We start from the raw sequence: 70157 nt of genomic DNA, 5'->3' as shown, positions 1-70157 counted from the left end.
GTTTTAAAGTTAAAAAAAAAAAAAAAGAAATTATGCATTGATTCTTGAGTGAATGAATTTCGACGAATATATTATTTTACATTATTTGTTCTAACAATTTTAATTTGATTTTATAGGAGTGAGATGATGATATTAATGTTTGCTATTTAATAAGTGCATGATGTGTATCATTTGCTACATTTTTTTTCTTTATTTTCCATTGTAGACTATATTGTATTATTCTAATTGTATTTTATGTTTGGATAATTATAATTTATTATTTATATTTTATATTTGAAAATTTTTTTATTTGTATTATATATTTATAAATTAGTAAGTTTCAAACCGATCAACCAATCCAAACCAAACCGATCATAAATGGTTTGGTTTGGTTTGGATTTAATACTTCAATGGTTTGGTTTGGATTGTAAATTAGAAAAACCGATATGTATGGATTGGGTTGTATTTCGATCCAAAACCGAACCAACCCAATCTGTGCCCACCCCTATGCATGAGTCAAAGCTCAACTTTGCATGAATAAAAAGTCAACTCCGGCACCCCTTGGACAGTTTGGACCTCAACTTGTTTTGCTCATAACTTTCAAACCGTAACTCCATTTTCAACGTGCTACTAGTCTACGAACTCGTGCCAACGTGTACTTCGTAATGGTACCTCAGTCAACCTAGAATTCCAATCAGGTCAAAAAGTCAACTTTTGACCCCTTGGTCAACGATCAACAGTCAACCTCGGTCAACGTGCAAAAATTCCGACATGGTTCGGGATGGGGTGTTACAGCCGATGGCTGATATTTTTGGGGGTTTTGTAGATCAAGGGGAGAGGGTTCCAACGGGACCGACGGTTAGGCAAACGGAGGCCGGACGGCGAAGAGATCTGGGTTTGAAGATTTTCGGTCCCTCGCCGGAAAATACTCCGATCCCGGTGTGTCGGAGGTCCGATGGCCATGAAATTTGGTGGGCTGGCCGAAAATGAGGAGGTGGTGACGGGTGGCTGGCGCGTGTGGCCTGAAAATGGCCGAAAATGGGTCAAACGACGGTGGCCGGTGGTGGAGGGGAAAAATCACCGTCACCGGAAAACGCTTCGATCCGGGCGCGTTACCGGTCGGTTGGTCGTGAGATTTGAGTGGTCGGTCGGAAATGGAGAGGTGCTCCTGCCTGGCCAATGCGTGTGGCCCTCTGGTGGCCGGACGGTGGCCAACCGGTGGTGGCCGGTCGTTTCTCTCTCTAGCTCTCTCTCTCCTCTCTCTCCTTCCCCCCGTTTTGCCAAAATAAAAGCCACTGTGGGTGACACTGTTCACCCACGTGGACCAATCAGGTGTCGACACGTGGCGTCACTGTGCAGTTAAGCTAGATATAATAAAATATTACGGTATCCGGCAAACTTCACACGTCCATAACGTTTTAACCAGATGTCCAATTTAAGCGTGCCGCTAGTCTATGAACTCGTATCGGCGAGCACTTTACAACCATACAAAAGTTAAAGCAAAATTCTATAACCATAAAAAGTCAACTCCCAACACCTTTTGGACAGTTTGAATCTCGACTTGTTTTGCCCATAACTTTCAAACCGTAGCTCCGTTTTCGACGTGCTACTAGTCTACGAACTCGTGCCAACGTGTACTTCGTAACGGTACCTCAGTCAATCTAGAATTCCATCCAAGTCAAAAAGGCAACTTTTGACCCCTTCGGTCAACGGTCAACGATCAACGGACAACCTCGGTCAAAGTTGAAAATTTTCCATTGTACTTTGGGACGTGGTGTTACACCATCTATAAGCTAATGGAAATGGTCCGTCATTGATCCCTTTTATTATAAAAATAAAATATTATAAATGAATTAAAAACTTAAAAATACTTGAATGAATTTTTTATAGTTATTTCAACAAGAAAAAGAGACAAAATTAATTTTGTTTATTATTCACCATCTCTTTAAAGAATTACGTTATTCATGATATATTAAATTGAATTATTACTATTTTTCACAAACAATAACAATATTAGTTAAAAACTGTATAATAATTTGTTTACAAAAATTAACCATGAGAAATTAAAAACTTAATAATTTTTGAATTTTTTTTTTTTTTTTTTTTTGTCATTTGCAAAGCCATCATACATAGAACAGTTGCCATATTGGCTCAAAAAAAAAAGTTACCACATAAAAAAAAAATTACATATATATATATATATATTATTATATAAAGAAAAAGAAAAAGAGCAAGAACAAGGCTAAAAAAAATTTGGAGAGAGGGCCAAAAAAAAAAAAAAAAGAGAGAGAGAACAAGCCGTTGTAGGCCTTAAACCCTCCCTTAAAAGACAAAATATATATTTTAAAAATAAAAATAAATAAAATAAAACCAAAATGAAAAATGAAAAGGAAACAAAATAAATAAATAAAAGAGCAAAGCTATAGTGCAACTTAAACATACCTCAGCATTATTTTTATGGCATTTCCTGCACGATAAGACGCCTTCAAAAATGTGTAGATTATCAGTGCTCTATGGTTTACGTGCCATATATGGAATGTGCGAATTTAATATTATGCAATTTCCTATTACCTGTGCCAAACAAACCCTATATATATATATATATATATATGGATTCGTTGCATTATTAATACCCTGGAGAAGTTGCAATATATATATATATATATATATATTTGGGTTCATTGCATTATTAATATTCTGGAGATGTTGCAACTTTCTCCTTTAATTTTAGAATGTTGTAATTTAGATTTTCAATTTTTAATTTATCACACTTCTAGTTAGCAACAGAAAATGATTGAAATATACTGTAGTATTGGAATGCAAATTTTAAAAATGAATAACCTAAATTACAATAAATTAAAATTAAAAACTCTAAATTGTAACAAAATGAATAAACTGTATTTTAATATTGGTCATATAAGAGAGACATGTAATAGAGCTTTTATTTACTGTTAACCAAAAACTTTAATTATCCTAAAATGTAACAACTTGAAAATCAAAGCCATGAATTATAACATTTTAAGCTTCAAAGCTAATATATATATATATATATATAAACTTTCACATTTACTCGATTGGAACGTTAGGTACATTACACATTACGTGTTATATGTTCTAGTGTTTTTCAAAAGGAAAATTCTTATTTAGCAAAAAATTGGTTATAGAGTTTAGCAACTGGATATGGTGCTAAATTATGTTCAACGTCGAAAATTGAATCAAAACTTTTATTTATTTATTTATGTATTATTATTATATAGTGGTTTTAATTAATCAATCAAATTCTTGGATTTCCAAGTGAAGGAGCATTTGTGGCTCAACTTTTTTTTTTTTTAAATGCAAAAAAATTAGTACACATTTTTCGTGGGTGTTTTTTTCTTTCAATAAATGCTAAAATATTAAAGTTACTTGATAAATAATGTACTAATATTTAATTAAATGGCATTGAGTTATATTATGTATGCATGTATAGTGTCTGTAACACTAAAATGTTTTCTTCCTGAGCCTTATCACGGGAATTTTAACATAGATTCGAACCGGTAAGGAAGTAGGATGGGCTAGTTCAAAAGGTTTATGGGCTTGGGCCTACCGCCCCCAAATATTGAGGGAAGTTCTATTTGCGAACCAGTTTGTACTGTGTACTTTTTCTGGCCGTACAAGAATTTGCCACGCCATCATATGAGGTATGTATAGAACCTCATCCAATTTTTTTTTTTTTTTTAATCGACGTACAATTTTTTTTTAATTAACTTTAGAAAGCCAAAAAGAATTTAAATGAAAAAAAGAAAAAGTTATTAAATAATATCATGTTTTTGTGACTGAATTGGATATGGTGTGTCAAATAACATGTTGTTGTACAATACCTATATAATGCAAGTAATGTTAGAATTTATAAATATTCTTAGCTTCCAAATTCATGGGCTACCCTTGCAAAGCTTTTGTAGCATAGATGTAATTCTTTAACCATTGAGCCTTAGGCAACTAAAGGGGCAATTTGGTTTGGTCTATAAAATGGATACATGGATGGGAATATTGTTTCCGACTCTCAAGTTGCGGTTAGTTAATAAAAGATGCTACATCTTCTTTGCATGCTGATTGTTTTTTGGTGAAGGTGATTAAAGCCTTATTGTCTATTAATTCTAAGTTTATTTCTTCATATTCTAGTAGAGATGTAGATAGAGTTGCTCATAGGGTAGCTCAACATGCTGTTAGTTTGAACTCTTGTAAAAATTGGATGGGAAAGGGACCTTCTTAGCTCCTCCAATCTACCCAAAATGATGTTTCTAGCTTCTTTGAGTTTTTAGTAATAAAAGATTTCTTCTTTCAAAAAATAAAATAAAATACAATACCTCTATAAGGATAGCTTGAATTTTATAAATTATATTGATTCAGTAGAAATTAACTTATAGAGAGGAAGAATCTTATCAATGGTTTTAACTTTAAAAGATAATAGAAGTTTCATTACATCTTAACTACATCTAGATGTGGACAAAATCCAATCCAATCCATTTTTAACGGTTTGGATTGGATTTTTACATTAATTAGATTGGATTGGGTTCAAAATATTATAAATTGTTTGGATTGGATTGGTTATAGATTGAAAATATAAATCCAATCCAACCAAAATCATATATTATATAATTAAAAAATTATATATATATTTTTTTCATTTTTATATATTAATTTTTAATTTTTTTTATTTTTATATATTAATTTTTATTTTTTTTCATTTTTATATATTAATTTTTAATATATATATATTTTTTTTTCATTTTTATATATTAATTTTTAATATATATATATATATATTTTTTTTTTCATTTTTATATATTAATTTTTAATATATATATATATATATATTTATATATATATATATATTAAAAATTAATATATAAATATTTTATATATATATTAATTTTTAATAATTTTTATTTTTAACCCATCATACCCATCTCCAATTCTCAAATTGAATTAGAACCTTAAACATTTATTTGCCTTGCCGCGCACCACCACCATAACCCTAAACATTTACCTACCTTGCTATCTTTTTTTTTTTTATTTTCCATTGTAGGAGTGAGATGTTGACTATATTGGATTATGCTAATTGTATTTTATATTTGGATGACTATAATTTATTATTTATATTTTATATTTGAAATACTTTTTATTTATATCATATATTTATAAACTAGTAAGTTTCAAACCGATTAACCAATCCAAATCAAATCAATCATAAATTGTTTGGTTTAGTTTAGATTTAACATTTCAATAGTTTGGAATGAATTCTATATTAAATAATCCAAAAAATATGGATTGGATTGTATTTTGATCTAAAACCGAACCAATCTAATCAATGTCCACCCCTACCTACATCATCAGAAATTGCCAATATCTTTTCTTTTCCTCTTTTTTTTTTTTTTTTTTTTTTTTGGGTGATAGGAGCAATTTTGAATATTAAAAAAACAAACCTGACTCCAAACCAATTTCTTATTGAAAAGATTATTAACTAGTAATTAGATCTCATTGTCCCAAATCTCCATGGTGGACTTGTAAGGACCATTTTCTGAGACGTATTGCTCAGCCAAAAGACCTCTCTTCTGTCGAATCTGACTTATCTTCCTCAACTCCTCTGCAGTAAGCTTCCAATCTAATATGTCAAGGTTTTCTGCAATCCTTTCCTCTTTGAAACTTTTCACCACGAGACTTACTCCTTGCTCATAAACCCATCTTAAACAAACCTTTTTAATACACAATATATAAAATATTAAAAAGCCACCTCGATCTTGTCCAATACATTAAATATGTATTTAGTCAACCAGCAATATTCTAAAATAATCCAAAAAATTAGAACACTAAAGTATAAAGATAATCCAAAATTTTTCCACTTCTGTTACTCTTGACAGTATTTTATTTGGAAACGCTATTTTATTTTATTTTTTGGTAAATGAAAATGCAACTTTTTGGTGATCCGTTTGTATATTTTGCAATTATTTATAAGTTGAATAGAATTGAACCAATTTGGTTTTCATGGTCGTCAATGCTTCGTAGTGCAGCCAAAGTTCACACATAAAAATTAGCAGCAACCAAAAGTTTGTCGTTTCTAATTCACTAGTAGGATTACTTGCATTAAGATAACATAATATTAACCTAGTTTATTTTTAGTAGGTAAGCACAATAAGTTTTTCTATATATATATATATATATATAATCAATCATACAATCGAACAAGCAAATATACTTATAACATAGTGATATGGTAAATCATATAAGTAAAATTTTATTTAATGATTTAAAATTAAAAATATATAATAATTCGTAATATTTATTATGTTATTATGCATTTAAGTATAAATTAGGAAATGACATCCAAAAGATCAAATTTGTATATATATATATATATACACACAAATATATACATGCATGTAAAGTTTTGAAATTACCTGAGCAACTGTCTTTCCCTTGGTTTCAGCAATCTCATTCAAAATTTGACATTGCATAACGCGATTACTTCCCCAAGGAGTTCCTCTAGCCCCCAAAGGTGAGAAAGCTGTAACATGTATCCCCTTTTCTGTACAGTACTCCCTTAGCTTTTTTTGTTGCCAATGTGGGTTGATTTCCACCTAACAACAAGTGTAAGGTAAATTAAAAATAAATAAAAAAGTTGACTTAAATGCAATTTGTTAACGTGGTTAGATTTTAGTTTTAGTTTTTTTTTTTTTGAATTTTTTAAATCTAATTATGTGATTTGCTTCATTTAAACTATTAATGAGTTATAATTAGAGTTTGTTAGATATATAAATTAACTATAAAATTAAAAAAAAATTAGAAAACAAAAATTGAACATAATTTCAAATTGTGCTGGCTTTTTATTATTTTTTTTTTAAAATTTTAAAATTTATAGTTATTTAAAATGTTTTAAAAATCATAACTACTATTAAATAACATTTGCAATAAGCAAATTACAAATAATTCTATGACAATGATGATGATGATAATAATAATAAACAAAAAACTAACCACTAACAACACCTTAATTATCTTCTATATCAAACTACTACAAGACAAAGCTTTGTTAAATTTGACTGTATATAAATTTCCACAACACGTATTAGATAGTACAAGTGACCCACTTATCTATATCATTCATTTCTTCTCAATTTTTTTGAGAAATTAATAAAGTAATGAAATAATACTCACTTGATTAACAGCAGGAGGGATCGAGGCAATGGCAAGCAATTCCTCTAGCCTCTTACATGTGAAATTACTTACTCCTATAGACTTTGTAAGGCCAAGATTCTGACACTCTTCCATGGCTTTCCAAACAGGAACCATGTCCATGGCCATAATATCTTCTTTGTCAAAAGGTACCTCATCAACACCCGGGTTTAAACTTGCTGGAAAATGGATTAGATACAGATCAAGATACTCCAATCCCAGATTCCTGTACACAAATCCCAAGCAAAGAAATTAGTACATATTATTAATCTTGTTAATCAACTAGCTAATCACTAATATTTTTGAATTATAATTTAATTAATTACATGAGAGTTTTACGCATAGCAGGAAGAACAAGGTCATGGTGTGTATCACTGGACCAAAGCTTTGAAGTGATAAACAATTCTCGGCGCGATTTGATCAATCCAAGCCTCAAAGCTTCCGAGATTGCTTCGCCAAGAGGCTTCTCAGATTGGTAAATGGCTGCAGTATCGAAGTGACGATGACCGAGTTTGATTGCATAAAGGACAGATTGTTTCACAGCTTCAAAGTTTCCAAAAGGGTATTCAGCTGTTCCAAACCCTAAAATAGGAATGGTTTTTCCTGATGAACCTAATGGTGCCACTGGCATTTTCAACTGAAATTCATTTGGAGTAAGCATTTTTTTTTTTTCTTCGGTGCGTATAGAGAAAAGAAATTGAAGGAAGGACTACTTGGGTGGAGGAAGATTATATAGCAAATTAATTAGCATAATTTTTGTTTTCTCTTTTGACTGATAATTTGGCAAATTAATTAGCATAGTTTTTGTTTTCTTTTGACTGATAATTTGGGAATCATTTTTTTTGGCTGAAATCCAATCGTATTCTCCCAATTGCAGTCAAGGTTGAAATTAAATTTAATATAATATTATCGATCACATTTAGGAACAGTAAATTCAATTAATATAAGAGTTAGTTTGTCCTCAACGGACTGGCAAGATGATGTTGCTGTTAAATACGAGGTCTAAAGTGTTATTTTCTTCTACCTATTATTCATGGGAAATAACGTTTAAAAAAAAAAAAACATTATAGGGATATTAAAAAGAAGATAATATTTTGTACTTGATTTGATTTTTCGAACATTTTCATTTGTAGAAGTTTCTGTCCAATACTAATAGTTGCTAATTTTTTCTATTTTATTTTTTGTTTTCATTACATTTCTTTTTCTTTATTTGCAGTTGACTGAGAAAATAAAAAAATAAAAAAATAAAAAAAACGGATAAATCCAAATACAAGTTTGCTTTAACAAAAATCTGAATTCGACTTATCTTCTGTACTCTTCTGCACTACACCTCGAAATTCAAACCAACTTTAATTAATATCCTTTGAAATTTTCCACAAGGGGTTCTGTATCGATCTTATACACAACAAAACTAGCCAGCCAGCTGTTATAAACTATAGAATAGTAAAATAGAATAAAATAAAATAAAATCCTTAAATTCGTAATTTTTTAGCGTTCTGTCATAAATTCAATCCGTGAAGATCACAGCTATCAAGTGCGTCACATCTTAATTATTTGGGTTTTGCCATTTCCAATACCGCATGTGATGATGAGCGGAACCCATTGGTAACATGGTAATAATTAAGTAGCTAAATTTTTTTATTATTATTATTATTATTTTGGGCGATAATTAGAATTTAGACACAACTAGACTTTAAGATATGCATCTCACGTGGCATAGAACTCTATTTAACTGATGGTCATCACACCAAAAATCTATTTTCATGTCAATATATATATATATATATATATTTTTTTTATTGTCAAATTTATGACTTTATAGATATGAATATAAAAGATATATCTAACTTAGTTAATTTCATTTAATTTTTACAATTGTATGAATTGAACTTTTCAAGGTGTTTTTCTAATTTTTTTTAAAAAATATTTGTTATCACTAATTATTTATTGCCAATCTTATATATTAAGAGTGCAATTTAATAAAATACCATTCCGGATTTAATTTTTAATATTAAATTTTTAGTTTTAAAAATTTAAAAATATATTTTAAATATAATCAATTATTATTTATCTAAGCATGGATAATAATAATAATGGTTCTTTCTTGACATCATTACCTAGGGGATCTCTTTGAAAAACAAAAGATAAAGGAAATGAAAGTACCTCATTCTCATTTTATTATTATTATTATTTTGAAATCTCTATCAGCTGAAAGACGTCACTTGAATGGGGGAAATTATTTTATAAATATATATATATTTAAAAAAGTAGCAAATTACCGGTGGACTAATGTTGAAAATCCCACACCCTATTGAAGTTAAATTATATTTTTAAAAAAGCTTCTTTTTTTTTTAACATTTTGGGGAAGGCGGCCAAAAGTCAGCCAGACAAAAGCTTAGGGATCCCCATCGTACGCTTATATATATACATATATATATATACACATTAAATGTCTCCACATGTTGCATCTATATATAATTTGCCTTTATAATATACATCAAAGAATTACGACTTTCTTCATCAATCTACTTTCACTCATCTTTATTTATTGGTTATTTTTTATATATTATTGAGAGGAGATTATTATGTATTTGAGGCATACATTTGAAAGGGGTAAAAATGTAATCATAGATGTAGGACATATCAAACCGTTTTCTCCTTGTGAGAGTTTTCGAACCGAAGGTTAGAGGTTTAACCGGCAATGCCTTACATGTAGAAAGCATTGAGCAGAGGTTAAAGGAAAGGTAGTACTTCCTGAGTTTTGTTCAAAATTCAGTGAAGTTCATTTTCTAACGAGGAAGACATGGAAGCAGGGGAGACTTCAGATGAAGTCCACAGGGAAATACCACAATTGGAACTCACGGCAAGCATCTCAAAAGCAACAAAGAAGTTTAGCCTCACACTTGTTGGTAAAATCATCACGGAGAAAGTGACAAGACAATTCATAGTTCAATTGATCGTAAGAAGAATCTGGTTTACTCAAGAGCCGATCAAGGTCGAACAGATTTATCAAAATACATTTCTATTCTCTTTCAAAAAGGAAGCGGATCGTGACAGAGTACGGCACAGGTGTCCCTAGACCATCAGTGGAGCTAATCTAGCTCTAAAGGAATGGAATCCTCACATGTCTTTGAGGGACTTCAATTTCTCACATATTACCTTCTGGGCTCAAATACATGGCCTATCACTCCAGTTCATGAACAGGGAAAATGCTTTTAAGATAGGAGGGCTATTTGAAAAAGTTGTAAAGTGATACGAACCTAGAGCGACCTCCTCTTAAACCCGTATTATATTAGGCCGGATCTTTAATTAAGTTCAAGTTCTAATGAAATGGACCTCAACCTCTAACCAACCTGTGGTTAGAAACCTTGGTATAATGTAGACGCCACAATAGGGGATGGAAAACCTATTGATAAGTCAAGCTAAAACAACCAATTCTCTAATGGTGTTTTAGGTATTCTCAAAGAACAAAAAGATAATTAATCTCACAAGTATTTTCTTAATCAAATCAAAGTTGTATTCTTATTGAAAAATAAGTCTTTAAATAGGCTTTGAAAGAAACAAAATAAACCCTAAAAACCCTAGGAAAAACCGGCCACACACATAAAGAAACCTAGTTGGCCGCAACTATACTTCCTTTCCTAATCTAAGTTTGATTAATTAATTCCTTTATGTTAAATTAGGAATTAATTAATTTACAATAAAATAAAAACCTTCCTAAAGTTATTTGTCCAGAAAATAATTAAATAAAAACCCAAAAAGAAATAAAGTCAATCGCAAATTAGATAACGAGTTGACTTTGACATATAGGCTGAATTATGTCTTCAACCGAGCTAACTTATGTCTGCCTGATGTCCGAGCTAACTTATGGCCTATCCGAGCTAACTGATGTCTGTCCGAGCTAACTTGTGTCTAGCCGAGCTAACTAATGTCTATCCGAGCTAAGTTGTGTCTGGCCGAGCTAAGTTACATCCGATATCCGAAGTCCGAGATCAAATGTCCGATATAGTTGATAGCCGAGGTGGAATGTTGTCCGAGGTATAAATGTGCTGTTGATGTCCAAAGGAACTGGTGTTGTCCGAGACATGGATGACACCAGTGTTGTCCGAGACATGGATGGACTGATGTTGTTCGAGGTAAAAATGCTCCCCGAGGTGTGGATGTGCTCCGACGTATGGATGCCCTCCGAGGTATCCGAGGTAAGGTTGCCCTCCGAGGTATGGATATCCTCCGAGACATGGATGGATGTGTGGGCACGGGCAGAATCACATCATAAAGTGTGAAGACACCTCGAGGAAGAGCCTAAAGGGTCTGAGCTTCTTGAGGATCCAAGTGGAAGTCAATATTCTGAAACCATTACCAACGGGTTTCTTCCAAAAATTGGAAAAAGGCAAAGTCTGGATTAAGTTCCACTACGAACAACTAGGGGACTTTTATTACACTTGTGGAATTTTAGGCCACTTAAAGAACTCCTGTAAGAAAATAGGAAATACCTTATCAAATGTGGATGGCAAGGAATACGGAGTCTGGCTAAGAGCTGAGGATAGGGCTTTCTTAGTGTTCAAGGAAGGAAACCACCTGCGAAAAATTGAAAATCCGCATAAGGATTATTTTGATATTACTCAAGTGAGGAACTAGGTATTGTTGAGAAAGAACTCACCTCTGAACATGCTAGAAACCCCAAGGAGTATAGATCAGATCCTCCAAGTCAAGATTCAGAGAAGGAGCATATTCTCGGAATCGCCACTGGAGACCAACAGGAAGATTCGAGCATGCCTTAAGATGGGACCCACAGCATAGGACAGAGAGAGGACTCTGACACAAACCCTAGATCTAGGGAAACGTTGGAAAAGCTCACAGATAGGCCTGACAAGAGGGACGCGTCTAGACCAGACACAGACTTGGCAAATTCAAATTTGAAATTTCCTCTTGATGACCGCACAATAGATGAAGATAGAAAAGCTGACAGAGTTGCCCTAAAGGAATATCCTAACCATCAGAGGAAAGATTTGTTGCAGAAAGTTGAAAAAGGCTTATCACTTGAGGTATTGGGATTGAACATGGGGACAAAACTCTCTAAGGGAAGTTATGCGGGCCTTAATAGAATATCCTTGGCTACTAGGCCTAATCAAAGCGTACTGGGCCAATTCGTGACCCAAATAAAGCATCAGTAGAACAGACCCAAATTGCTAATTCGGTAAGAAATTCCTTCTTTACCTAAGAAGTGGGGTTAACTGGACCTACAATTCTGGAAGTAGCTGAGGCCCAAGATCCATCTGCAAATGAACCCGCTTTGAGCTTGGAACATCTGAATAAGGAGAATTATCTGAAGACTAGGAAATTTGACAGTATGGAAGCAACTTAGAAAATATTTCTAATTCAAAAGCCTTAGCTCATGCCATTCTGGATGAGAGAAGCGGGTCAGACCAGAAGGATGATGAGTCGGCCCAGAAGCATGGGGGACTAGGGCGTAGCTCTAATAGGCCTGAACTTCAGTCCAGGGAACTAAAGAAGAAGGCTTCAGTGGAGCTAGACCAGTTTGAACAGAAACGTATTAATCATGGCCAAGATATTTCAATAAGAGACCCGAGGCCAATAACAACAAGCAGTCAAAGTTTCTCCCATAGGACCACAGAAACTCATTCAAGCTTAACCTCTAATAGTCGTGCTCATCCTAGGTCCTTGATCAACTCAAGTAAATAAGCAGAAGGATCTTTGAGATGCAGACTCAAGGACAAAGCTAGAAGGAGCTGGGTCGAAGCGTATAATTCCAAGTAGGGGAGCTTTACAACCACTGAAAATACAATGGCTGAGGAGGTCGGCCTTACCATGCCCCACCTCAACCATGAAAATCCTAGCCTGGAACTGTAGAGGGCTGGGAAGACCCTCTGTAGTGAGGGGCCTATGCGGGCTATTAAGGAGATCTTCCCCCTTGGATCTTTTCCTATCAAAAACTAAGGTTAGTTTCTCAAGTATGGAAAAAATAGCTAGAATGCTCCAATTTGAGAGTAGTCACATAGTGGAAGCAAGGAATGGAGTTGAAGGGATGGCCATTTTTTCGAAAGACGAATGCAGTTTGGACATTATTTTTAGGTCAAATTGGATTATTGGAGTTAAGGTTACTTCACAATAGGGATGCTGGATGCTTTGATGCTATTATTGTCCAGGCACCCAGGCTTTGAGAAGGGATTCTTGGAGAATCTTAATGAGGTGTGTTACAGCAGGGTTAAATAAGTGGGTGTGCAGTGAAGATTTCAACGACATTCTGAAGCAAAGTGAGAAAAGAGGCAGTAGAAGTGTATCTGCCAAATCCAACTACTTTTTGCATTCATTTCTTTCAGATGTAGGAAGGCTTGACCTAGGACTCTTTGGGAATCCCTTTAACTGGTGCAATAGAAAAGGGGGCAGAACTAATATCCATGAAAGATTAGACAGAGCAGTGGCAAGTCCTGAATGACAAATAATGTTTGAGAAAGCTTGTGTTTTACACCTTACTGCCACTATATTAGACCACTCTCCTATAATGCTATGCCAAAGTATGGACTCAGCAAGAACCACAAAACCGTTTAGATTTTTTGAAGCATGGACTAGGGACTCAACTTGTGAATTGGTAATTAATAACGCTTGGGAAGAGGCTTCGAATAGGCAGGGAACGACATTATTGACTGCAAAACTTCATTACACCACAAAAGCTATAAAGACCTGGAATAGAGAAAATTTTGGCTATTGTCAGACCAAAATCGAAGAAATTGAAGACGAGATAGCTAATGTTTAGAGCCTACGCCGTTCGGAAAGAAGCACTGCCTTTGAAAATGAATTGTACAGAGAGCTTCTGGAGTGGCAGTACAGGTGCGAGCTCATGTGGAGACAAACATCCAGGGAGTTATGGTTGAAGGCTGAGGATAGAAATTTCAAGTTTTTTCATGCCTCCACAATAGCTAGCCGAAGAGGAATTCAATTGTGTTGCTTAAAGACGACTTGGGGAACTAGCTGACCTGTAGAGAAACAATAGGAAAACACTTGATCGAGAAATTTTCAGAGCTCTTTAGGGAGAAAGAGGTGACTTATTGCTCGTCACTGTCTGATTTTATTCGACTGATGGTAACCACAGGGGAAAATAACACCATTGAAGCCTTACCTTCCGAATGCGAAATTTTCGAGACCATCAGGAGTATGAACCCTACTAAGGCACCAGGTCCGGATGAGATGCCAGCGTTGTTATATCCAAGATATTGAAAAATAGTAGGACATGATGTCGTGAGAACGGTGCAGAATGTGTTTTTATCAGGAGTCATTCCACCAGCTCTTAATAGAACGCTATTAGTGCTAATCCCTAAGACCAAGTCAGTTTCACACTTCAACCATATCCGCCTAATTAGTCTCTGTAACACAGTCTACAAAGTCATCTCCAAGATTCTTGCTAACCGAATTAGACCGCTGCTATCGAAACTGATCTTTCCTAACCAATCTGCATTCACTCCAAGAAGATGGATTGGTGAGAACTCGATTTTAGTTAATGAAATAGTCCACACCATAAGGAGGAAAACATGATCTAACGGACTTCTAGGAATCAAGATCGATATGTGCAAGGCCTATGATAGAGTCAATTGGGTCTTTCTTAATGAGATGCTCATTAGTTACAGTTTTTCAGCGAGAGTAGTCGGTCTCTTGGGACAATGTTATACAACTGTATAGGCTTCAGTTTTACTTAATGGCAGCATATATGGTAATGTTAAAATGGAAAGAGGAATTCGCCAGGGGGATCCTATCTTTCCATACTTATTCATTCTCTTTGCTGAACTCCTTTCAAAGATGCTCAATAAACTGAAAATAGAAAGAACAATTCATGGTATCAAGATTGGTAAGACAGGGCCCTCAATTTCCCACCTCTTCTTTGCCGATGACATTTTGATATTCTGCAGAGCTAGTAAGGAGGAAGCAGCAGCAGTTCTTAAATACCATAATCAATATTGCAGATGGATAGGTCAAGAAGTCAACTTCCAAAAATCAGGTTGCTTCTTTTCGAAGAATGTTGGATCTAGATCAAAAGCAATTATCAAAAGTGTCCTAAACATGAAGGAACTCCCACAAGATGCTAAATATTTAGGAAATTCCTTGTTCTTAGGGAGAAATAAATCAAAGACTTATGAGAAGGTCAAGAATGCAAAATTGGAAAGCCAACTTACTCTCTCAAGTAAGGAGGCAAATTCTTATAAAATCGATGATCACTTCCACCCTAGTCTATGCTTTATCCACTTGCAAATTACCACAGACTTGGTGTAGGCAGATTGATAATATGGCAGGCAAGTTCCTTTGGAGAGGTTCAGGTCAAAAGAGGTCCAACTTCATTCCAATCTCTTGGAATAGAATTTGCAAGCCGAAAAACCAAGGGGGTTTAGGAATCCATAGGCGAGAAAACATCAACCAAGCTTTGCTTTGTAAATTGGGATGGAACTTAGTAAGAAATGAAGACCAGCTGTGGGTGAAAGCCTTGAAAGCAAAATATTTCCCCCACTCCTCCTTCATGCGATGCACCAAGAAAAAGTCTGACCCCACTCCTCCTTCATGCGATGCACCAAGAAAAAGTCTGACTCTTGGCACTGGATTGGTATTCTGAGCACTAGAGAGTTACTTGCAAAAGGTTTATGCTTTAAGGTAGGAAAAGGTTATAACATCGACTACTAGGAGGACCCTTGGATCCCCAATAATCCAAGTTTAGGCCGCTACCGAACCCAAACTCAAAACGAATGCCGGATGGGATGGTGAATTTACTCCCTCTTCCTAATGGAAAATGGGACATACAAAAACTGAAGCACCTCTTCGATGAGAACAGTGTCAAGAACATTTCCAATATGTTCTGGGTCAATACTAACTTGGAAGACAAACTTATTTGGTTGGGAAGTTCATCGGGTGAATTCACTGTCAAATTAGTTTATAAATTCTTATGCATAGAAATGACTGAAAGGAAAAATTGGTGGAACTTCCTATGGAAATGCAGCTTGCATGAGAGATTGAAATTCTTTTTGTGGAAAATTTCAGCTCAATGCCTTCCGGTAAGAGCAACTATTCTTAAGCGGAAGTGGAAAATTGATTCCTATAGGTGTCCACATGGATGTGAGAGCATAGAGGATGAAGTGCACATCTTTTTCAAATGCCCCATTGCAAAAGCCCTTTGGTTGGCATCCCCTTGGTCTGTTAGGTGGGAGAGCAACACCCCTCCAAACCTAGACACCAACGACGATTGGCTAGCTGATCTTATGGGAAAGCTACCTGTTCACCAAGATGATGGCAAGGAATTCTTTCTTTTTGCAGCTCTGATCATGGAAACCACTTGGAAGATATGAAACAATCTGGTTTTTGAAGGAAGGAGATGCTCGCTGGAAGAGGAAGCAGGGAAGCTTTTCCTTTGATTCATTTTTTGCTACCACACCCAACAATTGGACCCCTCATGTGCATACCAACACTTCTTATGCAGTCCGGACCACCCACCCAAACGCTTAGGTCCCTCCACTGACTCGAATCATTAAAGTTAATTCGGACGCAGCTGTAAGAAAATGATACGCTAGTCTTGGGGTGGTGGCTAGAAACCAAAATGGCGAAGTATTAAAGGTCCAAGTTGGCAAAGAGTTGATCCAAAGCGCTGAAGCAGCAGCGATCCTTAAAGCTATTAGAATGGCTCTAGCAGAAGTTTTCGAGGAGTTTTGCTATGAGAGTGATGCTAAAGCAGTGATCCAAAACATCATAAATCCGAACGAAAGATCTACTCATTAGTCCATTGGTGGTTTCATCTCGGAAATTTTGTCTCTGTGTGCCCTATTTAAATCCATTTCCTTTTCGTGGACTCCAAGAAACTCCAACCAGGTAGCTCATATAGCTGTTAAGTGGGGTTTGAATAATGTAAACTTAGACTATGTTGAACCTCTGAAGATGTCTACTGGTTTTGTTAGAACTTTGAATCAGGATCGTGGATTCCATCCACTCATTGATTCTCAGGCAACATAAAGTTTGTCGTGTATTGTTGCCTGGTTCTTTTTGGTTAATATAACTCCTCCTTTCATCAAAAAAGATGAAGGACATATCAGAGCGATACTATTATGAACTCACCCTCAGATGGCAGACTGTGTCCCATTCACCCAACCTTTTTCTCCCACAGTTCTGAAGCTCTCATGTAACTTACTCGCATCTGTGATTCTCCTTTTATTATTATTATTATTATTATATATGTTTGTAAGTGAACTGGTTGGTTCCTTAGAAAGTGCAGGAGAAAATAGGAATATATTTACCTTTTATCTCCATTTGCTTAATTTACTCCTACCAAGCATAAATCAGAAGATTTAGTTATTTGGATATTAATGTTGGAAAATGAAATTTGTCTAGATGTTTCTTGGCATAAAAAAATTCAATTAGTTTTTAATTGCAAACAAGTAGGCCACTACTTAACGCCGTTAAACAATGAAGAGCATGTGAGAGCTGACAGAAAGTTAATTTTTTGTTAACTGTTAGGTCCAATTGGATCAAATTGGGAAAACTAAGAAAATTAAAAGGTCAATAAAAAAAATTAAAAGCTCTATATAGTGAGTTTTAAAATTGACAGTTTAAATTACACAACTTGAAATTAGAGGGTAGTAATTAATGTGTAATAAATTTTAATTTAACCATTAATAAATGAATTTTTAATTAAAATAAGTAAATAAAAATATAAATTAATTAAATGTCATTTTTTGTTTGGAAATAAATATTGTTATATTATTTACCATATTATTTAATAGATAAAATTAGTGGTTATTTCAGTAATTCTAACATTGTTGTTATTACAATTTTTATATTGTAAGATGCCATAAGAATCTTATAATAAAGACATTCTATATGATAAACCATATCACTTATGTTGGCAGTCATATATAAAAAATAAATCATCAATGAAATTTAAAAAATTTAATTAAACTTTTGTAACAGTTTTTAATAGTCCCACGTAAATAGAAGGAGGTTGTTAATTTCATTTTTAAGTTTTATTTTATTTTATTTAAAAAAAAAAACATATTAGAGTGATTAGGTGATTTGTCTTACAATATAGGCTGTCTCTACTATAAAATCTTTATTGTGTCCTTATCATATTAGAACTTTTGTTATTCAAACCTATAAATTTCATAATTTCAATTTGCTGCATCCTTACTATATTAGAATTGTTATTATTCAAACCTATAAATTTTATAATTTCATGTTTTTTTTTTTTTGGGTGAATTAATTCAATTTGCTTGGTACACGGTAAGGATGGAAATTCTATAGTCTGAAATTCAGTTAGTATATTAGAACTGTTATTATTCAAACCTATAAATTTCATAATTTCAATTATTATTATTATTATTATTATTATTATTATATATATATATATATATTTTTTTTTTTTTTGCGGTGAATTAATTCAATTTGCTTGGTACACCGTAAGGATGGAAATTCTATAGTCTGAAATTCAGTTAGTATATTAGAACTGTTATTATTCAAACCTATAAATTTCATAATTTCAATTTTTATTATTATTAATTTTTTTTTTATTTTTTTTTTTGGTGGTGAATTAATTCAATTTGCTTGGTACACCATAAGGATGGAAATTCTATTGTCTGAAATTCAGGAATGCTACACTTTCTTATCTATATAGTTTGAATATCTTTCAAAGTATGTTTTGTAATCTTTAATTTACATATTAATGGAGGGAAAATCTTTTTTTCAAGAGAAAAATTAAGGAAAAATCTTAGATAGAAAAGGTTATTACAGTAAGAATAAATAATGCTATTAGTTTCAAATTTCAATATTTAGATTGACGATCTCAATGTGTAAAAAAATTAGAAGTAACAACTAAGATAACTATAATATTGGTCTAAGTAGTCTCATAACAAGGGAGAAAAACTTGCATATTGCATAGAACAGCGGCACTATTTCATCCCTAAATTCCATACCATTTCCAATTATCAAGTGCAATTTTATACTATAATAAATTAAATTATGTGGCTCTTATAAAACATTTATTGAATGTCTGATAAATTTTTTTCTTTAATTATCTATTTACATCTCAAAAAAAAATGTTAACATATTATATACTTAGGACTGTTACGAAGCATTGGATTTAATATATTCAACATCAATGAGCAAGTAAGGACCCGATTACTACACCAGCACTCAATTCTTTCATTACTCGTTCTTTTAATAAGAGATTGAAAGTTTACGTACATTAAAATATACTGTACTCAAACATAAATTTGACCTTAAGAAATAATTTTCTTCCGCCTAACCACCTCTTTACAAATCATTTTTTTTTTTTTTTTTGATCTGTTGAATCATTCAAAGACATTTTTAAAAGTAAATTTCTCTGATATTGAATCTTTTACGTCCACAAGTGTTGAAAGGAACGGACAACCGGCCCTTGTTATTTGTGACTTTGGTCCACCATTATTATAAACTGCACTTATGTGATACTACTTGTCGTTTCTCTCTTTAGTCCTACCAGCGTTAGAATTTTATTTTATTTTATTTTTTAAATAATAATAAAATAAAAACTGTCTCTCTTGCCAACTTTCTAACCAACTCTCAACGGCTCTCCGTTTTTGAATCAATTACTCTCAACGACCCTGAGTATTATTGAAAGCCTGCTTCCAATTGATAATATTTTATTCACAGAGAGAAAAGAATCGATTCTCCTTTTCTTTCTTTTATTTCTTTATTTACTAGCAAGTTCAATAAATAAAGCACTAGAAATGGCTGTGATCGGATTTTCTTGGATTAGTGTGTAGGTTCTACTAAGTGATACTTTTTAATAACAACATTTATTATTTTTTTAAAATGATAATAATAATAATAATAATAATAATAATAATAATATAATTATTTTAATTACATTTTATGGGATCAAAATATAACAATATGCAGACAAACAAAAAAAAAAAGAAAAATTGTAATCGTCTGTTTTATGTGATGAGAGTTAAAAATAATGATCCATTCCCATATATCCATATAAAAAAAGAATCCAAAAAAATCAAAATTTAAAACTGTTGGTTTTTTAGTCATTTACAATAACACCCCTGAGATTTACAATAATTTTCCCTTTTTACCCTGATATCTCCAATCTATTATCCCTTAAAATGTATGTATGAATAACTTACCAACTGAATCCAATTCATCAATTAAATTCAACTCACTTTACTAAAAACTTTGATTGTTATGAGGCCATTATCATCATCCCGGTCAAATTTAAGTTGACATCAATTGCTAATTATATCTTGAGGTTCTGAATGGCAACAAAGGCATGTGGTCTAAGTGATGGGTAATGTATAGGACTTTTACATTTGGGCACAAAAGGAATCAGACAAACTCCTCCATATAACATTCTATCTTTGGGTAGGCTAAATTATTATTATTGCTTTTAAATTCTCAAATATAGGGATTGAAATTTGAAATCATTATCTAAGAAAAAAAAATAATAAAAAACAAACACAAGAAAACTAGGCTGAATTTGAAAGGCTTTCGTCACCTTACATGTTTTAGACCGTATAATGATAGCATGAAAAAAATTAGGAATATGGACATCAGGCTGAGAATGTGAGGAAACAGATGATGAGGTGGAATAAAGCAGGAGGGATGACAAGTGAAAAGGAAAGAAAGATGAGATGTTTCTTTTAATTATTTGTTTGGTATAGGGTAAAAAAGGGAAATGAAAAATAAAATTTAATTAAAGTGCTAAATGCTATTTTACCAATTGTAGTGGTTAGGTTACTAACATTTAATTTACTTATAATTTTGAAGTTTTCTATAGTAATAATTAACCTTCCCTCTCTCCAATTTCTGTAAATTAAAAAGCAATGTTCTAAAAGGTGAGGAAAAACTATGCTTAGGTGCATTTAGGCATGAGGTATCCAAAAGGTGAGGAAAAACTATGCTTAGGTGCATCTATGCATGTGGCATGGGGAAAAAAATCTCGCATATAGGTATGCATGAAAAATGGCAGCAAACTCTAACTGTTTAAAGCGTGAAAAAGTAGAGCCTAGGCACCATAAACGTGCCTTTTAATTTATTTTGAAATTTTGAAAAAAAAAATTATTTTTTTAAGATTAAATAAACCAATGAAGTTGAAGTAAAAAATTATTATTTTTTAAAATTAAATATTCCCATATATGTAGTCGTAGTAGTTTATAATTTTGAGATTTATTTTTTGTTATAAATTTGGAAAGAATAAAATTTATATAAATTATAATTAATTGTTATTGTATTTATAAGTTTGGTGTAGTAATAATATCATTGACAATGCACTTCTTGGGACGACCCCCTTTTGGCTTCATCAAAATAAACTGCGATGCTTCTGTCAAGGATGATACTGCGGGTATAGGTGTGGTGACACGAAATGTCAAGGATGATACTGCGTGTACACGTGTGGTGATGCGAAATCACGAGGGTGAAGTTTAAATGCTCAGATCGTTCAAGCTCAATATTGGCTTTCCGGAAGCAGCTGAAGCCGCTGGTCTGTTAATAGCAGTTCAATTGGCCATTGAACATGGCCATTGTAGCATTTGCTGAGAAAGTGATGCTAAAACACTCATTCAAAGCCTCAACAACCCTTCCAGCGCTTCATGCCATTGGTCTACTCTCAAATATATTAAAAAAATCTTAGCTTTACGCCCTGTTTTTCTTGCTATTTCGTTTGCTTGGGTTCCAAGGAATGTTAATAGGCTAGCTCATTTAGTTTCCAGGTGGGGTCTGATGAACAACCACTAGGGGTTCATCCTCTTTTGACTCATTTTGATCAGTTTGAGGAGGCAGTGAATCAGGAAAGAGGCTAGAAGGCTTCTTCCTGATGTGTTTTTTTTTTTTTTTTTTTTTATATGTATATTGCCTTTTTTGGTTAATATAACACTCCCTTTGAGCGACAATACAATTCTTGGGTGAAATTCCTCATTTCCTAGGTTGTAATGAATTTAATGTTGATTAAAAAAATTGTAATTTATTTTAATTGTATCCAACTTAAGTTATGTTAATTTTCTTAGAATAATTGAGATGATAATAAAGATATGGAAACACCTTCGCCTACGCGCACAAGCTTTGACCTTGCAGGTCTGGCAAGCCTTGGTTTTCGGGGATTAGGAGATAGAGTGGATGCAACTCAATTTTCCTTTCTCTTATCCACTTCCAGCTCCTACAAAATAAGAGATGGAATTTTCATCCTTTTCCTCCCACTTTTCCTTTCTACCAAACAAAGTGATCCAGCCCAGTGGGAAGATTCTTGTGGTTGTCACATTGCTTCCTTACATGATAAAGGTCTTTAATTTTTGATTCACTATCAGAATATTAGTGGTTAAAAGGTCTCATATGGCACCATAGACCATTCATATTATCATTCAAGTCTCTATTCCTATTTCTTCACCCAAAAAAGAGTCACCATTCCTATTTGCTAAGCGTTAGTACGTATTTAAACTGATATTTTTTAGATAATTAGATTAACAGATAAAATAGTTTTGGTTAATTGGATAAGGTAGGACACACGGTTACTGAATTTAATTAGAAGGAGACTTGGTGGGAGACAATTGGTACTGGATAGTGGGTAAGATAGAATTTAGAAAAGAACATGTGAAATAGGAGATGGGTAAACGGGTTTGTAAAAGGAACAGATAAAAGAATTTAGTAAAAGTAGCCGATAAATAGTTGATTGGTTTTTTGATAAATAGTTGATTCGTTAGTTACTTCAATATGAAGGTGATACACATAAACATGTAGCTTGCTAAAGTCAGTTTGGACAAAATATCAATTGTTACCGACTTTAACGTGTAGTTAGTTTTCCGTAGTCTAGAAACTTCTTTACCTAGTTTAATTATAGCCACATCTTTCACTTTTATCGAAGTAATTTTAGATTTTCTTTCATTAGTTCCAATTAATGCATACTTGAAGCTAGTTAATTTTAGAATTTAATTATTTAATTGTTTCTATAACTATCTTGAATATTCTAGAAAAGTAAATGTACAGCATTTACTTTATCACTCTTGATGCACATATTTCTATTACTTCGATCTCGTTTTGTACTAACTTGTTTTGTTTTGTAGTAGTGCCTTGGTGCTCCATACTTCATATATTGTAAAGCACCTTTTAATATTCAGGCTTTATGAGTACCCTGTTGCTCAATTCATAGATCTCTGTTACTAGTTAAGTTTTCCTTAGTTTGCGAGTTGGAGATCTTTAATTTTGATGTGGAAGTCCTTCAATTTGATCTGTTTTCTTCTCTCTTTATTGTTGTATTGCTAACATATTAATTGTCTTTCTTTTTACTTCTTCTGCTTTCCAATTGTATGAAGCAACTCCATGTCGAATTCTATATCTCAACTAATTATAATCTTCTTTATATTTAAGCTACAAAAAATACTTACATCTTCCATCATATGGTTACTGCAACCATTGTCTAAGTACCACATATCTTTTTTTATCTTCTCCTTGTGAGACATAGAAAAGATGATTTTCTATATTTTTATTTTCAATGAAGTTTGCTTGATGAATCTTCGTTGAGTTACAGCCTTTTTCTATGTTTCCTTATTTACCACAGACTTTACTGTAATTTTCCTTTAGACTAACATTTTTTTTCTGGATGAAATTTTCTTCTTAAAATACCGTAGGGAGAATATTTGCTCTTTTTATATTAATTTATTGTCCTTCTTTCTAGAATTTTTTTTAAAATTTCTTAAATTATCTTTAAATTTTTGTGACCTCATGTTTATTTTAGACTAAAAGATGCAAATTATTTTTAGTTCACCTACTCAATTTGTTTTCATATGTTCTAGGGAGCACATTAATTTTGTTGCTGTTAATTTTTTTAAATCTTTAAACTCTTCTTCAATAACGGTAATAATTGCATCATATTATCCTATGCAACTTATCAATATTTTTTCCACTACCTGTTTCTCATAGATATATCTCGATAGGCTACTATTTGATTAACTATTTCTTTTATTCTTATATAGTAATCTTTAGCAATCCCATTATTTTACATTTTTAGATTTTACAAAATTTTCCCTTAAAATCTGTAATTTTATAGCACGTACCTTGTCATGCCTTTGATATCCTCTTACAACTTATCCCATGCCTCCTTGGCAGGTGTTGCTCCCACTATTCTGGAAAAAAATTCATCTGCCATGTCTTATTGCAGAGCAAATAATGCTTGAGAATCTTTTTGTATTCTCTTCAAGCTTATTTATTTAAGCAGTATTTAATGAGGTAATGTTAATAAGAATAGTGTATTCTGTACTGACAATATGCCACGATTTTTGAAATTTGATATAAATAGTCATTTTAATTGATCAAAAATCGTAGTTTTCTCAATGGAAAATTGGAATATAAATAGTTGAGCAAAAGGTGTCAACCATGATGTATAGAAATACCTATGCCCAATTAATGGTGTATAGATACTGTGTAAACCGACTTTAACAAGCTATAAATATATGTGTGTCGCCTTCATATAGTATTGCTAAACCAATCAACTATCTACCAGCTACTTCTATCGAATTACAGGTTTGTTCACTGTCAAATCGGTTTATAGTCTTGAAGAAGGAACCGTGGAAAATGAAGATGGGTGGTGGAAGTTTGTTTGGCATAATCAGTTTCATGAAAGGTCAAAATTCTTCCTCTGGAAACTATATCACGGTGGTCTTCCGGTTATGGCCAATCTAGCTTCCAGAGGAGTCATCGTGGAAAGCCAATCATGTGTTCATGGCTGTGAGAGTAGCAAAGATGAAGTGCATATTTTCTTTCTTTTCGAGGTGGCGAAAAGAGTGAGGTTTGCAAGCCCATGGAGCATTAGATGGAAGCACACGAACATTAGTACTCTTCCTCAATTTCTAAATTGCTTAATGAATCCTGATGGAGTGCTGCAGGTGCACACAGAAGATAAAGAGAACTTCTCTTTGTTCAGTATCATAATCTTACAACCCTGTGGTGGTTAAGTAATAGAGTGGTGCACAGGAAGGAACCTAGAAGCGTGAATCTTTCCATGCAATCGGTCTGGAGCCGGTTCCAGGAATTCAAGCACTCAAGCTTGCATGACTCTATAAGCAGATCCTCGGGAGCCATCAGAGAACACAGACAAGTGTGGAGCAATCCGCCCCCAGGAGTTACTAAAATCAATACTGACGCAGCGGTAAGCAATAATGGAAGTAGCTTAGCTATGGTTCCACGGAATGACAAAAAGGAAGTTATCCTCGTACAAACTTTCAAGTCAGAGATAACCATTCCTGAGGTGGCGGAACTAGAAGCTATCTTCAAAGCCCTTCAGGTGGCATCAAGCTATGAATGGAATAATGTTCACATTAAATTAGATGCCCTCATTGTGATCGAGAGTTTAGCTTCCAGAGATACAAAGCACCTTTATTGGAAAGCTGAATACATTGTTAACCCTGTTTTTCTTTCGATTCCTTTGTTTGTTAATGTCTCTTTTGTTTGGACCGATAGAGCAGCAAATAGAGCTGCTCACCTAATAGGACAATGGGCTAAACATCATAGGTTTTATGGGGAGGTTAACATCAACTCCCTGCCCTCTTATCTTGTTTTGGTTTTGATTCAGGATAGTGATGTTAATGTAACTACCTGAATCGGGGCTTGGTTTTATTTTTTTCCTGCCCTTCCCTTTTGGGTTCTAATAGAATCTCTGTCTTCCACCAAATCTCCTTCCAATTAAATCCATTACACCCACGTGTATCCTACCTTGTCCAATTAACCAAAACAATTTTATCCATTTATCTAATTATCATCTCCTCTTGCACATATACTTTTCTAAATTCTATGCTATTCATCATCTTGTAGCAATTGTCTCCCACCAAATCTCCTTCCAATTTATTTATCAAAAAAAAAAAAATCTCCTTCCAATTAAATCCGCTAACATCCACGTGTATCATACCTTGTCCAATTGACCAAGACTATTTTATCCATTCTTATTCATTATCTTGTACCAATTGTCTCCCACCAAATCTTCTTCCAATTAAATCCACTAACACTCATGTGTATCCTATCTTGTCCAATTAACCAAAACTATTTTATCCATTAATCTAATTATTTAAAAATTATCAGTGGTATCAGAGCTACACTTGTTTAGTAAATGGGCATAGTTACTTCTATTACACTATCATTGGCACCTTCCACTCAACTATTTCTATTCCAATCTTTCATCACTACAAGAAAATGATCTTTTATCGATGAAATTTTTACCGACCAAAACAATATTTTCGCGAAAGAGCACATTTACAGGCAAAAAAAATATTTCTCGGTAAATTAAACTTTTGGCAACCAAAAATAAAAGTCGCCGGCAAATGTTATATTTTTAATGACGAAAACATAATTTTGCCGCTATTGGATTAACTTTTACTGATGACCTCTTAATACTGCCGGCAAAAAAATTTCTATTTACCAACGAAATGAAAATTCGTCAGCAAAAGTTAGAAATTTTACCGACAACTTTAAATATTGTTGGTAAAAAGATAATATTTACCGACCAAATTGAAATTAGTTAGCAAAAGTAATAGCTTTTAGCGACGATTTGAAATATTTTTGGCAAAAAGTTAACATTTATCTGCAAATCTAATCTTAGTTGGGAAAAGTTACACCTTTTACCGACAAACACCACAATATTGTTGGTAAAAGTTAAAATCCCAAAATGTATATTTTTGAATTATTATTATTATTATTATTATTTAGTGAACCTATATGTTTTATTTGTTTGTAATTAATATATACTATGTTTTTAAATTTTGGTTTTATTTGTTTGTAATTAATATATACTATGTTTTTAAATTTTGGTAAGGAGGTAGTAAACAAAATAAACAATTTGTCGATAAAATTTTATATGTCTACGGCATGGCTTTGTTTTGGATTTTTGTATCATGTATATGTAAATTTTTTATATTAAAAAAAAAATAGATGCATTGCTTATCAGAATTATGTGTTATTATGTATATATACACACATATATAGCATTATTATTAGCAGTAATATTATTCTAGAATTTATAAGATATAAAATAAATTAAACGACCACACATATAAATTACTTTCTATCCTAACATACATTTAATTTGTTATCTTCTATGTATCTTTTTTTGTGATGGAATAAACTTTTACTGGAAAATTTAAAAAATTTCCTTAGCAAATGTGACTTTTGACACTGAAATTTTACAATTTTATCGTCAAAGTTGTGGATTTTTTATTTGAAAAAGTATTTTTTGGAAAAAAAAAAATCTCATATATTTAATTTTTCAATCTTCAACATAGGGTTTTTGTGACATATATGTGTAAATTTTTTATGTTAAAAACAAATTAAATGCAATGCTTATTAGTTGGTATTATAATTATATGTAATGTAACTACACATACACACACAAGCACATACTATTAGTAGTAGTAGCATTTCAGAATTTGTAAGATATAAATTAAATTGAAGAATATAACTATAAGTTAGTTTATATCTTAACTTACAAATGATTTGTTACATTTTAAATTCTTTTTTTTTATTTGTAATGGAATAAACATTTGGGAAAAACATATTGAGAAGTGCTAGACTGTAACATCCAGATCTGAGCAAATGTTTCAAGTTGAATTTTTGATTAGGTTTGATCAAAATTGATTTTTAACTATAAGAAGAGAATTTTGTATTGATCGAAATATCATGACAAAGTACTTATTAATATGAATTTATAAATTAATAATATATCAAAATCGGAACTGATATTTGAAAATTACTACCAAAATAGTTTCAAGAGTATTTTGGTCATTTAACAATCGGATCAACCTATCAAAGCGTTGTACCATTTTGTTACTAAAATATAATTCTTTTGGGTTAATTAAAACCCATAAGCCCCTTACCATAAACCCATTAACCATTATATATATATATATATATATATAAAATATCAATTTATCTAAATTATTAATATTTTATTATTTTTAATTTTTAATTTCTTTTATTTGAGATATTTTTCACTTTCCGCTCAGTTCTGTTCATCCTCCATCCCCGATCACTCAAAAAGAGATAGAGAAACCAGCAACCCCACTTTCACGGCAGCCACTTCCATCAATAATTTGTTTCCAATTTTGGACACCCACCAAGAAATACTTATACCAAATTGATACCCACATTCCCAGGAATCCATAGCCAACATTACCCCGCCATAAAATGACCTAGGTTCGTTGGAAAGCCATGAAAACCGATGGGAGCTATATTTTCCGATCGCCGTTTTCCGGTGAGTAACAGGTCTAATGGGTGGTCCTTTCCCAAAAATTCGGGCCCCCTAAGTCGTTTCCAAGCTCGGATTGGCTCAAATCTCACTCATTCGTGAGATATGGCAAAGCCCATTTCAGCAGCAACTTCCCAGCGGGATTTCGGCCACCTCCGGCGTCGGTTGGACCAATTGAAGGTATATTCTTGATGCCCTCATCAGAAGCTTCAATTTGGTACCTAGGATGTGAGTTATATTTGAGTATTTGAGAAGTTGCCATTGATGGAGCTAGGATTTGTGTTTATGTTGAAATTGATTAGAAATTACACAAGTCCTTGGCCAATTATCTTTACAATTAAGTTCCTAATGATCGTTAGGAGTTAAAAGGATGATTAATTTAAATTAATTGTCAAGATGCTGAAAAAACTCAAATTTTGAGTTAAGACCAATCGGGTTCACTTTGTATATCAAATTTGGGTGGACAACATTGGTAATTCTTAAGTCCTGGATGGGTCCTGACATAGTCGCACTGCAGAAAAAAACTTTGAGGATTTCTTATCCTCCCCTTTACCTTTTGTATTGATTTTTAATATGAATTGCTTTGTCTTCATACAAGACAAACTATGAATGGTCAGTTATTTATTTTCACTTGAGATATCGCTTGATATATATATATATATATATAGTTGGACTAACTTTCTAACAGTTGAAGCTTTTGGAATTTATGGTAACTTAATGTGGAATTGAAGCTTTATTCTCTATTTGGTCTTGTTTTTGAATTTTGCTTGCTCCTGTTTCTATAGTTTACAGTGCCTGACCTGTAAGGCCCCAGTTGTATCCATTATTTTAGAGACCTAGCTTAAATATTGAGGCAAGGTTTTAGAAGCCTTAAGGTGTACAGTTTACTAAATCGAGGTGACGTATAAGCCTGAAGGCGGAAGGAGGCTTAAGCTTCAAATCAAACAAAAAGAAAGTTATCAAAAAGTAAAAAAAAAAAATAGCCTTCCATATTTTTCCAACCAAATTGTCAAAAGCAAAACCATTACTGCATTGTGCATAATCCAAAAGGATATCCCATCTCTTATTTCCTTCAAAGCCATTAAAATTACAAATCATAAGTAGTGAGTGGGATGGGTGTCTAAGTTTGGCCAATTGGTTTTGGTACTAATAGTTTGGCCGAGGTGATGCTGAAGTCTGCTGTTTTCTCTATATTGTGGGTAACTTGGATTGAAAGGAACAATAAAATTTTCGAAGACCAAAAGATGAGCAGTGAAGATCTCTTTGAGAAAGCTAAATATTTAGCATCTTTGTAGGTCTCTGCAGATAAAGCTTTCAGAGATTTGCCATTTTCTTTGATTGTTCTAAATTGGAAAGATGTCATGGATAGCTAATATGTCCTTAATTTTTATTATTGTCTTAATGTGCTGTTTTTGTCTTTGTCCGTATTCATATTTTTCATGATTTTCCATCCTCCTTTTTATCCATGGAAAAAGGATGGGTGTCTAACAAATGTGTGGATTATAATGCACCTATAAGGCACTTTGTGTCTGAGTTTGTATAATGTCTTACTGATTTCTATGTATATGCAGCTGTGTGGCATTTCCAAGTGAAGACTGGGAGATAGCAGACTCAACTTTACAATTTTGGTACTTTTGTACATTTGTGTCTTTGTACAAAAGTATCATAGTTTTGGTAATTCCTCTTAATGATGTCTTAATTTTTGAGTTTTGCTTTTAATGTAATCTATTGTGGATTTGCTTTTAGTGTTGCTGCTTATACAGATATGAAGTATACTGAATTTTATTGTTGTTTCTTTGTAGATCTACAGGTTCTCCATTCTAGCTTGTAAGTAGATTTGTTGATCACCCAGAAATTGGGACATTGCATGATAACTTGTGGTGAGGATTTTTTTTTCTCTTCATTGAATTAATATCCGGTTTATGTATTGAAGTTTGTTCTTGACTGAACTACATAGTATAAATTTCTAGCATTACTTAATAGATGCAGCTATATTTGCTTGAATGTTTGAAATTTAATTAGTTTAGCATATGGAATACAGTCTTGTTTCTTGGTTAAAATCGAGAAGTTTAATATATGGGTTCAAAACTCATGAAAGAACTATTGTCATATGGTTGACTGCTCCATATATTTGCTTGATAATTTTTAGTTTTCATACGGCCCGTTTGTTACTTTGTCATGCATGCCTTTAATCCCTTTAAAATTACAGGGAAATAAAATTAAAATAAAATTTACAAAAATAAATTATTTGCAATATTTTTAAATAAATTAAAAAAAAAATTGGAATGACCTTTGCTGACAAAAGGAAGTTTTTATCGGCAGAGATTCCTTAAAGTATTCCAAGTCGTCTAGGTTCTCATCAAGACTTGAAGTGGTCCACCAGACATGGCGGATCAAGAAGACAATTTCTTTCCAGCTATGCATATTATTCACCTTTCCTTCGCCCCTAAGAAGCTAGGCTATGTCTATTATATCCACAATGAGCCTATGGGATCAATCAATAGCGTAGAAATACGGCTATTGATGACATTGCAGGTAATGATGACATTGCATTACCTGCATTAGCACAACTTCTAGACGCAGCTAGTCTATCAGGACAACTCCGAAAGATGGAGGCACGATTGCAGAAGCTAGAAGATTCTCAGAAAGAAATTCTGGCAGAACTGAAAGAGATTTCCAACTTCTTTGAAGTCAAAAGACAGATGTCTCTCCCTACATCTAAGCCTAGCGGAGTCAAATCCCATCACAAAATGAGCAAGTGGGAAGATTTCAACTATGAAGAACACTTGACCATGCCAGATCAAGTTAACAACATTGCCCATAACTTAGTTAAGGTCAACCACAATCAAGACTTTCTTCGGAAAATGATAGAAACAGGAGCTTATCAAACAGTCCGAAAACCTGAATGGAAGCCATCCACTTCAACAACAACATCTGTAGGGAAGATGCCACTCATCCCTTCGATGACAACCTTTCCACCATCATCACCACCTAAAGGACGAGGATTCAGTCCATGGCCGAGAGCTCATGCATGTGAGGCAGAAAGACTAGGGCAGAGGACAACAAAATTCGATGAGTCCAGGTGCAAATGTTGGAACTGTGGAGATATTGGACACTTCAAGAACAAATGTCCAGATAAAACTGCAGGAAAAATATATTTCCAACGACCAGAAATTGAGCAGGAGCTACAATTGATAGAACCAGTGCTCAATGATCGAGATTTCAGTGAAGAAGATGAAATCGATGAATTTGAAGTCTACTCTTTGGAAGAAGATGATGACAGCAAAAGCTATTTCGAGGAAGAATATTCAGAAGAAGGAGATGGATTCAACTTCCACGAGCAATGAATCATCTCTAACCAGACTCTTCCATAATCGGGAGGAAGATGACGTAATAGGGTACAATGCACAGATTGCCCTAACCCCAGAAGAATCCAAAAGGATTAGCAAGGCTAAACTCAATGTAAAAGACGGAGAAGGCCTAGACATTCATTGGTCAGAACAAGTTCTCAGAAATCTACCAATGAGAAAATCTAAAGTTCTTTATGGAGCTTACACGGAAGAAAAGGAGTATGATCTTGAATCAATCAAGATGAATCTTCCAATTGAAATTGTGAAGCCTAAAGTCATACAAGAAGCTATGAGAAAGGCACCAGCAGACAAAAGGAAAAGTCTGAAGTTTATCTTTATTGGAGCAATAAAGGTACAAGTCCGAGCCATCTTCCAGGAGAAGATGCACTCTCCGATTGCGATAGCATGCCTCGACAACAGAATGTCAACTCTTGAAGATGCTCTCATGGGAACAGTTTTGGGAAACCTTTATCACAGGCAAGTGCAGTTTGTGATTCACCCAAAATTCCCAATGTCACTTAAAGACGTCGGTCTGTCTTGGATCAATCTACACATCCAGTTTCAGAACCAAGATATCTTCTGGCACAGAAGAAACATACCATATGCAGTAACATATGCATTTTCCTATCTATTGGGAAATTCAGCCAATAGCGACATCTTCCTCGACAAACCTACAATCGAGTTGGATAAGCTATTCGAGCCAGTCACAAAGGTGATTCTACCACAACAAGAATTACCAGCAAGTGGAATGCCATTTACAATGGATTTCGGCAATAGGTATCTGGGAGCAGATGAAGAAGAATCTCAAAAGCAGATCCAGATACATGGCGATACCATACAAATCCACGGAGGATGATAGCTTCAAAGACTACCATCTAGAAGCATTCAAAGGACATCTTCTATTGGTACATCATCCTTTAGGAGTCAGAATTGGAATTAAAACCCCAGAGAAGAAATTCCAATTCGGGAAGTCCACCAAGACGGCAACTACAAGATCAGAATCTTCTACTCTTCAGGAGAAACCACTCATGAAGGATACAAGTGGTATGAAGAAGAAACATTGATCGACATTGGAGCCGAATACAATCATATTCATAATGAAATAATAATAGCAGACAGGCCCAGCATCAAGCTTGCAGAACCATATGTTTATGGAGATTACAATGGAATCAAGCACATGGAGACTGAAGAAGTTATGGTCCCGCTTAAAATAGGGAATATACAGACAGAAATTCCCACAATATAACTCTGAGGCGTCTGTGAAAACGGCCAAATCGTCTTCATCAGAAGGTAACCTAAGTTTAGGAAGGTTTTTGCGTTCTCATTTGATCTTCCTAACTGCGGCTGTAGGTTTAGGTGTCCAGCACGCATGCAGTTAAGCTGTTGAGTGCCATAAATATTGTGATCACCTTGAAGGCTTAAAGGTGTTAATTGTACCCAAGTGAAACCAGGGTATTGATCGACATTGGTTGCATCATCTGGGATGCTTCCTTTGGAAATACTATAGGTTCCTAAACCTATGGAAGGTAGGTAGACTATCTGGAATGATAAGGGCTCTTGGATAGATAACGCCCTGGTGTCTCCAGTAAATTGGATCTGTGTTTCTTATAAGTGTATGTTCTATTGAGCCAATAGGCCTGTTTGGAGATTGGTAAATGATCTGCACAGAACTTGATGAAGATGAATCCTCATCGATGATGTTAATAAAACTTTTATAGTGATTAACCGGTAAATAACATTACCGTCAAAACATCTCATCGCTAAAAGAAAAACATTTACTATGAAAATATTTACTTAGTGGTAGAAAACTATGGCAAAAGTTAAATATTTTCTGTCTGGCCTTTTATTTGCTGGAAAAATTACTATTGCCGGCCCAACTCATTTAGTGGTAGAAAACTATGGCAAACCTTTGATTTGCTGGAAAAAGCCCAACTCATTTGGCCACTGAAAGACGAACCTTTGCCGTCATTTTAACTTTTGACAGCAAATTATTTACTGCCGACAAAATATTTCCATCGCTAATTAAATTTTCATCAATATTAAAAATGTATTTTCTGATGCTTTATTATGTTGCCAAAATCTTTTACGGATAATTTTATACTTGATAGAAATAAATTTTAATGAACGAATTATATTTTTATCAACAAAAATATTTGTCGGGAAAAATTAAAAATTTGAAAAGTTTACCAACGATTTTAATTTCAGCAATAAATCATTTATCAATGAATTTTATATTTTTATCGATAATATGAATTTGTTAATAAAAAAATATATTTTTTGTAATGCATGCCAAAAAACTATAACTTTTCATCAATTAGAATGATCATTTATTTCAAATCTTAAAAATTATGGTATACTATCAATGCTGGATATGTTATTTCTACTGACATTATTATATTAAATGCTACTCAAATAATGAAACTCAAAGAAAATCAACAACAAAATTTCTCAAGCATAATCTACCATGGCTTCTACTATTTCTGTTGACATTACCATATTAAATACTACTCACAAATAAAATTCAACGATAATCAACAACAAAATTTCTCAAGCATTATCTACCATGGCTTGTTGCAGAGTGAACAATACTTGAGAAAAGATTCTCTTCAAAACTACAACTTTTAAGACTTGAAGTAAATGGTCACTTTAGCCGATCAAAATTATAATTTTCCCTTTGAAAGATTGGAACATAGTTGAGGAAAGGTATAACATATAATATATAAAAATAACTATGCTCTAATTAATAAACGAAAGTGAACAATACTTGAGAAAAGATTCTCTTCAAAGCTACAACTTTTAAGACTTGAAGTAAATGGTCACTTTAGCCGATCAAAATTATAATTTTCCCTTTGAAAGATTGGAACATAGTTGAGGAAAGGTATAATATATAATATATAAAAATAACTATGCTCTAATTAATAAACGAATATAACTCTTAATACCATCGATAGCCTTTAAATAATTCAATTAATAGTTTTGCTTAATTCGACAACATAGGATATATGTACGTGTCAGTGGATCCAATTGGAAGGAAACTTAGTGGGAAACAATTGGTATTGAATATTAGGTAAGATAGAATTTAGAATAAGCATATATATGTGCATGAGGAGATGGGTAAACAGGCTTCTAAAAGGAATAGCTTAAGGAGCTCACTATAAGCAGCTGCAGAATAAGCATATCTACGTGCATGAGAAAATGGGTAAACAAGCTTGTAAAAGGAAGAGCTTAAAGAGCTCACCATAAGTAGCCGGTGAATAGTTGATTGGTTTGGTACTTCAATATCATATCTAGGATATACACAGTATATATCGCTTGGTAAAGTCGGTTTACACAAAATATCAATTGGCATCGACTTTAGCATGTGGTTAGTTTTCCATGCTCTAGAAACTTCCTTACTTAGTTTAATCACAGCCACATGTTTAAATTAATAAAAGTGATTCTAGATTTTTCTTTTATTAGTTCCAAGGCATACTTGCTTCTAGTTAATTTTAAAATTTAATTATTAACTATCTTGAATATTTTAGAAATGTACAGCACTTATTTTATCATAAACAGCTGTAAGTTCCTCGTTCCTGAAGCCAAATCCGCATGTTGTTTGGTTTATTGTGACAACTTTCTTTGCTAGTCCAAAACAGTCTTCATTGACTCTTACCAAAACCCAAATACTTCATACAAAATCTCTCTACATATCTAGTCCTTTTGAGGAGCTTTATGACAGACATTGCGTAGTTTGGGAAATCCTATAGTCACTGATTTTATGAACATTTCATATTTTGATGCTTTTAGCTGCTAGCGCATTTAATTTGATTTCAACATAATACCACAAGCCTTAAAAGATTGTCCCGATTTCGTGTCTCTGTCTTGCTCACCGACTTCACTTGAAAAGCCAGGTTTAGAAAACTTTGTAAATGTTCCTAGGATAACCACACAATTTGTAGGGACAAAAGAAAACATCTTAGAAGAGAGATTTCTATCCCACTTCTATTTAAATTAAATCATAAAGTCACATAATGTCACAGTTCTACAATTTCTTACTTTTATAGCCACTAATACAACTTTAACAGCATTGAAACTCATGGCTTTATCAAATTTTGGAATAAGGAAAGGGTACTTCTCGTATATCCTCGTAAAAGAACTTCATGAATGAATCCATATGTGCTGCTTTCAAGCAAAACGGTATGCTGATAGATCCATCACCATCACTGCTCGACATGATGAAAGCCTTACCTTCAAAATTTATGGAACCTGGACCCATATATGTAGGCTTTCCCCACCCAAAATCAGTATCATGAATTGGCATATTCATCCAACTAACAATATTAAGGTTAGGATTCCCTAAATCATCAGATCCTTCAACTGACACTGGTTTTAGGTAGGATGTTCTTAGCACATCCATATTTGTGTTACTTGCTATGAAACCAAGAGCTGACCTTATGTACTCATCTGTCATCTTGTTAACGGCTTCCCTTATTTTCCAAGCAGCATAACACAATGGCTTGGATATGAGATCATCAAAGACGTATGGTGGTGTCACTGTAGGCAATCTTGCATTTCCAAGGTACCCTGCTGGTAAAGGTGGATTCATCCTTTTACGGCAGTCAACGATGATGCATACTCTTGTTGGTTGGTGATTGTCTCCATTGTAGCGAGCCTTGCAAGCACACCTCCAAATATGGGCAGACAAGACCTCAAATCTACTAAAGGGTCTCTGCTTCACCATGTTTTGATCATGATATATCTCATTTGCCATCTTCTTTAGTTTATTTATCTGCTCTTTTGTGACTTTCAGCATGACAGCAATGCTTTCATTGTGATGCTCTGCTTTGGATTTAAAGAAACCTGTAGAAATTGGCAATTTCTTGAACTCATCGTGATCGAAGCGTGGTGTTGTAGGCTTTTCACTAGATTTCAACACAAATCTGTCAAGGAATGGCAATACATCTAATTTCTCTCCTCGAGCCAACTTGGCCCATGATTTCATGAAACCAAATGTAGCTGTTCCATCAAGAATAGCACGGCATATAGCTACTCCAACACAGAGACCTCCACACCTGAAACTTGTTAGTTGTACTAGCAGCAAAGGCATTTCCTCAATAGAACCGTAATCAACCAAAGGGGTAAGCTCCTTAAGAGCTTGAGTTGGAGCAAAATCAGCAAGGTCCTCCAATGTTGCTTCAGTATCTGCTTCCAGAAGTAGCACTCCCTTGGCTTTGCAATGAAGCTCTAGTCGAACCCCTTCACTCCAATGTAGTCTGCCAGCTAAAGGATAATAAGGAACCAAAGCTTGGCTCAGAGAATTTCTCATCATCTCAATTACAGATACTACTCTACAGCCCCTACTGTTGCTGTTTTGGGGCTTGTAGAAATATAAGAGTGATACATGATTCCAGAGCCTAATTTGATCAAAGTCAGACAACAAGTATTTTTCATTCGGGGTAGGCTCACTTGGAATAACTGTATTAGAGGACTTAACGTGCACCATTTCAAGCAAGTTAGATATTTCTATACTTCAATTTCTGCAGTTCATGACCTCCTCGCAAATAGGAAGAACAGAATCAGTAAAAAAGTTGCTCTTCTATCTGTTGAAAACAATGATATAATATATTAGTTCTTTTTTTTTTTTTTTTTAACAAATTAAAAATCACCCCTCTTTATTAATTGCGCCATCGAAGTGCAAAACTGGCCAAAACATAGCATAGTGGAAAATCTTTTGGCCGACCAAAGCATCATAGAACATCTGGCCTGGTTTTACAAACTAAAAAGTACTAAACGAAGAAGAGAGTAAGGATGTCTCTATTCTCCGAATAGAATTTTATACTTTACATTTTTGTTAAACATAGAATAAATAACCCAAAAAACAAAAAAAAAAAAAAAAAAAAAAAAACTCTTAGTAAATCTATGTCCAAAAGGTTAGAAGGGAAGAAAAAAAAAATTTCTCCATCAACACCATGAAAGTGACATTTGACATGTTTTTCCAAACACCATCAATTAAATTTATCCCATTAAAAGCCACTTAGATAACCCCAAAAAAAAAAAAAAAAAAAGAAAAAAAAAAGCTTAATACAATGAAAATTTTAAAAATAAAAAAATAAAAAAAAAATCCAAAAATGAACCAAGAAAATTAAATCCCATCTAAGGAAACAGATTACCAGTAAACTTGCATGCAGGGAGATGATTAGCCTCCTAACCATAACCAGTGGCTCCAACCCCATCTTCACCTTCTCTGTGTCTGTGGTTTGACACTTTATCCGAATCTTCAGCTTTCTTTAATGCCCAAAAGCCAACAATGAATTGTAAATGGGACTTTTGTAGGAGGAAGAAGAAAGAAGTTTGTATTGTACATGTGACCAAATTTTGATATACATTCAATTAAGTGAAATTGAGCCAATTTGTTTGCATGTCTTTATCGGTGTCTGACCGCTTTACTAATTATTTGATAAAACAAAAAAAAAAAAAATTTTCTTTAAAAAAAAATTCCGTTGGAGTGGGTCCGTTGGCTATTAGTATTAGAACACTTAGGCAATAGGTTTTATCAAAATGTCAAAAAAAGATAAAAAAAGAGTTTGAAATATTAATAATAATAAAAGAGCTTGAAATTAATAAATACTAAACATGTAATAATTGTTAGGATTAACATAACAACATGCAAAATACTATTAAGTCGTTGTCACTCACCGGAGACGACTAACTTTACTTCTCACACTTTAGCCATGGACATGTCTATAGTAAATTTCCTTTCTTGTATATTCGAAAATTTTCAGTGTTAGAAAATGCATTATTTTAACCCTTTGAAATTTTTATGTTACAGTATATTTTAGTTGGATATCTATAAAGTTCGCTATAATTATATTAATTTTTTATATTTTGAAAAATATAAATAGCATCTTATAAGAAAACAAAAATTAATTAAGTTAAACTTTAGAATAGATGAAATTAACCTTTTATCTTATTTGTTCCAAATGGAGCTTCTACTTTGGTTGTGATATAGTGATTTGATTCTAGTGAGGATTGATATACTTAATTCTAAAACAACCACAATTAAAAAATATATTTTGTATCTTTTTGAAAATTTTATATTATTCATCAATGTTCTAAAAGGCGTAAGACGTCGCAAAACGATAAAGTTAAGTCTTAAATTTTATGAGTCCAGATTTGTCTGGATAAAATCTAGATGTAAAAAAATATTTTACAATTATATTATTATTTTAGTTATTATAAAGCTACTAAATAAATAAAATAATTTATATTTTAAATGTCAAAATATATGTATAAGTTTAAATTATCTTTGTATGTGTAATAAATATAAATTAACATATAATTGATAATAATAGATTTATGAAAATTCATATTTTCTAAGTTTTTAACAACAGATTAGTTTCAAAACATATATATTATAAACCTGCAAGTACTTAAGAATTCTAAGATTAATACATATTTTAACTATTACCATAATCTAATTCTTGTCTAATTTTTTATCAGACTCCAATTCAATATCTACATTTTATTCAACTCATCTTTCATGTCATTCAATACAAAATCATTTTCTTTGGGTTTCCTAATTTCAACTTGAGTATTTCTAAAATATTTTTTAGGTGGTAATGTATCATTCTCTATCTCATCATCATTTTCATCATCATTATTTTCATCATCATCACAACCTTTAACAATCCATGATTGTGTATTACTAGCATCCTTTGCTAGTAGAATTCCTTTTCTTATTTCATTTTTTCCTTTTTTTTGTTAAATTTTCTCTCTAATTTCTTAATCATTATACATTATGTTTTCATTTTTTTTTTTTAAATTAATCTTAAAAAGTTTCCATTTTTTAATAATTTTTTTTATTTCTTATGAATTGTTTTAATATTTTTTAAAAAATAATTTTAAAAAAAATCTTTATTATTATGCAAAATTTTATCTAAAAATATCACGCCTAGATGCATTTAAACATTATCATTTTTCGCCTTTTAAAACACTGTTATTCATTTAGAATAACATTTAAAAGTTAAAATTAAAATAAATGGAAAACCAGAAAAATAACAATAAAATTAGTCATTAAAATGAAAATTTGACATCTCAAAAATTAAAATTGCATAAAGTAGTAATTAAATAATATTATTTATAAATAACTATAGTTATTTTTGTTTTAATTATACAATTATTTTTAAAATTTGTAAACTAATAAGCATTGTATTGTATTTCAAAAAAAAAAGATATAAATATTTAATTATATTATTTTTAAAATTAAAATTGTAAAATAAAATTTTTAATTATAACTATTTAAATTACTATTTAATATATAAATTTTATTAACGGATAATATAAACGGTTTTCAAGAGCAAACCTTCAACCTTGAAAATCTAACAAAAAACTATATTAAAAATTTTAAATGAAAAATAAAAATTGAGGGGACGTGACCTTCATGGGCCCTACATGGGTCAGTGCCTGTCCATCGCATAAAGTAACGTCAAAAAGTTCCTTCAATATGAAGAAAAACCACACACATACACACACGGGCGCGTATATGTGGCTTGATAAAGTCGGTTTATACAAAATATCATTTTGTTATCAACTTTTCACATGTGGTTAGTTTTCCATCTCCGAAAACTTATTTACCTAGTTTAATAACAGTCACTGTTTCAAAAAATAAATAAATAACAGTCCCATGTTTTATTTTAATTTAAGTAATTCTAGAATTTAATTATTTAATTTTTTCTATTAACTATCATGAATATTTTAGAAATGTGCAGCACTTCTACCTTATCATAAATGCTCTAGGTTCCTCGTGTCTGATGTCAAATCCGCATGTTGTTTGGTTTATGGTGACAACTTTCATTGCTAGCCCAAAACAGTCCTCATCAACTCCTACCAAAACCCAGGTACTTCATACAAAATCTCTCTACAAATCTAATCCCTTTGAGGAGCTATATGACAGACATTGCATAGTTTGGGAAAACCAAAAAGTCACTATTTTGATGCTTTTAACTGCGAATGCATCTAATTTGATTTCAACATAATACCACAAGCCTGAAAACATTGTCCAGTTTTCATGTCTCTTTCTTACTCACCAACTTCACTTGAAAACCAGGTTTAGAAAACTTTGTAAATGTTCCTGGGATAACCACACAATTTATAGGGAAAAAAGAAAACATCTTAGAAGAGAGATTTCTGTCCCACTTCTATTTAAATTAAATCATAAAGTCACATAATGTCACAGTTCTACAATTTCTTCCTTTTATAGCCACTAATACAACTTTAACAGCATTGAAACTCATGGCTTTATCAAATTTTGGAATAAGGAAAGGGTACTTCTCGTATATCCTCGTAAAAGAACTTCATGAATGAATCCATATGTGCTGCTTTCAAGCAAAACGGTATGCTGATAGATCCATCAATATCAATGCTCGACATATTGAAAGCCTTACCTTCAGAATTTATGGAACCTGGACCCATATATGTAGGCTTTCCCCACCCAAAATCAGTATCATGAATTGGCATATTCATCCAACTAACAATATTAAGGTTAGGATTCCCTAAGTCATCAGATCCTTCAACTGAAGCTGGTTTTTGGAAGGATGTTCTTAGCACATCCATATTTGTGTTACTTGCTATGAAACCAAGAGCTGACCTTATGTACTCATCTGTCATCTTGTTAATGGCTTCCCTTATTTTCCCGGCAGCATAAGACAATGGCTTGGATATGAGGTCATCAAAGACGCACAGGGGTGTCACTGTAGGCAATGTTGCATTTCCAAGGTACCCTGCTGGTAATGGTGGATTCATCCTTTTACGACAGTCAATGATGATGCATACTCTTGTTGGTTGGTGATTGTCTCCATTGTAGCGAGCCTTGCAAGCACACCTCCAAATATGGGCAGACAAGACCTCAAATCTACTAAAGGGTCTCTGCTTCACCATGTTTTGATCGTTATATATCTCACCTGCCATCTTCTTTAGTTTATTCATCTGCTCTTTTGTGACTTTCAGCATGCAAGCAATGCTTTCATTGTTGTGCCCTGCTTTGGATTTCAAGAAACCTGTAGAAGTTGGCAACTTCTTGAACTCATCGTGATCGTAGCATGGCATTGTAAGCTTTCCACTTGATTTCCACACAAATCTGTCAAGGAATGGCAATACATCTAATTTCTCTCCACGAGCCAACTTGGCCCATGATTTCACGAAACCAAATGTAGCTGTTCCATCAAGAATAGCACGGCATACAGCTACTCCAACACAGAGACCTCCACACCTGAATCTTGTTAGTTGTACTAGCAGCAAAGGCATTTCCTCAATAGAACCGTAATCAACCAAAGGGGTAAGTTCCTTTAGAGCTTGAGTTGGAGCAAAATCAGCAAGGTCCTCCAATGTTCCTTCAGAATCTGCTTCCAGAAGTAGCACTCCCTTGGCTTTGCAATGAAGCTCTAGTCGACCCCCTTCACTCCAATGTAGTCTGCCAGCTAAAGGATAATAAGGAACCAAAGCTTGGCTCAGAGAATTTCTCATCACCTCAATTACAGATACTACTCTACAGCCCCTACTGTTGCTGTTTTGGGGCTTGTAGAAATATAAGAGTGATACATGATTCCAAAGCTTAATTTGATCAAACTCAGACAACAAGTATCTTTCATTCGGGGTAGGCTCGTTTGGAATAACTGTATTAGAGGACTTGATGTGCACCATTTCAAGCGAGGTAGATATTTCTATGCTTCAATTTCTGCAGTAATTGACCTCGCAAATAGGAATAACAAAATCAAGAAAAAGTTGTTCTTCTATCTGTGAAAACAATGACATAATATATAAGGGTGGCAACGACGATGAAAAGAAGGACAAGTAATGAAAAAGCTTAAGTTAAGAGGAGGTACATTGTCTTCTACACTTTTATTTGTTTATTTATTTATTATTTTTTTTTTTAAGAAAAGAGTAGGAGCGGTCATTTGTTTTGTTATTTTTCTTTCATGAAAACAATTAAACAGCTGAAAAACAGCTTATAATTTATATGTGCGAAAAGCATTTTTCATATCAAATTTATGATTTAAAAGATGCAGCTCAAACCTTTCGATTTGAAAACTATGTGAAGCAGAGTTGTTGAAGGACACGGTAGATAAGGAAACACTTGATAGAAATACAATATACAAGAACGACACTTTAATTAGCAGACAAATTTTATGGGTTGAGATACTACTTAGAAGAACGGCATAAACCACTAACACATAAATACATAAATACATATATATATATATATATATACATATATATATGCTACCATCAGGACCTGATGATAGTATGTCTTCAAAAACGTGAGAAAAATCAAGGCTCTTAGATTAAAAACGGACCCACTCCCAACCCATAATCCAGCAGAAGCTTCTCCACCTCGTTTTGAATCCCAACACCCACAAATGCACAGCTCCGATTCCCGAGAAAATCAATGAATGAATTCGGAATCGAAGGGGAGTGAAGGATTTGGAAGATGAGGCAGCGATGGGCGAGGCAGAGCTGAAGGGTGGCCATGGGGTTTTCGATCTGGGGGTTGAAATTAGGACACCACTCGATGTCTAGGCCATCCATGAGGAGGGTAGTGTTGTTGTCGTCGTCGTCGTTGTTGTTGTTGTTGTTGTTGTTGTTGTGTGTGGTAGTGGGGTGGTGGTGGCGGTGGTGGTGGAGTTGAAGAGTGTCTGAGATCCAGGAATCCACCATGGAAGGAGTGTGAGTGAGGAGGGTGTGGATTTTGTGGGTGTCCAAAGTGACGTCTTATAGATTGTGGGTGGTGTTGGGAAGCTCGTAGTCTACTATTCCGATGGCCATGTTGGAACTGGACTCGCGGCCAACAGAAGATAGACCAGAGAATAAAAGAGGAAATGGAGTTGAAGAGTAGCCATTGAAGGTGTAATCTGAGCTGTCCCTTTTTAATCAATCTACTTTTTAATCTAAGAACCTTGGTTTTTCTCACATTTTTTAACCGGACATATTGACCTGATGATAAGCAGCACTCTGTCTATATATATATATGCATGTATTAAGCATATAGATGCCAGAACTTTTCTCATGGGTTATGATGAAACCCACAACAGAAAAAGTAAAAAAGAAGGATAAAAATTAGTTCGGTTTCTTTTTTAAACCAAGTTAAACATTACCCCCCCTTTACTAATTGCGTCATCAAAGTGCAAAAGGGCCAAAACATAGCATAATGGAAAATCTTTTGGCGAAGTATCATAAAAGATGTGACCTGGTTTTACAAACTACAAAGCACCAAACGAAGAAGATAATAAGGATGTCTCTGTTCTCCGAATAAATAATATTACCGAAAACATAGAATAAATAAGCTAAAAAAAAAAAAAAAAAATCAGTAAATCTATATTCCAAAAGGTTAGAAGGGTAGAAAAAAGATTCCTCCATCAACACCATGAAATTGACAATTGACAATTTTTTACCAAACACCATCAATCGAATTTCCTCCATTAAAAGCAACTTAGATAACCCCAAAAAAAAAAAAAACAAAATATGAACGAGGAAAATGAAATCCCATCTAAGAAAACGGCTTACCAGCAAAATTTGCATGCAGCGATGATTAGCCTCCTATCCACATCCAGTGGCTCCAACCCCACCTTCTCTGTGCTTTAACACTTTGTCATCCGAATCTTCAGCTTTCTTGAACACCGAAAAGCCGACAATAAATGGGACAATATACGAGGAAGAAGAAGACAGAACCAAATTTCGACGCATATTTAATTAACCAAAATTGACCCAATTTGTCTGCAATTGGTGTCTGACCGCCTCATTAATTGTTTGATAAATAGGAAAAGTTTTTTTAATTTTTAATTTTTATTTATTTATGTTTAAACTCTGTTGGAGTAGGTACGGTGACTATCAGAACACCTAGAACAAGTCGGTAATAGATTTTATACAAATGTTAAAAAAAGACAAAAGAGTTGACATTAATAAATTTCCAGCAAAAAAATAATAATAATAATAATAAAAAAAGAGTTTGAAGTTAATAAATACTAACCATGTAATAATTGCAAGGATTGACATAATCACATATAAAATACTATTAAGTCATTGTCACTCACCAGAGACGACTAACTGTAATTATATTAATCTTCTAAATTTTAAAAATTATAAATAGCATAATACAAGGAGAGGAAATTATATTAATTGGAAAATATATAAATGAAACAATAAAAAGATAAAAATAAAAGATGAATTTTTTAAAAAATCTGAAAAAAAATAATATTTTTAAAATGATAAAGATTAAATTAAGTTAAATGTTACAATATATGATGAAATTAAACCTTTATGCTATTTGTACCAAATGGAGCGTCTACATTGGTTGTGGTATATAGTAATCGGATTCTGGTGAAGATTTGTTTATTTATTTTTGCAACAATTGTAGAGAGGATTAGAAAATGTATTTTCTACCTTTTTGAAAATTTTATATTATTCATTCCAAGTATAATATCCATCCCATAAAGTTAAGATTTTTTTTATTTTTATTTTTCCTTGTCAATGTGTGAAAAAAGAAAATTAGAACTTTTAAAGAGATAAAATGAAGTATTGACCAAGAATATTTTGGTGAAAAAAATAGTAAGAATTATTAATTTTTCCAAAGATCATGAGGTCGGGCTTAAGAGACAAGCAAGATAGAAACAGATACTCGTAGCCTCCCCAATTTACGAAGTCAAAGGCGGCTCTTCTACACATAAATAAAATAAATAGATAAATAATAACTAAAAACCACTTGTATATATATATATATATATATAAATATATAGGTAGCGTTGGTACGATTTGATTTTTTTTTTTAACCGGATTTTAAGCCATGTTTGTATAATTTGGGTTGAAAAAAGAAAATTTAAATGACTTTTTGAAAAAGAATAAGGATCATTAATAGCATATCGGTTTTATATAAAAAATATAATTACTTTTTTTTTTGAGTCAAAAACATTGCTATTTTGATTTAGCTACTCTGCAAATTTTATTTTATTTTTATATGTATTTACTCGGTCATGATCTTTTGGCATGACAGAATTGTTACTTTATCAATCATTAAACGCGATTCTTAATTTTTTAAAATTTTGTTTCCTTAAACAGGATTGGAATAATTTTATAAACTTCTCTTCTAGTTTGAAACTTTTGCATACTTATCCTTCCATTTTCAATTTTTTTTTCTTTTTATGGAAACTTCTTTTATAATTTTTTTTTTTTTGGCTATATTGCATGTCGAACTAATTAGAATATTCAGTAATTAAATTTTTTTTCCAATTTTTTATAAACTATTTTTATCAAAAAATAAATATATTCATTGAGGCAAAAGTAAAGAAAAAAAACGATTTTGTGATTTTTGTTAAAAAAAAAAAAATTCAAATTCATTTAACCGAAACATGTAGAAGCAACCTGTAGAAACAGGCACTTCATCAAACGCATTGTGATCTAAACATGGTGCTTTTCATAAGCTCCACCACATCTAAGTCTTGCTAGTTCTACTAATACCAATGACGTTTCATCGGTGGCAGAAGAATAATCAAACTTGAGTACAAGTTATTTTAGAGCTTGAGTTGGTGCATAATGTATATAAGCAATATTTAAAATATCTATATATAGTTTTTTCAAATTTCTATATTTTTGGAAGGTCGATATAAAAGATTATGTCCGTATATATATATTCCCATTTTTTGTTTCGTATTTTTTTTTTTTTAAATATCAATATGGACATTTTGCAAATATTTCTATTTATATTTTTGTATTTAATTTGGAGCCTTCCATATTATACTTTGAATTTGTGTAAGTAATGCATATTTCAAGATTGTAACTCTATCAAACTTAGGTTTGTTCACCATTTCAAGCCAGTTCTCCTCCTTTGCTTTGATTTGTATAAGTACATTGGTAGAAAGAAAGAAATTAGGAGAGAAGGAAAGGGGTTGGATTGTAAATCCATCCATAATTAGGAAGATAAGAGGTGAAAACATTCTTTGGTTAATAAAATAGGTAACTACTATCAAAACCCCTTCCAAAATTTAATTTCTGGCTATTCATAACAATTTTAGGATCCGTTTGGTATAGTTGATGAAAACAGAACTTTAGTATATAAAGTTTTATATAATAAATTTTTTTGAAATTTTTTTATTAAAAAGCTAATAAATGTTTAATTATAAATAAATAAAAACTACATTAAATATTTATTAAGGTGTATTAAATGCTTGTTAAATTTCCATATAAGATGAAAAAAAAAAAAAAATTTTTTAGAGAAACTCAAAACTTGAGCTTTTCTAAAACAACTTAAAAAGTTTATTTTTTGTCAATAAGTACTTATTGACTTTTGCCAAACATCTTTATTTTTTTATAAAAAAACTTTTAATTTTCAAATAAACTTTTAAGTAAAAAAATAAAAAAATAAAAAAAAAAATCTGCCAAACAGAGGCTTAATCAAATCTTAGGGACAAGTAATTGCTTTAGAGCTAGAGTTGGAGCAAAATCACCATGTTAAAAGGAAAAGGAATACATATCCTAGAGATTGCCAAGCTAAAAGGAAAAACTACCACTTAGGTATTCGAATTTTTTTTTTTTTTTTGGGGGGAAAAATTTCATATACCCTTTTCAAGTTAGATAAAATATCATTTACCTGTCTAAAATTTTCAAATTCATCATTCACCCGAATTGTTAATTCTTTCCATTTAATTTAACTGTAAAGGGTCAATTTGGTAAATATATTTATAATTAATATAAAAAAAAAACAATTGTACTTCTTGCTTTTGCATTTATATTTTAAATAGCTTTACATTTTTTAAGTCAATATTTTACATGTTACTTTATTTCATTTTCATAATTAATAATATAAATATGAATTTTAGAATTTTTCAAAATTGATAGAATTGCATTCTTTTTATGTAAGGTAATTTTTTTGGTAATTATGTATCATAAAAATATTAAATAGATATTTTACAATCAAAAAGCTCAAAAGCTGAAATTTCTTAACATAAGTTGACATTTCGGGTGATGATGAATTTGAAAACATTGCAAGTGATATTTTATCAAACCTGAGGGGTCTATGAAATTTTCCCTTTTCTTTTCTTTGCAAAGGTGTTAAGACCTAACCAACATCTATAACATGTTAGACTTGCAAACAATATTTATTTACTTTAAGATACAAAATAATAATTAAAAAAAAAAAAAAAAAAAAAGGCCATTTTGCCGATTTCATTGAGATGGGCATTTGAGCAAGGGGTTGGCTTAAGGAAAGGATGAGAGAGAACCTTGGTATCTTTAAATGGGCCCTCACCAGGAAAAAGAAAAATAAGATTAACCAGCTTCCTAATAGTGTTACTCACCCAAAAAAATAAATAAATAAATAAATAAAAATAAAAATAAAAACTTCCTTATCGAGTTACCTTTGCCTCAATTGTTTTTCAATTTTTCAATTTTATTTTTATTTTATTTTATTTTTCTTTTTGACATTCCTTTGCCTCACTTGTTTGGCCACACGATTTAATGCTCAAGATTGATGCGTAGATTTGACCTTGATGCAACTGATGTCAAGAGATCATCATCTTTTAAGGCAAGACATCCCATAAAAGTCATTGGCTTGTTTTGTCCATATGTAGAAATACTTGGCTTGTTTTGTCCATATGTAGAAATACTTGACAACCCATATATACTTAGCTTGTTTCAATGTCAGCTACAAGAAATATAAAATAAAATAAACTTGTTTCTTTGATTATTACATGTTAACGAAGAAATAAATTTCCTATTATGATAAGCAGTATCAAGTTGTAGACATAGTATATAACAATAGCCAGATCTCTCCATGTAATTAAACACAGAAAACTTGCTTCATAAAATTACGACTAGCAGATAATCTTCAAATCCGCTTTAACTTGCTTTTCTGTTTCAAAAGAATCGATTTTTCTTTTCTTTTCTTTTCTTTTTTTCCTTTGTTATTGGCTCAGTTCGATGCATGAAGAAATTAAAATGCTGATTACATTAAAGTAAAATGGGAAGAAAAAAAGTCATTACAAAGAAAGGTAAATGTGGTTGTACAAGCCGTTCCCCACATCAATATGTCCTACATACATATATTAGATATAGCCAACATAAGTAAATCTTCCCAAGGCCTGAAGCAGCAAACTAAAGAGGACCTAAGAGAGACCCAATTTTCTTCCAAGTCTGCTTCCTCTGCTTCTGAAAGCACTCCTTTCTAACCTAATCTTCTAACAAAAATCATAGACCTTTTTCTCTATGATGTAACGGAAAAACAAAGATAAATTTACCAGAAAGATAAAACCCACGTACTACTCACACTTGATTGACCTGTAAATATGGCGAACAAAGAGCAAAGCAGCGCGGAATCCAACAGTCCCAAGCATGAGAAAGAAGCCATAGCAGATGCAAGCCATGTAACCAAAGAAGAATGAGGTCTGCATAAAACCAGACATATCTGATCGAGCATAGTAATAATACAAGCAGTAGGCATAGATAAACAGGCCAGTTGATCCACCGCATAAGAAAGACCTACAGCAAAATCAACAACATGGTTCAGTTCCGCAAACTGGTAGGTACTCAAATTTGAAACGACAGAAAGTGTTAGGTATCAGAAAACATGAATTAGTCTTCCATGAATATATAATGACACAAAAATGTAACGTGCACAGACATATAATGACACAAAAATATAACCCGCACAAACGAGCAACATGCCTTAAAATGATATACAATGGCAGCAAAAGCTAAAAATCGTAAAGCTACCAACGGAAACATGGAGGGAAAAACATATGACAAAGTTCTCCACAATTTTAAACTGCCTATTAAACTAGAAAAGAAGAGTATTACACATGGCAGAAAGTACTGGTTTGAAGGAAGCATCCCTCAGATATAATTAAAACCCCTTTACAGCTCAGACAAAAATATTCACTTTCATCTTATATATTTCTGCTTTCTTGTTTATTACTTATTTTACGATTGTTTAGTTCTGACAAAAGAAAAAAATCACCTAATAAACTATAAATATATTTCTATTTCTGAACACTTGTCAAATGATAACTAACTAATTAGATTATTTCTTCTTCTTTTTCTTCCCTTCCAATAACCAAGTACAAACATCATAGTTCTTCGAAATCTTTTAGATACAAATAGTTTCTTCAAACGTTAAATGTAATATACTAGACAAACCAGAAATAGACAATCAACAAATGAGATGCATAAAACAAGTAAACAACAAAGAGATGGAAACTTATGGAAAAAGTCTTATATACCTCCACCACCATTCATGATCTTCAGCAGCAAGTTGGAAGTAGGTCAAAGCCACAGTTATGAAGGCGGTGACAATCAAGAGAATGATGAAAACAATAAACAGAATGCTGTAAATGGTGTAAATCCTGTGACCCCATACACTGGCAAATATATAGTAAAGCTCAATGTAAATAGCACTGAAAGGGAGAAACCCTGCCATTGCCATCTGAGGAAGGGTACCCCTGTACCATGGGAGAGGCGGAACCTCTCTAGGATACTTTGTGGTACGGCAGGGAGCTTGAAACTCAGCCCTGCTATTTTTCCCAGCAATACCACCCAATACAAGCAATGGTGATGTTACCAATGTCCATATCAGAACAATTACCACAATAGTTCCAAAAGGAAGCGCTGCAGTTGCACTATACGCAATTGCAACAGTATTAAGGAAGCAGAAAGTGAGAAACAAAGGTCCACAAAAGAGGCACCCTGTTAGCAATAGGTTCCTCACCTGTTAACCAAAAATTACAAATTAAAATTAGTCCAGTTCTCCAGAAGTTTCGTTCAGAAACATTAAAATTGGGAGGAGTATTCATTTCAGAAAATCTCATCAAGATTTACCCAGTTAGTTCCTTCAAGCTGACAATAGAAAGAAGTTGCTGTATATCCAGCAATTCCAGATGTGAGTGCATATATAACAACCAGAGCAGTGAATAAAGCTCCTCGGTTATATGGATAGAAGACACCAACCAAAGCAAGCATGAAAATGAATACTGTACTGCATATTCAACAATGTGCAGGACGTTACGTTCAGTAAAGACATACAATAAACCGAAATTTACACCTAGAAACAACAGAAGATTAGATCCTTACAGAGTGAACAACTGAGTGCCAGAACCAAGGGCAGCAGCAAATAATGATTTGTGCTTTGGGAACCGAAAAACATCTCCATGGATGTACTTCCATCCTGTCTCTTCTTGGTCATCAACTGCTTCCTCATCTTGTGCATACCTTTAAAGGAAGCAAACAGATAATGTTAAAAAATGAAACAGAAAAGAGAAAGACCACAAATGCTAATATGAAATATAAATTTCGTTTCAAACAAAGTCTCACTTCATGAAATCATTCTTCAAAACCCGCATGAGAATTGTTGCTAGGAAACCCGTCAAGAGCAGCACTGTTACACATGAATTTATGATCGAGAACCAATGAATTTCCAAGTGATGTGGCAGTGAAGAAGATTGTGAATACTTATCCATTCTCTTTTCAAAGGGAGTGTCTGTTTCCCTCCATTTCACGGTGTACATGAAATCAGCATCGACCTCCTTATCCTCTGTCAGGTCAACCACAGATTGAGGATCCATCCGGGCACTGATTTCAATCACACGATCTTTATTATAGAGAATGTCGAATTGGATATGCTTGTATAGAAAATATCTGTATTCACTCGGATCAGTTTTTCCTTCCTTGTCAACCTTGCCTATGAAACCCCAGATTGGCAAGTCATCATAATACATTTGGAAGTAGTAATCCTTTTTCACAGCATTTCGAAACTGAACAATTTCTTCTTTTGACAGCTTCTTTTTACAGGCAACTTCAGAATCCTTCTCCTTTCTGAAGTCAAGTTTATAGGGAGCGCTAACAAGACGATCTCCATTCAACACCTCACCAAGAGCTTCCTTCTTCTCCTTCACACGACCTACCATTAAGATTGACTAAGCATTTAAAGAATGTTTTAAAGATTCAATTTCTTTTCGTTTCAATCAAGAATCTTTCTAGTGTCTATTTAGTCCGTTCTCTTTAATAGTTTACATCTTCCTCCATCTCAAAAAAAAAAAAAAAAAAAAAAAAAATTATGCCTACTAAAAATAACTTCCATGAATACTCATGTAGCATAGCAATCATCCCAACATTAGATTCATGGGAAAACAATGTGGGAAAAGAAAAGGAGAAAAGTTTTTATTCAGATTGCTGTAACTTATACTTTACAAATTGAAAAACTTCAAGAGAGCTATAATTGGCGGATGCACCTGGTCAAGCTGACACATTCAAGTTTACTAAATTTTCAGTCCAGAAACTACAATTTTTCATCAAATTCAAAGTGGGGAAAAAGAAAAATAGGAATTGCTTGAAAACAGTAAATTCCTTATCTTAAACACATGTTTTGGTGCAGATATACAAGGTTTCCTTTTCTTTTTTTTTTTTTTTTTTTTTTTTTTTTTTGGACATCAACATAAAAGTAGTTCGGAGAAAATAAAATTTCCTTAGAAACTTTCCTATAGAAACAAATTCAACAATAGAACATTCTCTGCAATAATATTCATTTTTTGCATTCAATTACTGTAAGGTTATAAAGATTATATAGAATAGACCCAATAACAGTTCGAACTGACACATTCTGACACATTCACAGTTCACTAAATTTTCAGTCCAGAAACTACAATTTTTAAACATTTTCTTCAAATTCAAAGTGGGGAAAAAGAAAATACAGGAATTGATTGAAAACGGTAATTTCCTTATTTTAAACACATGTTTTGGTGCAGATATACAAGGTTTTTTGTTTTTTTCTTTTTTCTTTTTTTTCTTTTTGGAGATCAACGTAAAAGTAGTTCGGAGAAAATAAAATTTCCTTAGAAACTTTCCCTTAGAAACAAATTCAACAATAGAACATGCTCTACAAAAATATTCCTTTTTTGCATTCAATTACTGTAAGGTTATAAAGATTATATACAATAGACCCAATAACAGTTCGAACTGTTATACACCTGGAACACTCGTTTCTTTTCCAAAATCAGGAAAAATTTACGTTATCCAAACAGGACCCACAATGAAGAATGTCAAAAATTAAAATTAACAAGGAATTTAAAGCGCAAAGCGAGAGAATAGAGAAATGAAACCTGCTGAACAGAAGGGCAGATCAAAATAGCGATAAGTTTCACTGAAACCATACACCAAAAAGAAACAAAAATTAGAAAATTACACTTTTAAAATAAAACAATAACCAAGAAACATACAAAACCCAAAAACAAACACAACAAGCCAGCATTAATCCCACTGTTAAAAACAAAAAAAACAAAAAAATCATAGCCCAATTTTTTGCAAAATAGTAAAATTTCACTTAATCCAACATTTTAACACCCCACGAAACACCCATGCATCGCATCAACGTCCGCAGAATATATATATATATTAAAAAAAATTAAAAAAAAACTAAAAAATAAAAATGGATCCTTTAGGTCTTGCTTGGTCACATTTCAACGCAAAAATTCAAACCCTTATAACCCATTTTTAGCTTTAGCTCAACTATTGTGCCCTCAAGTTCAGTCCCCCAAAAAAAAGAAAAAAAAAATTGAAAACGGATAAACAAAATCCAAAACCCGGAGCATCCAAACAAGGTATTACGAGATCCAAACAAAGAAAAACCCAGATCCAAAATCCCAAATTCAGATCTAAAAAATGGTGGATTGGATTGGATTGTGAGAGAGAAAGAGAGAGTGTGTGATAGGATTACCTGGGGTTGTGAAAAGGACCAACCTTGTTGGCATAGAGAGGAACTCCATCTCCTTCCTTGTAACGGTGATCGGAACCATCCGATCTCACGTGGGTCGCGAAGCAGGAGATTACGAGAACAGCGAGAAGGAGAAAACTCGTGGAGTCGTTCATTGTTCCTTATTTTCTCAGGTCTTCGCAACGAGAAACAATGAAAAAGAAAAAAAATGAAAAAAAAAAAACAAACAGCACAATACCATAACCCTCCCAACAAGATAATATATCTAAACAAACAAACCCAGATGCTGACTATTTTTCCCTTTTTTTTTATTTATATTTTCTTAAATATTAATAATAACATTAAAATTTGAGTATTTACAAAAATACTGTCTTTTTTTTTTTAGATTTAATTATAGATTTTTGAAATTAGATATACAATGTCTTGCAAAATGATAAATTTATGATTCTTATTTGTCAATCAATATAATTTTATTCTTAGATTAAAAAAATGTTACAAATTGAAAAATTATCACAATCTTATATAAATTTTAATTTATGTGAATTATGTCCAACAGAAAAAACAAACTTTGATTTTTGTATTAATTATAATGTAAAATAATTTTTCAATATCATAAGCTTGCCATTAGAGGGTAATTTTGTCATTTGGAAGATTATAGCTATTGACCCATTGGGAATATAATAGGGCAATCTAGAATAATCTAGAAAATGTAAAGATTGATTTGAGAAAGTGTCAAAAACTTTGCCGCTGCAACTTTCTAATTTCACCAACTATAGTCTATACCTCATTTAAAAGAAATTCTTATACAAACTTTCCTGAACTTTATTATAAAAAAATGGAAATTATGAAAAGCCTAAAGATTATTTAATATAGAAATATAAAAAGAAAATGGAATATTATAGTTAGAAAAATCCTTGAATTAATTGATTAGATTAGTAATAACATTGTGACGCGAAAAATCAATGATTTCTGATTACAAAGTTTTAATTTTTTTTTTCTTTTGTTTTAAATATCAGTCAAAAATATCTTAACATCCCCAAAAAAGAAAAGGCTTATTATTATTATTATTATTATTGGAAATGATAAACATAATCTGAACTTGAAAAAGGTAAAGCCAGTCATATATGATTAAGAAAAAAAGAAAAAAGCGAGTCATATTGATCAAATTATTGGCAAAAAAATAAATCGAAACATCAAAATATATGGCACCACAATAATAACTAAGTCCCAAGATTAGTATATTTCTTTATGGAAGTTTTAAATACAAAAGAAAATTTCTAACAAAAAGATGGTTTGGGGAATTCAATCTAACAAAATGTGTTATGTGAAAGAACTCCAATTACAACCAAATAAATATATTTGCCAAAACCACAAAAGAAATCATTTTCAGCTCCAAGTGCTAAAGATTCAAAGCTAAAAGGTAACTTCTTTATCAACAAATCAATTATGAGCCAGTAGGGCTCAAAGCTACAGGGCTAAGACGGTGAAGTTGCATGAAACATATCTGAGAGGGAGAATTAAATTTCTCCACATTTGCCAACCTTCAACCTGCTCCTGCTTTCGAATCCCATGCCATCATACCCCCAATCACGAGAGGCAGACTCTTCGAGCAATGCTCCTTCCATTTTAGCGAGTACATCGAATGTATAAACATAAGTTGCTTTATATCTGCATGAGAAATCACAAAACTGAATTTTGTCAAGACGAGTATCAATAATTTAATATGGTATCAGAATTGTAAACCTATAAGGTCCCCTTTAAGGCCTAGTTCAAGCCTAAGCATGGGCGAGTCTACATGTAAGAGGGAGAGTTAAAATAACAATATCGAATGGTTAACCTATGTTGCAGTAAATCACACAGCTATGGAAATAAAAAGGAGTATGTAAACCAGCAGGGACAACCTCCCAGCACCAAAAAATAAAAAAGAAAACCTCTCATAGAATACGTAACATAATCAAATATAATACACATGCTAACAATAATGGTGACTCTCTAATCTAAAACACATCTTAAATGGTATTCCACATAAACACAGTGAAAGGATTTGGTTTCTTGCATAGGGGGATCCAAATGACCTCTCCCAAAATTAAAATTCACCTTTGCAGCATCACATTCTAGCTGTAAAATTTGTTTCCCAATCAATCTTCATGTTCATGTTCATGTTCATCTTCACCTTCAGAATCTGCATTTGAAATATGGAAGGGAGAAGAAAACTAAATTTAGATGAAAAATTAGCAACGTGCTAATAACTGCAGATGACCACATCAAACATCATCACTGAGCTGCATATATGTATGGGACACATAATTAACAAACAATCTAGAAGATATGGATTTTACTCACCAGATCGAACATCATCACTAATCTGTCCTCCTGCTTGGATTTGCTTGACAAGCATCCGATACATCAACACCGACCAATAAATGTGAAGAACAAGCAAGGAGAATAAAAGGCTATTGAACACATAATAGTATATCGGTCCATCTATAGAATGCTTTTCCTTGTCCAAGAAGAAAATAACCTCATAGCTGTCAAAAAAGGAAGCATAAAGGCAAGCAAGATAAATATTAGAGTTGCAACATTTTCAAAATTCAGTATTCTTCTTTAATATTCTTGAAAGACATACCAATAGACTAATATGTTTAAAGGGAATACAGTGTCTAATGCACTATTGCACAAAATTTTGCATGTTTGTAAAGGAATTTGAAACTGTTCCTGATAAACGATTCATCTCCCATAAATATTTTCAACACACTTAAAACTCCATGAAATTGTTTTGTCTTTCATAATTAAGTTTTCATCCATAAAGCCATATACAACACCAACACCAGAAGTTAACGGGGCTACCATCACTTGTATGTACATGAAAGAATTCTCCAGGTATCTCAAGTTAGATCTTAGAAAGATTATTTATTTATTTGTGACATTTTAAGGCCAATTTTCTGAAGTTCAGACATCATTTCAATGTTGCTTTGGACTGCAATGATTTTACACTCTGGTTTGATTAGCATCTAAGATCTAGGAAAAATCAAACAAGCTAAAATAAATTAGGCATATTTGTTTACAAACCTTGTACTCCAAAGGATCCAAAACGGGTAGTAAATGAGGCGCAGAAGCATAAAGCACAAAACAAAAAGGATAAATGAAACGCTAGCAAGCCCTTCAGCGCCACTGTATTTAGACATCTTCCCTACCTCAAGAAACACATCACTAGCATCATGAAGAGCTAAAACAACTGAACCAACACGAGAAAACCTGAAACAAACAGATTATTATTAGATATTGACTTAAAATCAACATGCATAGAATTTTATCAGACATCACCTTTAGATCAGTATCCATCATAATGTTTTCCTTCTGCTATTAGGATAGCCATAGTATTGTTTGTACCACTTAATAGCAGCATAAGACATGTGAATTTAAATAAGTCCCTCATACTTTCTGTAATGAAATTGAAAGCAATTTTTTCCCTTCACATTCTCACAAATGCAAAATGACATAGCTCAAAACAAATTCCATCAGTATATTACCTGAAAATATAAGAAAGAACAATGAGAGTGACTGATGCAACATGATGGCCCATGGACACCCCAAAGTCAGAACGCCTTGTCTCCCAAAAGATCAATGCAAATATGGAGTATGTGTAAAATCCAGCAGCATACATATACAATCCCTTCAATTTCAACCTGATTGTCATAAAACTAGTCAGTCCATTATGAAATAAGCTTGTATTATTGTATTGCTAATAGTGCAGTAGAACATGAGAGTAGGAAAAAGCCATTAGTAATGGTTAAATTAAAAGACACCCAAGAACATCTGATTTTAAGAATTCTTACTTTATTTTCTGGTCAGGCCAGACTTGATTTCCTGGCCCAACCCAAAAATATCTTGTATTAGTAAACCAAGGTTCATCATAGGTTACAGAAAGAGCCAGAAACTCAGCTGAAAGAAAATAAATACATTTCCAAGCTGATTCCTTGAATTTTCCAATCTTCTTCCTTCTCTCATCTGTCTGTTCATCCATCATATGCCCCTTTCCGAAAATTAGTCGGCTTCCTAATTTCTGCAATACATTTATGGATAATTGAGGCCAACAAGACAAAACAATAGGATAAAGGAGGTAAAACACAAAATCTACTGGGTATATCAGTTGCCCACTATGCTTTGGGGAGGAAAAAAGCTAGAAACAAAAGCAATCATATGTACAACCACACACCAGCTTTAATAGACCTCCTGAACATAATTAAACTGAGCTGGAACAGAAAAAGCCATGCTTGATAAGAACTCAAGTAAAGATTTGTACATCTCTCATACTAAGTTAGCTAAAAGAATTACGAAGTGCATGGTATCATAATAAGTGACCATCATAATCTAGTCGAATGTGGACTCTTCGGTTATGAAGTAGAGGAAGAAAATGTAAGTAAGAAGCCTCCGAGTATTATCAAATTGACTAGGACTTTCAAATACACATGTACTATGGCAGCAAAACTATATTAAGAACAAATGGAAATAAATAGGTAATTCCATTGACAATAGTCTTAAAACAAGGATCAACATTGAGTGCCCATCACATTCCTCATTTGAACCCAGATTTTTCCATTAAGTAAATATCTAGTGTAGGATGCAAAATTCAGAACTACTGAAAGACACAGAGATGCTTTAGCATTAAGAGAGCTATATCACATGCAAGACCAAGGTAAAGCATATCCATTTCAGTAAAATTATGATATCCACACAGTCAAATGCTCATGCACAGTGATCCTTTATTGTTTGTTGCACAATCAGCAAACACCTATAAACTAACTAGTAGTACATCCAAATAAGGTTCCAAAAAATAAGTTTGTCATAAAAAAACCTTCCAGTTGAAACAAGTTGTTTCCTCAGTCACCCTATAAATAATTCAAGTATAAATGTACAGATATAAATACATTGGAGGAAGATGAACAAATATCTGATCCAAAATGAACCGAAAGAACGTAATCAAATCATGCTTTTCTCCAACAGTAAAAAGCTATTGAAAAAGAAAATACGTATATAAATTTTATCGTACCAATTCACATGCAATGACTTAGTGCGGCATTTTCAACAAATAAAAAATAAATTAATTAATTAAAAAAAAAAAACCCATTGGAAATCTGAAAATACAAAAATTGAACACAAACTAAAAAGATAAAAAGCAAATATCCCAATATGGGTCAATCAAATTTTTGACAAACGGCATCATAAATGATCCAAGAAATTGAAAATTCCTCATAAAGGTTTTTTTTTTTTTTTTGGTTCTAGTAATACAAAGTGCAGTCAAATAAAAAAAATAAATAAATAATTTACCTGGAAGACGAATCTGTCGAGACAGAACCGAACAGAGGGGAAGAACAGAGCAAAGAGTGGAAGAATTAAGAAATCCTCATAAGCTGGATCGGATTCTTCCTCCAAATTGAAGGAACGGAGGTCTTCAATCAAACCCATCTCAGATTTTCCTTTCAAGGATCCAAAACTTTCCCCAGAAAACACACAGTCACTAGTCGTGGATATAACTCAATCTATCTCTTAATGAATAAAAAGCTTATGTGCGACCATTTGACTTGGAATTTTGAGCACACATAGCCAACCCACTAATGCCATGTGTCCAAATAAATAAATATTATATTAAAAAGAAAAATCAAAATTGATTTCCTCTCCAGCGTTGTCATCACGATCATATGGGTCGCCATCCAATCGTCTTCGATCTTGAGCAAGCTCTTTGGGTGAATCTGAAGCACTAAAATATGTTGTTTTCTCTCTGCTGGGCTTTTGCTTTTGTGTTTCTTGGGTAGAGAATTTGGTAAAAAACCATTTTCACTAGTCCTTGACAAAACCAAGGTGACTAAACGATCACAGAGGCCATGGTTCGTCTTCTTTTCCGGCACAGGCGACCACTCTTTCTTTTTTTTTTTTTTTGGGTTAATGGTTCCGTGAAGAATTATGGAAAAAGTAAAGTAAGGACGTTAAAAAAAAAAAAAAAAATTCTGATTTTGTCAAAAAAATCTGACACGTTAACCATAGGACGCATGTTAATAGTTGATTGGCTATCTATACTGAATAATTTCTCATACAATAATTGAACATATGCTTCACAATAATATATATATATATATATTTTTTTTTTTCATGCAGATTCCAGTATAACACTGTGTACTTCAATTGCTGTACACCTAGTAAAGTAATTTGCTTTATTTACCAAAAAGTAATAAATGAACAGTAAAGTTAATTAAAAGTGTCCAAACAGGATCTACAAGGAAAATGTCAAAATTAAAATTTGACCAAGAATGTCAAAGCAGGAGTTGAGAGATATGTGAAACCAGATAAAGTCTCAAAACTCCAAAATTCAAAAAAGAAAAAAAAAAAAAAGGGAAATTACCCCATTAAAATAAAATAAATCAACAAAAATCAAACATAATATTGCCACATTAATCCCACTGTTACAAAAAAAAATGTATATATATATATGTATATATATTTTTTGCAAACATTAGAATTTCATCAAACCAACATCTATGCACTCACACATCACATCAATGTCCAAAAAATATATATATTTATATATTTAAAAAAAAAAAAAAAAAAAAAAGAGCAAAAAAATCGGATCCTCTAGTCTAGGTCCTATTTAGAAGCAACTTATTGGCCAAAATTCAATTGTGTCCCATTTATATAGCTTTAGCTCTTATCATTGTATCCTCAACTTCGATCCCCTCAAAAAGCCATGAAATTGTAAATACAAACTCCAAAAGCCAATGCATGAAAAACAAAGAGAAATCTCTAAGATCCAAAATCCCAAATTGCGGATTGGATTTGTGGGGGGTTTGAGGGGAAGAGTGTAATAGGATTACCTGGGAGTTGTGGTGGTTGAAATGACCGACATTGTTTCGCATTAGAGATCGGATTCCTTCTCCTTCCTTAATGTAGCGGAGGTGATCGGAGGAACTATCCGATCTCACGTGGCTCTCGAAGCAGGCGATTATCAGAAGCGCCCTGAAGCAGATAACTCAGACAGGAGTTTTCCATTGTTTCCTCAGGTCTATCTTCGCAATTTGAAAAGAATCAAGGGGAGGAATATATAATATTCTACAAATTCATAAATTACCACCCCCCCCCCCCCCCCCTCTCTCTCTTTCATATTTTTTTTCTTCTTTATTTCTTTTCATTTCCTTCAGTTTTATTTATTTTTTTTATAAATTATAAAATTTATAATAAGGTAGACACGCAAAAGAAAAAAAAAAAATTGAGTATTACAAAAATCCAGTGATATATATTTTTCAGATTTCAAATTTGTATTTCTTTGAATTATTGATTTATGTAATTAGATTTACTATCATTTTCTTATATGTATGTATATATATTATATGCCATTATGCCAACCAATTCAAATTTTATTCTTTCTTTCAAATGTATCTCAAATTGAAAAATACCATACTCTTGCCTAAACTTAATTTATGTAAATGCGTAGTGTACGATGTAAATCCGTCTTGAATTTCAATGTAGACATAATATTTCAACATAATTACAGCTTTGCCCTTAAAGAGTAGTTCGAATTTTTTTTTTTTTTAAATTTAAAAATTATCAATCAAATATAGCATAACGGCCTCGTCTTGACGTCTAAAACATAATAAAAAATTAGATACATTTATCGATTTTTTTTTTTCATCAAAGACATATTTATTACCCAAAAAAAAAATTGCAAAAGGTGAAATGACTCATATAATTAAATATTGCATCATAATAATAACTAAATCCAAATATCAACCAAAATTATATCATAATAATAATTATATCAAATAAATATTGCATCATATTAAGAACTACGTTCAAAGATTAATATAATTCTTATGACGTGCTAAATGTAAAAAGGAAATTCCAAAAAAAAAAAAAAAAAGAAAGAAAGAAAAAAGATTATATAATTCTTATGACGTGCTAAATGTAAAAAGAAAATTCCAAAAAAAAAGAAAAGAAAAGAAAAAGAAACATAGTTTGTGAACTAACATTTAACAATGGCATTAGCCAAAAAAAAAAAAATGTGTCATGTAAAAGAGTTCCAGTTACAACCAAGAATCGTAAAGGGGAAAAAATAATAATAATAATAATAATAAAATGATTAAATGCATTTGCATAACCACAAAAGAAATTGTTTCTTTTCTTCAAAGTGTATATATTCAAAGCTAAACGTAAACTTCTTTATCAGCAAATCAATTGTGAGTGCTCAAAATCTATGGCTAAGACAGTGAAGTTGTATATCTCAGATGAAGAATCAAATTTTTCTGCACTTGCTAACCCTTCAACCTGCTCCTACTTTCTACTCCATTGCCATCATACAACCCCTTAATTACAAGGCAAACTCTTCAAGTTATACTCCTTCCGTTTTAGTGAGTATAACGAATGTATAAATGTAAGTTGCTTGACATCTGCAGGAGAAATCACAAAAGTAGATTTTGTCGGATGCTTTTGACAGTCGTAGTAAATCAACATGGTATCAAAATCATAAATCTATTTGGTCCGGTTTAAGACCTAGTTTGTGCCTAAAAGTAGCTGGAGCATACAATAGTTTACCCACTTTCCAATAACTTAAGCAACAACTAAGAAGGAAATAAAAAAGGAGCATGTACACCAACACCCACAACCTCCGAGCACCAAAAAAATGAGAGAATCTTTCACAGAAAAAGTAAGAAAATCCCACTGTATCACATAGAAAGGTAAATATTATCCTTTTGACAACATTATACAACTATCCTTACTTTGTCAAATTGTTCACAGTAAATTCTTAGAAATCACGATCCAGTCAATATAATATGCAAGCTAACAATACCGATGACTCTCCAATCTAAAAGACATCTTGAATAGTATTCTACATAAACACAGTGAAGTATTTGGTTTCTTGCATGGGGGATCTAAACAACATCTCCCAAAATTAAAACGCACCTTTGAAGTGTCACCTTATAGCTGTAAATTCCGTTTCATGGTCAATCTTCATGTTCATCTTCACCTTCAGAATCTGCATTTGAAATATGGAAGGGAGAAGAGAATTAAACTTAGCAATGGATTAATAACTGAAGATAACCAGATCGAACACCATAACTACATACACAAACACAAAATTATCAGAACAATATAGAAGATGTGGATTTTACTCACCTGATCGAACATCATCACTAAGATGCCCTCTTGCTTGAATTTGCTTGACAAGCATCCGATACATCAATACCCACCAATAAATGTGAAGAACAAGCAAGCAGAATAAAAGACTATTGAATACATAGTAGTAAATTGGTCCATCTATTGGGTGCTTTTCCTTTTCCAAGGTGAGAAGAACCTCATAGCTGCCACAAAGAGAAGCACATAGGCAAACAAGATAAATATTAGAGTTATACCTTTTTCAAAAGTCATTACTTGATCTTTAATTTTCTTGAAAGAGATACCAACTGATTAATATGTTTAAAGGTAAGACAGTTTCTAAAGCATTATATTAGAAAATTTTTCATCTTTCTAAAGGAATTAGAATCTATTTCTCCCAGAAATACTTTCAGCACACCAAAAACTTCGTGAAATTGTTTTCATTTTACATAATTAAGTTTTCATCCACGAAGCTATATATAGAACTAAAACAAGGAGCAAAAGAGGGCGTATCATCACTAGCATGTACATGAGAGAATTCTCCAGATATCTAGAGCTAGATGTTAGAAATCACAAAATTCGTTAAAGAATATATAGTACCAAAAATAGCACAGTGCTCAGTTATTTCTTTCTGACATTAGAAAGGCCTATTTTCTGAAATCAGACATCATTTACCAGGACTGAAACTGATTTTAAACACTGGTTCTATTAACATCAAATATCTAAGAAAAATCAAACAAGTGAAAACAAATTAAACATTTTTTTTACAAACCTTGTACTCCAAAGGATCCAAAATGGGTAGTAAATGAGGCGCAGTATGATCCAAGACAAAACAAAAATGATAAATGCACCACTAGCAAGCCCCTCAGCACCACTGTATTTAGACATCTTTCCTACCTCCAGAAACACATCACTAGCATCATGAAGAGCTAAAACAACCGAACCAACTCGGGCAAACCTGCAACAAAGGGATGTTTATTGGATATTGACTTAAAATCAATATACATAGATTCTTATTAGATATTCGAAATCAGTATCCCACATCCATCATACCATTTTTCTTTTGCTATTAGGAATAGCCATTTCATTGTTTTTACGACTTAATAGCAGAGTAAAACATATGTCACTTTGAATGAGTCCCTCATACTCTCAGTCCCTCATACTTTCTCTAAGGAAATTGAATCTCACAGATGCAAATGAGCCTAGCCTAAAACAAATTTCATCAGAATGTACCTGAAAATATAAGAAAGAATAATCAGAATGGCTGTTGCAACATGATGGCCCATGGACACCCCAAAGTCAGAACGCCTTGTCTCCCAAAAAATCAATGCAAATATGGAGTATGTGTAAAATCCAGCAGCATACATATATACTCCCTTCAATTTCAACCTGATTGTCATAAAACTAGTCAATCTATTATGTGATAAGCTGGTATAATTGTATTGCTAATAGTGCAGTAGAACAGGCGAATAGGAAAGATGCCATTATCAATGCCTAAATTTAAAGACACCAAAGAACATCTAATTTTAAGAATTCTTACTTTATTTTCTGGTCAGGCCAGACTTGATTTCCTGGCCCAACCCAAAAATATCTTGTATTAGTAAACCAAGGTTCATCATAGGTTACATAAAGAGCCAGAAGCTCAGCTGAAAGATAATAAATACATTTCCAAGCTGATTCCTTGAATTTTCTAATCTTCTTCCTTCTATCTTCCGTCTGCTCATCCATCAAAAGCTTTTTTCCAAAAATTAGTCGATTTCCCAATTTCTGCATTACATTTATGAATAATTGAGACTAACTAGACAAAAATTAAGAGAAAGAAGGGGGAAAAATACAACATATACTCAGTAAATCAGTTGCATAAAGTCTTCTACTACTATAATCTGAAAATAATAATAATAATAATAATAATAGTAACAATAGTAACAAAAGCTAGAAAGGAAAGAATAAATAAACTGAGCTAGAACACACGAGGGAAAAAAAAAAGAAAAAAAGAGAGAGAGCCAGGCTTAATAAGAAATCAAGTAGAGATTTGTTCATCTTTCATACTAAGTTAGCTAAAAGAATTCCAAAGAGCATGGTATCTTAGCAAGTGAACCATCAAAATATAGTGGAATGTGGAATCATCTGGTATAAAGTAAAAGCAGAAAACGAAGGTAAGATTCCCCCAAGTACAATCAAGTCAACTAATCTTCAAATACAAACGTTTTATGGCAGCAAAACTTAGGTAAGAAAAAATGGAAATAAATAGGAGATTCCATTGACAAGGGTCTTACACCAAGACCAACATTGAGTTCCCATCTTTTTGCATTTCCCATTGGAACCCAGATTTGTTCATCAAGCAAAAGTCTAGCGTAGGATGCAAAATCCAGAACTACGACATGCTTTTAGCATCAAGAGAACCATATGAGAAGCAAGACCAAGGTAAAACATATCCAAAGTAAATTTCAGTAAAATTATAATAACCCTTTCCACCTAGTCAAATCCTAAGGTGATCCTTTATTGTTGCACAATCAGCAAGCACCTATAAATAAATTAACTAGTAGTACATCCAAACTCAGTTAAAAAGAGATAAAGTTTCTCAGAAAAAAACTTCCCAATCGATACAAGTTGTTTCCCCGGTTACCCTATAAATAATTTAAATTAAAATGCACAACCAGAAAAATACATTGGAGGAAGGTGAACAAATATTTAATCAAAATTGAACCCAAAGAAAATATATATAATGTAAATAAATGACATGCAATAACTAAGTGTGGAAGTTTTAACCAAAAAACATCCAGGGAGAATCTAACAATAGAAAACTAAAAACAACCTAACAAAATAAGCAAATATCCAATATGGGTCAATCAAATTGCTGATAAATAATCCAAAAAAATTGAAGATTCCCAAAAATAAAAAAAAAAATTATTTATTTATTAAAAAAGAAAACTTACTAATTGCAGTCAAACCTATACAACTTTATAGCAATTTACCTCGAAGATTAATCTGTCTAGACAAAACCGAACAGTGGGGAAGAACAGAGCAAAGAAAGGAAGGATTAAGAAATCTTCATAAGCTGGATAGGATTCTTGCTCCCAATCAAGAGAGCGTAAGTCTGCAATCAAACCCATCTTAGATTTTTATTTCAAGGATCCAAAAACAAAAACTTTCCCGGAAAACAAACAGTGTACTAGCTCTGGATCAAATACGCAAATAGAAACATATACAACTCAGCTCTCTCTGTTTCTCTCTCTAAAATATTCTGACACACTCTCTCTCTATCTCTCTCCTCAAGGTGACGGAGAGGGAAGAGTTTTCGTTAATAGGTTCACAAACAAGGAGGGATCTGTTCTGTTCGTGATCATCTAGGAGAACTTTATTGGTTCCGTTGCCTTTTCGGAATGGTCCTCAGATTTTTCATATTCTCCAAATTGCCACTGCTTTCCTCTGCTGAATTTACGAAATTACCCCCAGCAGAATTTCATTGGGTTGACATTTGACGGCCATAGATCAATTTGGTCAAGAATGTCTGGAGCTGAATATTTTGCTCACTGTGTTGCCACGTGGCAATTTGATGAGAGGTTCTAAATATTGCTCGCAGGGCAGGGGATTATAAACTTCCCAAACATGACCACAAAAAGAGTGGTGCAAAAAGTGTGCCCAAAAAACAACAAAAAAAAAAAGTGCAAAAAGTGGTTGGAATTTGAGGGCTTTTGTGATGGAGAGCAAGAATTTATTGTGGATTTTTTTGGATAAATTACAGTCATTAAAAGTTCCTTTCAATGCGGAAAAGAGAACCCTTAAAACTCTTTTTCAATATCCATTCAGTCCTTTTGATAATTTACTTATTATTTATTATTGTGTTATTTTTAAGTCTATAGCTTCCTTCAATTTCAATTCCCACATGTCAAATGAAACCAAGTTGTAGATTGACCTTTTCAACATGAAGAAGGAAAATTAATAATGCATTCATTAATGTTTTTACCATATTCTAGGAAAAGATATAAATTTTCAAAGGGAAAAAGAAAAATATTGTACACATACACATAGTTGTAAGGACTAGAAAAGAAAAAGCACATGATTTTTGACATTTGAAACCAATAAAGCAGTTAATACTTCATAGCAACTAAATTTACCCTCTTTTTAGCAGAAACCCAATTTAGCCTCATAGTAAGACAACAAGGACAAAAAAATCCAATTTAGCCAAAAAAAAAAAAAAAAAAAGGTATTATATATGTATTATGTATAGAATACGTAAGCACTCATAATTGGACAGATAATAAATAGTATTAAAACTAGAAAGTTTTTGGACAATGACAAATCCCATAAGTTGCGTTTTTTATGCTGAATATTTTTGCTTATATTTCCTATCAAAATGTACTTCCATGCTAGGTAGGATTTGGTGGTTTATTCATTTCTCTTATACTTTTTATTATTATTATTATTTTAATTTTAGGTTAGTTATTTATTTCTCTGGACTTTTGTTAATGAAGCAGAAACTGTCAACGAGTAAGCCAGCCAGCTAGATTGCAGACGACATGAGGCAGTGATTTTGGTCGGTGAAAGAAACAGAATATTCTTTTGACTGCAAAATGCATTCCTTTTTTTATTTATTGACTACAAAATGCATTCCTTTTTTTTATTTATTTACTTTTTTCTTGGCTGAAATTAACGTTGCTGATGAGAGATGTAAAAGGCATAAATAGCAAGCAGAATGGATAGTAGCTATATATTTTCACCAAAAAAAAAAAAAAAAAAAAGAATAACGGCCACATATATTCAAATAAAGAAGTAGCAGGACCACTTGAGAGCCAACATGTGACATTATTACATGCTCATGAAGGATAAAGGGAGACAGATAGATTTTGTTCATCAATTAATTTCAATATTTCACTCAGCAGCCATTTAATAGAAATCATTGGTTTCACCAAAATAATAACAATAATATTAATAATAATAGAAATCAATTTATATATATATATATATATGTACATATATATTATTTTTCATTATTTAAATATTGAGGGATTTGAAATTAAGAAGGTACTAAACCTTTTGTATGGAAAATGCTTGCATTACAAATAAATGATTCCAAATCTTTCTGAAATAATATGGTGTATGTATATATTTTGGATTGTGATTTTACTAAATATATTTTTATATTTAATCAATGTAAATCCATTATTTATTTGGGAAAATTTCGAAATCCTTAATATATAATCAAGCAAACATTATGAAATTCTTTATTAACTTTAAAATTGCTTCAATATTGAAGTTAAAAAAAAAAAAAAAAAAAACACATTAACGGTTCAATATGAGTTTAGTAAAATATAAAAACTTTATTTGGTCAAAAAAATAAACTTTATATAAACCGTAAATAACAATTATTAATATACTTTTAAATTTCAGTTTTTAAAATAAGTAGAGGGATATATATATTTACCTAAAGATAACAATCCTTTAATATAGGCTTTTTTTGTTTTTTTTTTTGGGTTCTCAACAACCTTTAATTAGGTTTCCACTATAGTATTTCGTCATGCAATTAGAGGCCATCATCATGTTTTTAGTTATATAGCCAAATTTATATGTACACCTAGCATCTATTTTCACGTGGGTTTCTTTTGACCTTACTTTATTTTCATTATTAGACTTCAATTAGGTAATAAATTAAACACGAACAAGTACAAACAATACTAACAACGGAAACATATTTGTTGTTTCTCCGCAACAATATAATTAAAGAGCCTAACCATCTTTTAATGATCATGAATAGTTTGTATGCTTTCTTTTTTCAACAAAAAAAAACCTTAACTTTCACGACAAAAAAGGAAAAGAAAATTTAGTTAAAGAGCCATCAACAAAAAAGGAAAATCAAAAGTTATAATCCGGAGCAATGTAGTTAAAAACTTTCTTATTTTTCTTTGAAATTAAACTTGCTTTAAAAATTTAATCTATAGGGTAGGTAATAAATAGTTGCAACATCTATTTTTAGGGTTTTTTTTTTTTTTTTTTAACCACAATCAGTCCAAAAATATATTAGTAAAATAAAAATATAACAAATAGTGCTTTCACTAGTTTAAGGAATTGCAAAAAATAAAATAAATAAGGTCTCACAAAGCTCATTTTGAAATCTTATGTAGTAGTATGGTACTTGTGCTACTATTGCAGCAGTCTAGCGGATCCATTTTATGGGAGACCAAGTGTCCATGAAGCTCAGATGTTGGGCCTGTTGGGTTATATAGTTGAGATAAACACTAGCCTTTTTAGACAAGCAACAAATTGGTACGGATTTTTTCACTTTAACAAATATTGTAAAGGGAATATATAAAATAAAATATATATATATATAAAAAAAAGAAGATCGTAAAGGGGAATTGAATTTTTTAGCCATACTTATTTTTTCTAAAATTTAGCCATACAATTTAACCACTTTTTAATATTTTTTTTAATCTGGTGGTTTATACGAGTGGAACCCATTTACTTATGGTTTTTCAAAGGCACAATATTAGATATTTTCAAAATTTGCCAAAATTTAGGTATATATGATGTGCATCAATTAATCTTATGTTATTTTATTATTATTTTTATTATTTTCTTTTTTTTAAGAGGTGGAATTCACCTTGAAAATGGAAACAAGAAAAAAAATTTTTTTTTTTATCATATTTTCATATATTTTTTTGCAAGAACATATTGGCATTAAAACTTAAGCTGTAGAATATTTAATCGTTTTCTATGTTATGTTTATTTTTTTCTTATTTGAATCATATGATGTGTATCTTCTCAGAAAAAAATTAAAAAAAAAAAATCATATGATGTGTATCATTTTTTTCTTATTATTGTTTATCAATTTTTATTATTATTACCGTCACATAGTGGTTTACAATACCTTATCCAAAAAAAAAAAAAAAAAGAGTAGATTACAATAGGAAATTGTATCGGGAAATTATAATATCTATAGTAATTTCATTTCTAGATTACAAAAGGGCCTATGTTTGAACTATATTTTATGAGTAATGAGTAATGTTAGAGATCTCATCTAGTTTATTAAAATATTTATCAAATGTATACATGTTATTATTTAATTGATTAATATATTAATATAACTTAAATATAAATAAGTGAACTTTTAAAAGATAAATATAATTAAATATAAACAAATTAAATAGTGACAAATATACACTTAATAATATTTTAATATAATAACTATATGTTTAAATATTATTCATATTTTATTGTGTGAATTCATAAGAATATGGATTTTCTGTTTTGAACTATATTTTATGAGTAATGTTAGAGATCTCATCTAGTTTATTAAAATATTTATCGAATGTATACATGCTATTGTTTAATTGATTAATATATTAATATAATTTAAATATAAATAAGTGAACTCTTAAAGAATAAATATAACTAAATGTAAACCAATTAAATAGTGACAAATATATACTTAATAAATATTTTAATATAATAAATATATCTCTAAATATTATTCATATTTATTGTGTGAATTAATAGTAATATGGATTCT

At 32.2% G+C, this 70157-nt stretch overlaps 7 protein-coding genes across 13 annotated transcripts; 1 reads left to right on the top strand and 6 right to left on the bottom strand.

Annotated features, from left to right (window-relative positions):
- Positions 1-5452: 5452 nt before the first annotated feature.
- Positions 5453-7855, bottom strand: LOC107429140 (non-functional NADPH-dependent codeinone reductase 2). Its single transcript, XM_016039790.4, has 4 exons — positions 7518-7855; positions 7174-7417; positions 6417-6596; positions 5453-5714 (listed from the first exon to the last, which is right to left on the bottom strand). Exons 1-4 carry the CDS (start codon positions 7850-7852, stop codon positions 5490-5492), a joined length of 984 nt encoding a protein of 327 aa, XP_015895276.3. The 5' UTR covers positions 7853-7855; the 3' UTR covers positions 5453-5489.
- Positions 7856-28172: 20317 nt separating this feature from the next.
- LOC107429145 (uncharacterized) lies at positions 28173-33535 on the top strand. Of its 2 annotated transcripts, none has more exons than XM_016039800.4 (4): positions 28173-28615; positions 30007-30063; positions 30238-30315; positions 30758-33535. In XM_016039800.4, exon 4 carries the CDS (start codon positions 31646-31648, stop codon positions 32639-32641), a length of 996 nt encoding a protein of 331 aa, XP_015895286.3. In that variant the 5' UTR covers positions 28173-28615; positions 30007-30063; positions 30238-30315; positions 30758-31645; the 3' UTR covers positions 32642-33535. The 2 variants fall into 2 exon arrangements, with proteins under 2 accessions (XP_015895286.3, XP_048318658.2); XM_048462701.2 differs by having other exon boundaries at positions 30007-30109.
- A 1873-nt stretch (positions 33536-35408) lies between these two features.
- LOC107429144 (hydroxycinnamoyl-CoA:piscidic acid hydroxycinnamoyltransferase) lies at positions 35409-38184 on the bottom strand. Of its 3 annotated transcripts, none has more exons than XM_016039795.4 (2): positions 37935-38184; positions 35409-37364 (listed from the first exon to the last, which is right to left on the bottom strand). In XM_016039795.4, the coding sequence occupies exon 2, from the start codon at positions 37265-37267 to the stop codon at positions 35870-35872; it is 1398 nt and encodes a 465-aa protein (XP_015895281.3). In that variant the 5' UTR covers positions 37268-37364; positions 37935-38184; the 3' UTR covers positions 35409-35869. The 3 variants fall into 3 exon arrangements, with proteins under 3 accessions (XP_015895281.3, XP_024934117.3, XP_024934118.3); XM_025078349.3 differs by having other exon boundaries at positions 35409-37315; XM_025078350.3 differs by having other exon boundaries at positions 35409-37301.
- Positions 38185-40911: 2727 nt separating this feature from the next.
- On the bottom strand, positions 40912-44616 carry LOC132799224 (hydroxycinnamoyl-CoA:piscidic acid hydroxycinnamoyltransferase-like). 3 transcript variants are annotated; one of them, XM_016039796.4, is made up of 2 exons: positions 44323-44616; positions 40912-42555 (listed from the first exon to the last, which is right to left on the bottom strand). In XM_016039796.4, exon 2 carries the CDS (start codon positions 42460-42462, stop codon positions 41065-41067), a length of 1398 nt encoding a protein of 465 aa, XP_015895282.3. In that variant the 5' UTR covers positions 42463-42555; positions 44323-44616; the 3' UTR covers positions 40912-41064. The 3 variants fall into 3 exon arrangements, with proteins under 3 accessions (XP_015895282.3, XP_024934428.3, XP_015895283.3); XM_025078660.3 differs by having other exon boundaries at positions 40912-42510; XM_016039797.4 differs by having other exon boundaries at positions 40912-42496.
- A 4111-nt stretch (positions 44617-48727) lies between these two features.
- LOC107429142 (transmembrane 9 superfamily member 2) lies at positions 48728-53752 on the bottom strand. The gene is made up of 7 exons (XM_048462194.2): positions 53510-53752; positions 52896-52936; positions 51112-51697; positions 50872-51009; positions 50620-50776; positions 50025-50509; positions 48728-49284 (listed from the first exon to the last, which is right to left on the bottom strand). The coding sequence occupies exons 1-7, from the start codon at positions 53659-53661 to the stop codon at positions 49065-49067; spliced, it is 1779 nt and encodes a 592-aa protein (XP_048318151.1). The 5' UTR covers positions 53662-53752; the 3' UTR covers positions 48728-49064.
- A 968-nt stretch (positions 53753-54720) lies between these two features.
- On the bottom strand, positions 54721-59495 carry LOC107429141 (ceramide synthase 1 LOH3-like). 2 transcript variants are annotated; one of them, XM_016039792.4, is made up of 7 exons: positions 58835-59491; positions 57343-57569; positions 57037-57192; positions 56576-56761; positions 55850-56034; positions 55604-55688; positions 54721-55174 (listed from the first exon to the last, which is right to left on the bottom strand). In XM_016039792.4, the coding sequence occupies exons 1-6, from the start codon at positions 58970-58972 to the stop codon at positions 55645-55647; spliced, it is 936 nt and encodes a 311-aa protein (XP_015895278.1). In that variant the 5' UTR covers positions 58973-59491; the 3' UTR covers positions 54721-55174; positions 55604-55644. The 2 variants fall into 2 exon arrangements, with proteins under 2 accessions (XP_015895278.1, XP_060669225.1); XM_060813242.1 differs by lacking the exon at positions 54721-55174 and having other exon boundaries at positions 55599-55688; positions 58835-59495.
- Positions 59496-61614: 2119 nt separating this feature from the next.
- Positions 61615-65988, bottom strand: LOC107429138 (ceramide synthase 1 LOH3-like). Its single transcript, XM_016039788.4, has 7 exons — positions 65623-65988; positions 64188-64414; positions 63881-64036; positions 63420-63605; positions 62669-62853; positions 62456-62528; positions 61615-61941 (listed from the first exon to the last, which is right to left on the bottom strand). Exons 1-6 carry the CDS (start codon positions 65758-65760, stop codon positions 62497-62499), a joined length of 924 nt encoding a protein of 307 aa, XP_015895274.3. The 5' UTR covers positions 65761-65988; the 3' UTR covers positions 61615-61941; positions 62456-62496.
- Positions 65989-70157: the final 4169 nt, after the last annotated feature.

Source organism: Ziziphus jujuba, chromosome 12 (assembly GCF_031755915.1).
Source record: "Ziziphus jujuba cultivar Dongzao chromosome 12, ASM3175591v1".
NCBI lineage: Eukaryota > Viridiplantae > Streptophyta > Magnoliopsida > Rosales > Rhamnaceae > Ziziphus > Ziziphus jujuba.
This window is presented reverse-complemented; position numbering and strand designations above follow the sequence as displayed.

Excerpts from the sequence above, each read along its gene's own strand:
- LOC107429142 (XM_048462194.2), bottom strand. The coding sequence starts at position 53,661 with ATGAACGACTCCACGAGTTTTCTCCTTCTCGCTGTTCTCGTAATCTCC. Across the intron at positions 50,777-50,871 it reads GGCACTCAGTTGTTCACTCT|TACAGTATTCATTTTCATGC; the intron begins GTAAGGATCTAA and ends TTGAATATGCAG. Across the intron at positions 49,285-50,024 it reads GATCATGAATGGTGGTGGAG|GTCTTTCTTATGCGGTGGAT; the intron begins GTATATAAGACT and ends ATTTTGCTGTAG.
- LOC107429140 (XM_016039790.4), bottom strand. The coding sequence starts at position 7,852 with ATGCTTACTCCAAATGAATTTCAGTTGAAAATGCCAGTGGCACCATTA. Across the intron at positions 7,418-7,517 it reads GCTATGCGTAAAACTCTCAT|GAATCTGGGATTGGAGTATC; the intron begins GTAATTAATTAA and ends ATTTGTGTACAG. Across the intron at positions 6,597-7,173 it reads TCCCTCCTGCTGTTAATCAA|GTGGAAATCAACCCACATTG; the intron begins GTGAGTATTATT and ends ACTTGTTGTTAG.
- LOC107429138 (XM_016039788.4), bottom strand. The coding sequence starts at position 65,760 with ATGGGTTTGATTGCAGACTTACGCTCTCTTGATTGGGAGCAAGAATCC. Across the intron at positions 64,037-64,187 it reads TGGCCTGACCAGAAAATAAA|GTTGAAATTGAAGGGAGTAT; the intron begins GTAAGAATTCTT and ends TATGACAATCAG. Across the intron at positions 62,529-62,668 it reads TAGTGATGATGTTCGATCAG|ATTCTGAAGGTGAAGATGAA; the intron begins GTGAGTAAAATC and ends TTTCAAATGCAG.
- LOC132799224 (XM_016039796.4), bottom strand. The coding sequence starts at position 42,462 with ATGGTGCACATCAAGTCCTCTAATACAGTTATTCCAAACGAGCCTACC.
- LOC107429144 (XM_016039795.4), bottom strand. The coding sequence starts at position 37,267 with ATGGTGCACGTTAAGTCCTCTAATACAGTTATTCCAAGTGAGCCTACC.
- LOC107429141 (XM_060813242.1), bottom strand. The coding sequence starts at position 58,972 with ATGGGTTTGATTGAAGACCTCCGTTCCTTCAATTTGGAGGAAGAATCC. Across the intron at positions 57,570-58,834 it reads TCGACAGATTCGTCTTCCAG|AAATTAGGAAGCCGACTAAT; the intron begins GTAAATTATTTA and ends AATGTATTGCAG. Across the intron at positions 56,035-56,575 it reads TGGATCCTTTGGAGTACAAG|CTATGAGGTTATTTTCTTCT; the intron begins GTTTGTAAACAA and ends CTTTTTTGACAG.
- LOC107429145 (XM_016039800.4), top strand. The coding sequence starts at position 31,646 with ATGATCGAGATTTCAGTGAAGAAGATGAAATCGATGAATTTGAAGTCT.